Raw genomic sequence first — 72089 nt, forward strand, 5'->3', positions numbered from 1 at the left:
TTTTCTCCAAAATCAATCATTTTGGACCATGGGCCCATATCGTACGGCATACTATAGCGCGCCGTTTTTCATCATTTTTGAGGATTTGAAAAAAATGACGAAATGACAAAAACGATGGGTTATAGCCCATGTTTTTTGAAATTTTGAAAAAAAAAGTTAGCCTCGTTTCTCATCATTTTGGACCATGGGCTATAGCCCATATCGTACGGCATACTATAGCGCGCCGTGTTTCATCATTTTTGAGGATTTGAAAAAAATTACGAAATGACAAAAACGATGGGTTATAGCCCATGTTTTTTGAAATTTTGAAAAAAAAACTTAGCCTCGTTTCTCATCATTTTGGACCATGGGCTATAGCCCATATCGTACGGCATACTATAGCGCGCCGTTTTTCATCATTTTTGAGGATTTGAAAAAAATGACGAAATGACAAAAACGATGGGTTATAGCCCATGTTTTTTGAAATTTTGAAAAAAAAAGTTAGCCTCGTTTCTCATCATTTTGGACCATGGGCTATAGCCCATATCGTACGGCATACTATAGCGCGCCGTGTTTCATCATTTTTGAGGATTTGAAAAAAAGGACGAAATGACAAAAACGATGGGTTATAGCCCATGTTTTTTGAAATTTTGAAAAAAAAAGTTAGCCTCGTTTCTCATCATTTTGGACCATGGGCTATAGCCCATATCGTACGGCATACTATAGCGCGCCGTTTTTCATCATTTTTGAGGATTTGAAAAAAATGACGAAATGACAAAAACGATGGGTTATAGCCCATGTTTTTTGAAATTTTGAAAAAAAAAGTTAGCCTCGTTTCTCATCATTTTGGACCATGGGCTATAGCCCATATCGTACGGCATACTATAGCGCGCCGTTTTTCATCATTTTTGAGGATTTTTAAAAAATTACGAAATGACAAAAACGATGGGTTATAGCCCATGTTTTTTGAAATTTTGAAAAAAAAAGTTAGCCTCGTTTCTCATCATTTTGGACCATGGGCTATAGCCCATATCGTACGGCATACTATAGCGCGCCGTGTTTCATCATTTTTGAGGATTTGAAAAAAATGACGAAATGACAAAAACGATGGGTTATAGCCCATGTTTTTTGAAATTTTGAAAAAAAAAGTTAGCCTCGTTTCTCATCATTTTGGACCATGGGCTATAGCCCATATCGTACGGCATACTATAGCGCGCCGTGTTTCATCATTTTTGAGGATTTGAAAAAAATGACGAAATGACAAAAACGATGGGTTATAGCCCATGTTTTTTGAAATTTTGAAAAAAAAAGTTAGCCTCGTTTCTCATCATTTTGGACCATGGGCTATAGCCCATATCGTACGGCATACTATAGCGCGCCGTTTTTCATCATTTTTGAGGATTTTTAAAAAATTACGAAATGACAAAAACGATGGGTTATAGCCCATGTTTTTTGAAATTTTGAAAAAAAAAGTTAGCCTCGTTTCTCATCATTTTGGACCATGGGCTATAGCCCATATCGTACGGCATACTATAGCGCGCCGTGTTTCATCATTTTTGAGGATTTGAAAAAAATGACGAAATGACAAAAACGATGGGTTATAGCCCATGTTTTTTTAAATTTTGAAAAAAAAAGTTAGCCTCGTTTCTCATCATTTTGGACCATGGGCTATAGCCCATATCGTACGGCATACTATAGCGCGCCGTTTTTCATCATTTTTGAGGATTTGAAAAAAATGACGAAATGACAAAAACGATGGGTTATAGCCCATGTTTTTTGAAATTTTGAAAAAAAAAGTTAGCCTCGTTTCTCATCATTTTGGACCATGGGATATAGCCCATATCGTACGGCATACTATAGCGCGCCGTTTTTCATCATTTTTGAGGATTTGAAAAAAATGACGAAATGACAAAAACGATGGGTTATAGCCCATGTTTTTTGAAATTTCAAAAAAAAAAGTTAGCCTCGTTTCTCATCATTTTGGACCATGGGCTATAGCCCATATCGTACGGCGTACTATAGCGCGCCGTTTTTCATCATTTTTGAGGATTTGAAAAAAATGACAAAATGACAAAAACGATGGGTTATAGCCCATGTTTTTTGAAATTTTGAAAAAAAAAGTTAGCCTCGTTTCTCATCATTTTGGACCATGGGCTGGCTATAGCCCATATCGTACGGCATACTATAGCGCGCCGTTTTTCATCATTTTTGAGGATTTGAAAAAAATGACGAAATGACAAAAACGATGGGTTATAGCCCATGTTTTTTGAAATTTTGAAAAAAAAAGTTAGCCTCGTTTCTCATCATTTTGGACCATGGGCTGGCTATAGCCCATATCGTACGGCATACTATAGCGCGCCGTTTTTCATCATTTTTGAGGATTTGAAAAAAATGACAAAATGACAAAAACGATGGGTTATAGCCCATGTTTTTTGAAATTTTGAAAAAAAAAGTTAGCCTCGTTTCTCATCATTTTGGACCATGGGCTAAAGCCCATATCGTACGGCATACTATAGCGCGCCGTTTTTCATCATTTTTGAGGATTTTTAAAAAATTACGAAATGACAAAAACGATGGGTTATAGCCCATGTTTTTTGAAATTTTGGAAAAAAAAGTTAGCCTCGTTTCTCATCATTTTGGACCATGGGCTATAGCCCATATCGTACGGCGTACTATAGCGCGCCGTTTTTCATCATTTTTGAGGATTTGAAAAAAATGACGAAATGACAAAAACGATGGGTTATAGCCCATGTTTTTTGAAATTTTGAAAAAAAAAGTTAGCCTCGTTTCTCATCATTTTGGACCATGGGCTATAGCCCATATCGTACGGCGTACTATAGCGCGCCGTTTTTCATCATTTTTGAGGATTTGAAAAAAATGACGAAATGACAAAAACGATGGGTTATAGCCCATGTTTTTTTAAATAAAAAAAAAAAAAGTTAGCCTCGTTTCTCATCATTTTGGACAATGGGCTATAGCCCATATCGTACGGCATACTATAGCGCGCCGTTTTTCATCATTTTTGAGGATTTGAAAAAAATGACGAAATGACAAAAACGATGGGTTATAGCCCATGTTTTTTGAAATTTTGAAAAAAAAAGTTAGCCTCGTTTCTCATTATTTTGGACCATGGGCTTTAGCCCATATCGTACGGCATACTATAGCGCGCCGTTTTTCATCATTTTTGAGGATTTGAAAAAAATGACGAAATGACAAAAACGATGGGTTATAGCCCATGTTTTTTGAAATTTTGAAAAAAAAAGTTAGCCTCGTTTCTCATCATTTTGGACCATGGGCTATAGCCCATATCGTACGGCATACTATAGCGCGCCGTGTTTCATCATTTTTGAGGATTTGAAAAAAATGACGAAATGACAAAAACGATGGGTTATAGCCCATGTTTTTTGAAATTTTGAAAAAAAAAAGTTATCCTCGTTTCTCATCATTTTGGACCATGGGCTATAGCCCATATCGTACGGCATACTATAGCGCGCCGTTTTTCATCATTTTTGAGGATTTGAAAAAAATGACGAAATGACAAAAACGATGGGTTATAGCCCATGTTTTTTGAAATTTTGAAAAAAAAAGTTAGCCTCGTTTCTCATCATTTTGGACCATGGGCTATAGCCCATATCGTACGGCATACTATAGCGCGCCGTGTTTCATCATTTTTGAGGATTTGAAAAAAATGACGAAATGACAAAAACGATGGGTTATAGCCCATGTTTTTTGAAATTTTGAAAAAAAAAGTTAGCCTCGTTTCCATGGGCTATAGCCCATATCGTACGGCATACTATAGCGCGCCGTTTTTCATCATTTTTGAGGATTTGAAAAAAATGACGAAATGACAAAAACGATGGGTTATAGCCCATGTTTTTTGAAATTTCAAAAAAAAAAGTTAGCCTCGTTTCTCATCATTTTGGACCATGGGCTATAGCCCATATCTTACGGCATACTATAGCGCGCCGTTTTTCATCATTTTTGAGGATTTGAAAAAAATGACGAAATGACAAAAACGATGGGTTATAGCCCATGTTTTTTGAAATTTAGAAAAAAATAGTTAGCCTCGTTTCTCATCATTTTGGACCATGGGCTATAGCCCATATCGTACGGCATACTATAGCGCGCCGTGTTTCATCATTTTTGAGGATTTGAAAAAAATGACGAAATGACAAAAACGATGGGTTATAGCCCATGTTTTTTGAAATTTTGAAAAAAAAAGTTAGCCTCGTTTCTCATCATTTTGGACCATGGGCTATAGCCCATATCGTACGGCATACTATAGCGCGCCGTTTTTCATCATTTTTGAGGATTTGAAAAAAATGACGAAATGACAAAAACGATGGGTTATAGCCCATGTTTTTTGAAATTTTGAAAAAAAAAGTTAGCCTCGTTTCTCATCATTTTGGACCATGGGCTATAGCCCATATCGTACGGCATACTATAGCGCGCCGTTTTTCATCATTTTTGAGGATTTTTAAAATATTACGAAATGACAAAAACGATGGGTTATAGCCCATGTTTTTTGAAATTTTGAAAAAAAAAGTTAGCCTCGTTTCTCATCATTTTGGACCATGGGCTATAGCCCATATCGTACGGCATACTATAGCGCGCCGTGTTTCATCATTTTTGAGGATTTGAAAAAAATGACGAAATGACAAAAACGATGGGTTATAGCCCATGTTTTTTGAAATTTTGAAAAAAAAAGTTAGCCTCGTTTCTCATCATTTTGGACCATGGGCTATAGCCCATATCGTACGGCATACTATAGCGCGCCGTGTTTCATCATTTTTGAGGATTTGAAAAAAATGACGAAATGACAAAAACGATGGGTTATAGCCCATGTTTTTTGAAATTTTGAAAAAAAAAGTTAGCCTCGTTTCTCATCATTTTGGACCATGGGCTATAGCCCATATCGTACGGCATACTATAGCGCGCCGTTTTTCATCATTTTTGAGGATTTTTAAAAAATTACGAAATGACAAAAACGATGGGTTATAGCCCATGTTTTTTGAAATTTTGAAAAAAAAAGTTAGCCTCGTTTCTCATCATTTTGGACCATGGGCTATAGCCCATATCGTACGGCATACTATAGCGCGCCGTGTTTCATCATTTTTGAGGATTTGAAAAAAATGACGAAATGACAAAAACGATGGGTTATAGCCCATGTTTTTTGAAATTTTGAAAAAAAAAGTTAGCCTCGTTTCTCATCATTTTGGACCATGGGCTATAGCCCATATCGTACGGCATACTATAGCGCGCCGTGTTTCATCATTTTTGAGGATTTGAAAAAAATGACGAAATGACAAAAACGATGGGTTATAGCCCATGTTTTTTGAAATTTTGAAAAAAAAAGTTAGCCTCGTTTCCATGGGCTATAGCCCATATCGTACGGCATACTATAGCGCGCCGTTTTTCATCATTTTTGAGGATTTGAAAAAAATGACGAAATGACAAAAACGATGGGTTATAGCCCATGTTTTTTGAAATTTCAAAAAAAAAAGTTAGCCTCGTTTCTCATCATTTTGGACCATGGGCTATAGCCCATATCTTACGGCATACTATAGCGCGCCGTTTTTCATCATTTTTGAGGATTTGAAAAAAATGACGAAATGACAAAAACGATGGGTTATAGCCCATGTTTTTTGAAATTTAGAAAAAAATAGTTAGCCTCGTTTCTCATCATTTTGGACCATGGGCTTTAGCCCATATCGTACGGCATACTATAGCGCGCCGTGTTTCATCATTTTTGAGGATTTGAAAAAAATGACGAAATGACAAAAACGATGGGTTATAGCCCATGTTTTTTGAAATTTAGAAAAAAATAGTTAGCCTCGTTTCTCATCATTTTGGACCATGGGCTATAGCCCATATCGTACGGCATACTATAGCGCGCCGTGTTTCATCATTTTTGAGGATTTGAAAAAAATGACGAAATGACAAAAACGATGGGTTATAGCCCATGTTTTTTGAAATTTTGAAAAAAAAAGTTAGCCTCGTTTCTCATCATTTTGGACCATGGGCTATAGCCCATATCGTACGGCATACTATAGCGCGCCGTTTTTCATCATTTTTGAGGATTTGAAAAAAATGACGAAATGACAAAAACGATGGGTTATAGCCCATGTTTTTTGAAATTTTGAAAAAAAAAGTTAGCCTCGTTTCTCATCATTTTGGACCATGGGCTATAGCCCATATCGTACGGCATACTATAGCGCGCCGTTTTTCATCATTTTTGAGGATTTTTAAAAAATTACGAAATGACAAAAACGATGGGTTATAGCCCATGTTTTTTGAAATTTTGAAAAAAAAAGTTAGCCTCGTTTCTCATCATTTTGGACCATGGGCTATAGCCCATATCGTACGGCATACTATAGCGCGCCGTGTTTCATCATTTTTGAGGATTTGAAAAAAATGACGAAATGACAAAAACGATGGGTTATAGCCCATGTTTTTTGAAATTTTGAAAAAAAAAGTTAGCCTCGTTTCTCATCATTTTGGACCATGGGCTATAGCCCATATCGTACGGCATACTATAGCGCGCCGTGTTTCATCATTTTTGAGGATTTGAAAAAAATGACAAAATGACAAAAACGATGGGTTATAGCCCATGTTTTTTGAAATTTTGAAAAAAAAAGTTAGCCTCGTTTCTCATCATTTTGGACCATGGGCTATAGCCCATATCGTACGGCATACTATAGCGCGCCGTTTTTCATCATTTTTGAGGATTTTAAAAAAATTACGAAATGACAAAAACGATGGGTTATAGCCCATGTTTTTTGAAATTTTGAAAAAAAAAGTTAGCCTCGTTTCTCATCATTTTGGACCATGGGCTATAGCCCATATCGTACGGCATACTATAGCGCGCCGTGTTTCATCATTTTTGAGGATTTGAAAAAAATGACGAAATGACAAAAACGATGGGTTATAGCCCATGTTTTTTTAAATTTTGAAAAAAAAGGTTAGCCTCGTTTCTCATCATTTTGGACCATGGGCTATAGCCCATATCGTACGGCATACTATAGCGCGCCGTTTTTCATCATTTTTGAGGATTTGAAAAAAATGACGAAATGACAAAAACGATGGGTTATAGCCCATGTTTTTTGAAATTTTGAAAAAAAAAGTTAGCCTCGTTTCTCATCATTTTGGACCATGGGATATAGCCCATATCGTACGGCATACTATAGCGCGCCGTTTTTCATCATTTTTGAGGATTTGAAAAAAATGACGAAATGACAAAAACGATGGGTTATAGCCCATGTTTTTTGAAATTTCAAAAAAAAAAGTTAGCCTCGTTTCTCATCATTTTGGACCATGGGCTATAGCCCATATCGTACGGCGTACTATAGCGCGCCGTTTTTCATCATTTTTGAGGATTTGAAAAAAATGACAAAATGACAAAAACGATGGGTTATAGCCCATGTTTTTTGAAATTTTGAAAAAAAAAGTTAGCCTCGTTTCTCATCATTTTGGACCATGGGCTGGCTATAGCCCATATCGTACGGCATACTATAGCGCGCCGTTTTTCATCATTTTTGAGGATTTGAAAAAAATGACGAAATGACAAAAACGATGGGTTATAGCCCATGTTTTTTGAAATTTTGAAAAAAAAAGTTAGCCTCGTTTCTCATCATTTTGGACCATGGGCTGGCTATAGCCCATATCGTACGGCATACTATAGCGCGCCGTTTTTCATCATTTTTGAGGATTTGAAAAAAATGACAAAATGACAAAAACGATGGGTTATAGCCCATGTTTTTTGAAATTTTGAAAAAAAAAGTTAGCCTCGTTTCTCATCATTTTGGACCATGGGCTAAAGCCCATATCGTACGGCATACTATAGCGCGCCGTTTTTCATCATTTTTGAGGATTTTTAAAAAATTACGAAATGACAAAAACGATGGGTTATAGCCCATGTTTTTTGAAATTTTGGAAAAAAAAGTTAGCCTCGTTTCTCATCATTTTGGACCATGGGATATAGCCCATATCGTACGGCGTACTATAGCGCGCCGTTTTTCATCATTTTTGAGGATTTGAAAAAAATGACGAAATGACAAAAACGATGGGTTATAGCCCATGTTTTTTGAAATTTTGAAAAAAAAAGTTAGCCTCGTTTCTCATCATTTTGGACCATGGGCTATAGCCCATATCGTACGGCGTACTATAGCGCGCCGTTTTTCATCATTTTTGAGGATTTGAAAAAAATGACGAAATGACAAAAACGATGGGTTATAGCCCATGTTTTTTTAAATTAAAAAAAAAAAAGTTAGCCTCGTTTCTCATCATTTTGGACAATGGGCTATAGCCCATATCGTACGGCATACTATAGCGCGCCGTTTTTCATCATTTTTGAGGATTTGAAAAAAATGACGAAATGACAAAAACGATGGGTTATAGCCCATGTTTTTTGAAATTTTGAAAAAAAAAGTTAGCCTCGTTTCTCATTATTTTGGACCATGGGCTTTAGCCCATATCGTACGGCATACTATAGCGCGCCGTTTTTCATCATTTTTGAGGATTTGAAAAAAATGACGAAATGACAAAAACGATTGGTTATAGCCCATGTTTTTTGAAATTTTGAAAAAAAAAGTTAGCCTCGTTTCTCATCATTTTGGACCATGGGCTATAGCCCATATCGTACGGCATACTATAGCGCGCCGTGTTTCATCATTTTTGAGGATTTGAAAAAAATGACGAAATGACAAAAACGATGGGTTATAGCCCATGTTTTTTGAAATTTTGAAAAAAAAAAGTTAGCCTCGTTTCTCATCATTTTGGACCATGGGCTATAGCCCATATCGTACGGCATACTATAGCGCGCCGTTTTTCATCATTTTTGAGGATTTGAAAAAAATGACGAAATGACAAAAACGATGGGTTATAGCCCATGTTTTTTGAAATTTTGAAAAAAAAAGTTAGCCTCGTTTCTCATCATTTTGGACCATGGGCTATAGCCCATATCGTACGGCATACTATAGCGCGCCGTGTTTCATCATTTTTGAGGATTTGAAAAAAATGACGAAATGACAAAAACGATGGGTTATAGCCCATGTTTTTTGAAATTTTGAAAAAAAAAGTTAGCCTCGTTTCCATGGGCTATAGCCCATATCGTACGGCATACTATAGCGCGCCGTTTTTCATCATTTTTGAGGATTTGAAAAAAATGACGAAATGACAAAAACGATGGGTTATAGCCCATGTTTTTTGAAATTTCAAAAAAAAAAGTTAGCCTCGTTTCTCATCATTTTGGACCATGGGCTATAGCCCATATCTTACGGCATACTATAGCGCGCCGTTTTTCATCATTTTTGAGGATTTGAAAAAAATGACGAAATGACAAAAACGATGGGTTATAGCCCATGTTTTTTGAAATTTAGAAAAAAATAGTTAGCCTCGTTTCTCATCATTTTGGACCATGGGCTTTAGCCCATATCGTACGGCATACTATAGCGCGCCGTTTTTCATCATTTTTGAGGATTTAAAAAAAATGACGAAATGACAAAAACGATGGGTTATAAGCCCATGTTTTTTGAAATTTTGAAAAAAAAAGTTAGCCTCGTTTCTCATCATTTTTGACCATGGGCTATAGCCCATATCGTACGGCATACTATAGCGCGCCGTGTTTCATCATTTTTGAGGATTTGAAAAAAATGACGAAATGACAAAAACGATGGGTTATAGCCCATGTTTTTTGAAATTTCAAAAAAAAAAGTTAGCCTCGTTTCTCATCATTTTGGACCATGGGCTATAGCCAATATCGTACGGCATACTATAGCGCGCCGTTTTTCATCATTTTTGAGGATTTGAAAAAAATGACGAAATGAAAAAAACGATGGGTTATAGCCCATGTTTTTTGAAATTTTGAAAAAAAAAGTTAGCCTCGTTTCTCATCATTTTGGACCATGGGCTATAGCCCATATCGTACGGCATACTATAGCGCGCCGTTTTTCATCATTTTTGAGGATTTGAAAAAAATTACGAAATGACAAAAACGATGGGTTATAGCCCATGTTTTTTGAAATTTTGAAAAAAAAAGTTAGCCTCGTTTCTCATCATTTTGGACCATGGGCTATAGCCCATATCGTACGGCATACTATAGCGCGCCGTGTTTCATCATTTTTGAGGATTTAAAAAAAATGACGAAATGACAAAAACGATGGGTTATAGCCCATGTTTTTTGAAATTTCAAAAAAAAAAGTTAGCCTCGTTTCTCATCATTTTGGACCATGGGCTATAGCCAATATCGTACGGCATACTATAGCGCGCCGTTTTTCATCATTTTTGAGGATTTGAAAAAAATGACGAAATGAAAAAAACGATGGGTTATAGCCCATGTTTTTTGAAATTTTGAAAAAAAAAGTTAGCCTCGTTTCTCATCATTTTGGACCATGGGCTATAGCCCATATCGTACGGCATACTATAACGCGCCGTTTTTCATCATTTTTGAGGATTTGAAAAAAATGACGAAATGACAAAAACGATGGGTTATAGCCCATGTTTTTTGAAATTTTGAAAAAAAAAGTTAGCCTCGTTTCTCATCATTTTGGACCATGGGCTATAGCCCATATCGTACGGCATACTATAGCGCGCCGTGTTTCATCATTTTTGAGGATTTAAAAAAAATGACGAAATGACAAAAACGATGGGTTATAGCCCATGTTTTTTGAAATTTCAAAAAAAAAAGTTAGCCTCGTTTCTCATCATTTTGGACCATGGGCTATAGCCAATATCGTACGGCATACTATAGCGCGCCGTTTTTCATCATTTTTGAGGATTTGAAAAAAATGACGAAATGAAAAAAACGATGGGTTATAGCCCATGTTTTTTGAAATTTCAAAAAAAAAAGTTAGCCTCGTTTCTCATCATTTTGGACCATGGGCTATAGCCCATATCTTACGGCATACTATAGCGCGCCGTTTTTCATCATTTTTGAGGATTTGAAAAAAATGACGAAATGACAAAAACGATGGGTTATAGCCCATGTTTTTTGAAATTTAGAAAAAAATAGTTAGCCTCGTTTCTCATCATTTTGGACCATGGGCTTTAGCCCATATCGTACGGCATACTATAGCGCGCCGTTTTTCATCATTTTTGAGGATTTAAAAAAAATGACGAAATGACAAAAACGATGGGTTATAAGCCCATGTTTTTTGAAATTTTGAAAAAAAAAGTTAGCCTCGTTTCTCATCATTTTGGACCATGGGCTATAGCCCATATCGTACGGCATACTATAGCGCGCCGTGTTTCATCATTTTTGAGGATTTGAAAAAAATGACGAAATGACAAAAACGATGGGTTATAGCCCATGTTTTTTGAAATTTAAAAAAAAAAAGTTAGCCTCGTTTCTCATCATTTTGGACCATGGGCTATAGCCAATATCGTACGGCATACTATAGCGCGCCGTTTTTCATCATTTTTGAGGATTTGAAAAAAATGACGAAATGAAAAAAACGATGGGTTATAGCCCATGTTTTTTGAAATTTTGAAAAAAAAAGTTAGCCTCGTTTCTCATCATTTTGGACCATGGGCTATAGCCCATATCGTACGGCATACTATAGCGCGCCGTTTTTCATCATTTTTGAGGATTTGAAAAAAATTACGAAATGACAAAAACGATGGGTTATAGCCCATGTTTTTTGAAATTTTGAAAAAAAAAGTTAGCCTCGTTTCTCATCATTTTGGACCATGGGCTATAGCCCATATCGTACGGCATACTATAGCGCGCCGTGTTTCATCATTTTTGAGGATTTAAAAAAAATGACGAAATGACAAAAACGATGGGTTATAGCCCATGTTTTTTGAAATTTCAAAAAAAAAAGTTAGCCTCGTTTCTCATCATTTTGGACCATGGGCTATAGCCCATATCGTACGGCATACTATAGCGTGCCGTTTTTCATCATTTTTGAGGATTTGAAAAAAATGACAAAATGACAAAAACGATGGGTTATAGCCCATGTTTTTTGAAATTTAAAAAAAAAAAGTTAGCCTCGTTTCTCATCATTTTGGACCATGGGCTATAGCCCATATCGTACGGCGTACTATAGCGCGCCGTTTTTCATCATTTTTGAGGATTTTAAAAAAATGACGAAATGACAAAAACGATGGGTTATAGCCCATGTTTTTTGAAATTTTGAAAAAAAAAGTTAGCCTCGTTTCTCATCATTTTGGACCATGGGCTATAGCCCATATCGTACGGCATACTATAGCGCGCCGTGTTTCATCATTTTTGAGGATTTGAAAAAAATGACGAAATGACAAAAACGATGGGTTATAGCCCATGTTTTTTGAAATTTCAAAAAAAAAAGTTAGCCTCGTTTCTCATCATTTTGGACCATGGGCTATAGCCCATATCGTACGGCATACTATAGCGCGCCGTGTTTCATCATTTTTGAGGATTTGAAAAAAATGACGAAATGACAAAAACGATGGGTTATAGCCCATGTTTTTTGAAATTTTGAAAAAAAAAGTTAGCCTCGTTTCTCATCATTTTGGACCATGGGCTATAGCCCATATCGTACGGCATACTATAGCGCGCCGTTTTTCATCATTTTTGAGGATTAAAAAAAAAATGACGAAATGACAAAAACGATGGGTTATAGCCCATGTTTTTTGAAATTTTGAAAAAAAAAGTTAGCCTCGTTTCTCATCATTTTGGACCATGGGATATAGCCCATATCGTACGGCATACTATAGCGCGCCGTTTTTCATCATTTTTGAGGATTAAAAAAAAATGACGAAATGACAAAAACGATGGGTTATAGCCCATGTTTTTTGAAATTTTGAAAAAAAAAGTTAGCCTCGTTTCTCATCATTTTGGACCATGGGCTATAGCCCATATCGTACGGCATACTATAGCGTGCCGTTTTTCATCATTTTTGAGGATTTGAAAAAAATGACGAAATGACAAAAACGATGGGTTATAGCCCATGTTTTTTGAAATTTCAAAAAAAAAGTTAGCCTCGTTTCTCATCATTTTGGACCATGGGCTATAGCCCATATCGTACGGCATACTATAGCGCGCCGTTTTTCATCATTTTTGAGGATTTTTAAAAAATGACGAAATGACAAAAACGATGGGTTATAGCCCATGTTTTTTGAAATTTTGAAAAAAAAAGTTTGCCTCGTTTCTCATCATTTTGGACCATGGGCTATAGCCCATATCGTACGGCATACTATAGCGTGCCGTTTTTCATCATTTTTGAGGATTTGAAAAAAATGACAAAAACGATGGGTTATAGCCCATGTTTTTTGAAAAAAAAAAAAAAAAAGTTAGCCTCGTTTCTCATCATTTTGGACCATGGGCTATAGCCCATATCGTACGGCGTACTATAGCGCGCCGTTTTTCATCATTTTTGAGGATATGAAAAAAATGACGAAATGACAAAAACGATGGGTTATAGCCCATGTTTTTTGAAATTTTGAAAAAAAAAGTTAGCCTCGTTTCTCATCATTTTGGACCATGGGCTATAGCCCATATCGTACGGCATACTATAGCGCGCCGTTTTTCATCATTTTTGAGGATTTGAAAAAAATGACGAAATGACAAAAACGATGGGTTATAGCCCATGTTTTTTGAAATTTCAAAAAAAAAAGTTAGCCTCGTTTCTCATCATTTTGGACCATGGGCTATAGCCCATATCGTACGGCATACTATAGCGCGCCGTTTTTCATCATTTTTGAGGATTTGAAAAAAATGACGAAATGACAAAAACGATGGGTTATAGCCCATGTTTTTTGAAATTTTGAAAAAAAAAGTTAGCCTCGTTTCTCATCATTTTGGACCATGGGCTATAGCCCATATCGTACGGCATACTATAGCGCGCAGTTTTTCATCATTTTTGAGGATTTGAAAAAAATGACGAAATGACAAAAACGATGGGTTATAGCCCATGTTCTTTTTAATTAAAAAAAAAAAAGTTAGCCTCGTTTCTCATCATTTTGGACCATAGTACGGCATACTATAGCGCGCCGTTTTTCATCATTTTTGAGGATTTTAAAAAAATTACGAAATGACAAAAACGATGGGTTATAGCCCATGTTTTTTGAAATTTTGAAAAAAAAAGTTAGCCTCGTTTCTCATCATTTTGGACCATGGGCTATAGCCCATATCGTACGGCATACTATAGCGCGCCGTTTTTCATCATTTTTGAGGATTTGAAAAAAATGACGAAATGACAAAAACGATGGGTTATAGCCCATGTTTTTTTAAATTAAAAAAAAAAAAGTTAGCCTCGTTTCTCATCATTTTGGACAATGGGCTATAGCCCATATCGTACGCCATACTATAGCGCGCCGTTTTTCATCATTTTTGAGGATTTGAAAAAAATGACGAAATGACAAAAACGATGGGTTATAGCCCATGTTTTTTGAAATTTTGAAAAAAAAAGTTAGCCTCGTTTCTCATTATTTTGGACCATGGGCTTTAGCCCATATCGTACGGCATACTATAGCGCGCCGTTTTTCATCATTTTTGAGGATTTGAAAAAAATGACGAAATGACAAAAACGATGGGTTATAGCCCATGTTTTTTGAAATTTTGAAAAAAAAAGTTAGCCTCGTTTCTCATCATTTTGGACCATGGGCTATAGCCCATATCGTACGGCATACTATAGCGCGCCGTGTTTCATCATTTTTGAGGATTTGAAAAAAATGACGAAATGACAAAAACGATGGGTTATAGCCCATGTTTTTTGAAATTTTGAAAAAAAAAAGTTAGCCTCGTTTCTCATCATTTTGGACCATGGGCTATAGCCCATATCGTACGGCATACTATAGCGCGCCGTGTTTCATCATTTTTGAGGATTTGAAAAAAATGACGAAATGACAAAAACGATGGGTTATAGCCCATGTTTTTTGAAATTTTGAAAAAAAAAGTTAGCCTCGTTTCTCATCATTTTGGACCATGGGCTATAGCCCATATCGTACGGCATACTATAGCGCGCCGTTTTTCATCATTTTTGAGGATTTGAAAAAAATGACGAAATGACAAAAACGATGGGTTATAGCCCATGTTTTTTGAAATTTCAAAAAAAAAAGTTAGCCTCGTTTCTCATCATTTTGGACCATGGGCTATAGCCCATATCTTACGGCATACTATAGCGCGCCGTTTTTCATCATTTTTGAGGATTTGAAAAAAATGACGAAATGACAAAAACGATGGGTTATAGCCCATGTTTTTTGAAATTTAGAAAGAAATAGTTAGCCTCGTTTCTCATCATTTTGGACCATGGGCTTTAGCCCATATCGTACGGCATACTATAGCGCGCCGTTTTTCATCATTTTTGAGGATTTAAAAAAAATGACGAAATGACAAAAACGATGGGTTATATGCCCATGTTTTTTGAAATTTTGAAAAAAAAAGTTAGCCTCGTTTCTCATCATTTTGGACCATGGGCTATAGCCCATATCGTACGGCATACTATAGCGCGCCGTTTTTCATCATTTTTGAGGATTTGAAAAAAATGACGAAATGACAAAAACGATGGGTTATAGCCCATGTTTTTTGAAATTTTGAAAAAAAAAGTTAGCCTCGTTTCTCATCATTTTGGACCATGGGCTATAGCCCATATCGTACGGCATACTATAGCGCGCCGTGTTTCATCATTTTTGAGGATTTGAAAAAAATGACGAAATGAAAAAAACGATGGGTTATAGCCCATGTTTTTTGAAATTTTGAAAAAAAAAGTTAGCCTCGTTTCTCATCATTTTGGACCATGGGCTATAGCCCATATCGTACGGCATACTATAGCGCGCCGTTTTTCATCATTTTTGAGGATTTGAAAAAAATGACGAAATGACAAAAACGATGGGTTATAGCCCATGTTTTTTGAAATTTTGAAAAAAAAAGTTAGCCTCGTTTCTCATCATTTTGGACCATGGGCTATAGCCCATATCGTACGGCATACTATAGCGCGCCGTGTTTCATCATTTTTGAGGATTTAAAAAAAATGACGAAATGACAAAAACGATGGGTTATAGCCCATGTTTTTTGAAATTTCAAAAAAAAAAGTTAGCCTCGTTTCTCATCATTTTGGACCATGGGCTATAGCCAATATCGTACGGCATACTATAGCGCGCCGTTTTTCATCATTTTTGAGGATTTGAAAAAAATGACGAAATGAAAAAAACGATGGGTTATAGCCCATGTTTTTTGAAATTTTGAAAAAAAAAGTTAGCCTCGTTTCTCATCATTTTGGACCATGGGCTATAGCCCATATCGTACGGCATACTATAGCGCGCCGTTTTTCATCATTTTTGAGGATTTGAAAAAAATGACGAAATGACAAAAACGATGGGTTATAGCCCATGTTTTTTAAAATTTTGAAAAAAAAAGTTAGCCTCGTTTCTCATCATTTTGGACCATGGGCTATAGCCCATATCGTACGGCATACTATAGCGCGCCGTTTTTCATCATTTTTGAGGATTTAAAAAAAATGACGAAATGACAAAAACGATGGGTTATAGCCCATGTTTTTTGAAATTTTGAAAAAAGAAAGTTAGCCTCGTTTCTCATCATTTTGGACCATGGGATATAGCCCATATCGTACGGCATACTATAGCGCGCCGTTTTTCATCATTTTTGAGGATTAAAAAAAAATGACGAAATGACAAAAACGATGGGTTATAGCCCATGTTTTTTGAAATTTTGAAAAAAAAAGTTAGCCTCGTTTCTCATCATTTTGGACCATGGGCTATAGCCCATATCGTACGGCATACTATAGTGTGCCGTTTTTCATCATTTTTGAGGATTTGAAAAAAATGACGAAATGACAAAAACGATGGGTTATAGCCCATGTTTTTTGAAAAAAAAAAAAAAAAAGTTAGCCTCGTTTCTCATCATTTTGGACCATGGGCTATAGCCCATATCGTACGGCGTACTATAGCGCGCCGTTTTTCATTATTTTTGAGGATTTTAAAAAAATGACGAAATGACAAAAACGATGGGTTATAGCCCATGTTTTTTGAAATTTTGAAAAAAAAAGTTAGCCTCGTTTCTCATCATTTTGGACCATGGGCTATAGCCCATATCGTACGGCATACTATAGCGCGCCGTGTTTCATCATTTTTGAGGATTTGAAAAAAATGACGAAATGACAAAAACGATGGGTTATAGCCCATGTTTTTTGAAATTTCAAAAAAAAAAGTTAGCCTCGTTTCTCATCATTTTGGACCATGGGCTATAGCCAATATCGTACGGCATACTATAGCGCGCCGTTTTTCATCATTTTTGAGGATTTGAAAAAAATTACGAAATGAAAAAAACGATGGGTTATAGCCCATGTTTTTTGAAATTTTGAAAAAAAAAGTTAGCCTCGTTTCTCATCATTTTGGACCATGGGCTATAGCCCATATCGTACGGCATACTATAGCGCGCCGTTTTTCATCATTTTTGAGGATTTAAAAAAAAAATGACGAAATGACAAAAACGATGGGTTATAGCCCATGTTTTTTGAAATTTTGGAAAAAAAAGTTAGCCTCGTTTCTCATCATTTTGGACCATGGGATATAGCCCATATCGTACGGCATACTATAGCGCGCCGTTTTTCATCATTTTTGAGGATTAAAAAAAAATGACGAAATGACAAAAACGATGGGTTATAGCCCATGTTTTTTGAAATTTTGAAAAAAAAAGTTAGCCTCGTTTCTCATCATTTTGGACCATGGGCTATAGCCCATATCGTACGGCATACTATAGCGTGCCGTTTTTCATCATTTTTGAGGATTTGAAAAAAATGACGAAATGACAAAAACGATGGGTTATAGCCCATGTTTTTTGAAATTTCAAAAAAAAAAGTTAGCCTCGTTTCTCATCATTTTGGACCATGGGCTATAGCCCATATCGTACGGCGTACTATAGCGCGCCGTTTTTCATCATTTTTGAGGATTTGAAAAAAATGACAAAATGACAAAAACGATGGGTTATAGCCCATGTTTTTTGAAATTTTGAAAAAAAAAGTTAGCCTCGTTTCTCATCATTTTGGACCATGGGCTATAGCCCATATCGTACGGCATACTATAGTGTGCCGTTTTTCATCATTTTTGAGGATTTGAAAAAAATGACGAAATGACAAAAACGATGGGTTATAGCCCATGTTTTTTGAAAAAAAAAAAAAAAAAGTTAGCCTCGTTTCTCATCATTTTGGACCATGGGCTATAGCCCATATCGTACGGCGTACTATAGCGCGCCGTTTTTCATCATTTTTGAGGATTTTAAAAAAATGACGAAATGACAAAAACGATGGGTTATAGCCCATGTTTTTTGAAATTTTGAAAAAAAAAGTTAGCCTCGTTTCTCATCATTTTGGACCATGGGCTATAGCCCATATCGTACGGCATACTATAGCGCGCCGTGTTTCATCATTTTTGAGGATTTGAAAAAAATGACGAAATGACAAAAACGATGGGTTATAGCCCATGTTTTTTGAAATTTCAAAAAAAAAAGTTAGCCTCGTTTCTCATCATTTTGGACCATGGGCTATAGCCAATATCGTACGGCATACTATAGCGCGCCGTTTTTCATCATTTTTGAGGATTTGAAAAAAATTACGAAATGAAAAAAACGATGGGTTATAGCCCATGTTTTTTGAAATTTTGAAAAAAAAAGTTAGCCTCGTTTCTCATCATTTTGGACCATGGGCTATAGCCCATATCGTACGGCATACTATAGCGCGCCGTTTTTCATCATTTTTGAGGATTTAAAAAAAAAATGACGAAATGACAAAAACGATGGGTTATAGCCCATGTTTTTTGAAATTTTGGAAAAAAAAGTTAGCCTCGTTTCTCATCATTTTGGACCATGGGATATAGCCCATATCGTACGGCATACTATAGCGCGCCGTTTTTCATCATTTTTGAGGATTAAAAAAAAATGACGAAATGACAAAAACGATGGGTTATAGCCCATGTTTTTTGAAATTTTGAAAAAAAAAGTTAGCCTCGTTTCTCATCATTTTGGACCATGGGCTATAGCCCATATCGTACGGCATACTATAGCGTGCCGTTTTTCATCATTTTTGAGTATTTGAAAAAAATGACGAAATGACAAAAACGATGGGTTATAGCCCATGTTTTTTGAAATTTCAAAAAAAAAAGTTAGCCTCGTTTCTCATCATTTTGGACCATGGGCTATAGCCCATATCGTACGGCGTACTATAGCGCGCCGTTTTTCATCATTTTTGAGGATTTGAAAAAAATGACAAAATGACAAAAACGATGGGTTATAGCCCATGTTTTTTGAAATTTTGAAAAAAAAAGTTAGCCTCGTTTCTCATCATTTTGGACCATGGGCTATAGCCCATATCGTACGGCATACTATAGCGCGCAGTTTTTCATCATTTTTGAGGATTTGAAAAAAATGACGAAATGACAAAAACGATGGGTTATAGCCCATGTTTTTTTAAATTAAAAAAAAAAAAGTTAGCCTCGTTTCTCATCATTTTGGACCATAGTACGGCATACTATAGCGCGCCGTTTTTCATCATTTTTGAGGATTTTTAAAAAATTACGAAATGACAAAAACGATGGGTTATAGCCCATGTTTTTTGAAATTTTGAAAAAAAAAGTTAGCCTCGTTTCTCATCATTTTGGACCATGGGCTATAGCCCATATCGTACGGCATACTATAGCGCGCAGTTTTTCATCATTTTTGAGGATTTGAAAAAAATGACGAAATGACAAAAACGATGGGTTATAGCCCATGTTTTTTGAAATTAAAAAAAAAAAAGTTAGCCTCGTTTCTCATCATTTTGGACCATGGGCTATAGCCCATATCGTACGGCATACTATAGCGCGCCGTTTTTCATCATTTTTGAGGATTTGAAAAAAATTACGAAATGACAAAAACGATGGGTTATAGCCCATGTTTTTTGAAATTTTGAAAAAAAAAGTTAGCCTCGTTTCTCATTATTTTGGACCATGGGCTATAGCCCATATCGTACGTCATACTATAGCGCGCCGTTTTTCATCATTTTTGAGGATTTGAAAAAAATGACGAAATGACAAAAACGATGGGTTATAGCCCATATTTTTTGAAATTTAAAAAAAAAAGGTTAGCCTCGTTTCTCATCATTTTGGACCATGGGCTATAGCCCATATCGTACGGCATACTATAGCGCGCTGTGTTTCATCATTTTTGAGGATTTGAAAAAAATGACGAAATGACAAAAACGATGGGTTATAGCCCATGTTTTTTGAAATTTTGAAAAAAAAAGTTAGCCTCGTTTCTCATCATTTTGGACCATGGGCTATAGCCCATATCGTACGGCATACTATAGCGCGCCGTTTTTCATCATTTTTGAGGATTTGAAAAAAATGACGAAATGACAAAAACGATGGGTTATAGCCCATGTTTTTTGAAATTTCAAAAAAAAAAGTTAGCCTCGTTTCTCATCATTTTGGACCATGGGCTATAGCCCATATCTTACGGCATACTATAGCGCGCCGTTTTTCATCATTTTTGAGGATTTGAAAAAAATGACGAAATGACAAAAACGATGGGTTATAGCCCATGTTTTTTGAAATTTAGAAAAAAATAGTTAGCCTCGTTTCTCATCATTTTGGACCATGGGCTATAGCCCATATCGTACGGCATACTATAGCGCGCCGTTTTTCATCATTTTTGAGGATTTGAAAAAAATGACGAAATGACAAAAACGATGGGTTATAGCCCATGTTTTTTGAAATTTTGAAAAAAAAAGTTAGCCTCGTTTCTCATCATTTTGGACCATGGGCTATAGCCCATATCGTACGGCATACTATAGCGCGCCGTGTTTCATCATTTTTGAGGATTTGAAAAAAATGACGAAATGACAAAAACGATGGGGTATAGCCCATGTTTTTTTAAAATGTTGGAAAAAAAAGTTAGCCTCGTTTCTCATCATTTTGGACCATGGGCTATAGCCCATATCGTACGGCATACTATAGCGCGCCGTTTTTCATCATTTTTGAGGATTTAAAAAAAATGACGAAATGAAAAAAACGATGGGTTATAGCCCATGTTTTTTGAAATTTTGAAAAAAAAAGTTAGCCTCGTTTCTCATCATTTTGGACCATGGGCTATAGCCCATATCGTACGGCATACTATAGCGCGCCGTTTTTCATCATTTTTGAGGATTTAAAAAAAATGACGAAATGACAAAAACGATGGGTTATAGCCCATGTTTTTTGAAATTTTGAAAAAAAAAGTTAGCCTCGTTTCTCATCATTTTGGACCATGGGCTATAGCCCATATCGTACGGCATACTATAGCGCGCCGTGTTTCATCATTTTTGAGGATTTGAAAAAAATGACGAAATGACAAAAACGATGGGTTATAGCCCATGTTTTTAAAAATTTTGAAAAAAAAAGTTAGCCTCGTTTCTCATCATTTTGGACCATGGGCTATAGCCCATATCGTACGGCATACTATAGCGCGCCGTTTTTCATCATTTTTGAGGATTTAAAAAAAATGACGAAATGAAAAAAACGATGGGTTATAGCCCATGTTTTTTGAAATTTCAAAAAAAAAAGTTAGCCTCGTTTCTCATCATTTTGGACCATGGGCTATAGCCAATATCGTACGGCATACTATAGCGCGCCGTTTTTCATCATTTTTGAGGATTTAAAAAAAATGACGAAATGAAAAAAACGATGGGTTATAGCCCATGTTTTTTGAAATTTCAAAAAAAAAAGTTAGCCTCGTTTCTCATCATTTTGGACCATGGGCTATAGCCAATATCGTACGGCATACTATAGCGCGCCGTGTTTCATCATTTTTGAGGATTTGAAAAAAATGACGAAATGACAAAAACGATGGGTTATAGCCCATGTTTTTTGAAATTTCAAAAAAAAAAGTTAGCCTCGTTTCTCATCATTTTGGACCATGGGCTATAGCCAATATCGTACGGCATACTATAGCGCGCCGTTTTTCATCATTTTTGAGGATTTGAAAAAAATTACGAAATGAAAAAAACGATGGGTTATAGCCCATGTTTTTTGAAATTTTGAAAAAAAAAGTTAGCCTCGTTTCTCATAATTTTGGACCATGGGCTATAGCCCATATCGTACGGCATACTATAGCGCGCCGTTTTTCATCATTTTTGAGGATTTTAAAAAAAATGACGAAATGACAAAAACGATGGGTTATAGCCCATGTTTTTTGAAATTTTGAAAAAAAAAGTTAGCCTCGTTTCTCATCATTTTGGACCATGGGATATAGCCCATATCGTACGGCATACTATAGCGCGCCGTTTTTCATCATTTTTGAGGATTTAAAAAAAATGACGAAATGAAAAAAACGATGGGTTATAGCCCATGTTTTTTGAAATTTCAAAAAAAAAAGTTAGCCTCGTTTCTCATCATTTTGGACCATGGGCTATAGCCAATATCGTACGGCATACTATAGCGCGCCGTTTTTCATCATTTTTGAGGATTTGAAAAAAATGACGAAATGACAAAAACGATGGGTTATAGCCCATGTTTTTTGAAATTTTGAAAAAGAAAGTTAGCCTCGTTTCTCATCATTTTGGACCATGGGCTATAGCCCATATCGTACGGCATACTATATCGCGCCGTGTTTCATCATTTTTGAGGATTTGAAAAAAATGACGAAATGACAAAAACGATGGGTTATAGCCCATGTTTTTTTTAATTTTGAAAAAAAAAGTTAGCCTCGTTTCTCATCATTTTGGACCATGGGCTATAGCCCATATCGTACGGCATACTATAGCGCGCCGTTTTTCATCATTTTTGAGGATTTTAAAAAAATGACGAAATGAAAAAAACGATGGGTTATAGCCCATGTTTTTTGAAATTTGAAAAAAAAAGTTAGCCTCGTTTCTCATCATTTTGGACCATGGGCTATAGCCCATATCGTACGGCATACTATAGCGCGCCGTGTTTCATCATTTTTGAGGATTTGAAAAAAATGACAAAATGACAAAAACGATGGGTTATAGCCCATGTTTTTTGAAATTTTGAAAAAAAAAGTTAGCCTCGTTTCTCATCATTTTGGACCATGGGCTATAGCCCATATCGTACGGCATACTATAGCGCGCCGTTTTTCATCATTTTTGAGGATTTGAAAAAAATTACGAAATGACAAAAACGATGGGTTATAGCCCATGTTTTTTGAAATTTTGAAAAAAAAAGTTAGCCTCGTTTCTCATCATTTTGGACCATGGGATATAGCCCATATCGTACGGCATACTATAGCGCGCCGTTTTTCATCATTTTTGAGGATTAAAAAAAAATGACGAAATGACAAAAACGATGGGTTATAGCCCATGTTTTTTGAAATTTTGAAAAAAAAAGTTAGCCTCGTTTCTCATCATTTTGGACCATGGGCTATAGCCCATATCGTACGGCATACTATAGCGCGCCGTTTTTCATCATTTTTGAGGATTTTTTAAAAAATGACGAAATGACAAAAACGATGGGTTATAGCCCATGTTTTTTGAAATTTTGAAAAAAAAAGTTAGCCTCGTTTCTCATCATTTTGGACCATGGGATATAGCCCATATCGTACGGCATACTATAGCGCACCGTTTTTCATCATTTTTGAGGATTTGAAAAAAATGACAAAATGACAAAAACGATGGGTTATAGCCCATGTTTTTTGAAATTTTGAAAAAAAAAGTTAGCCTCGTTTCTCATCATTTTGGACCATGGGCTATAGCCCATATCGTACGGCATACTATAGCGCGCCGTTTTTCATCATTTTTGAGGATTAAAAAAAAATGACGAAATGACAAAAACGATGGGTTATAGCCCATGTTTTTTGAAAATTTGAAAAAAAAAGTTAGCCTCGTTTCTCATCATTTTGGACCATGGGCTATAGCCCATATCGTACGGCATACTATAGCGCGCCGTTTTTCATCATTTTTGAGGATTTGAAAAAAATGACGAAATGACTAAAACGATGGGTTATAGCCCATGTTTTTTGAAATTTTGAAAAAAAAAGTTAGCCTCGTTTCTCATCATTTTGGACCATGGGCTATAGCCCATATCGTACGGCATACTATAGCGCGCCGTTTTTCATCATTTTTGAGGATTTGAAAAAAATGACGAAATGACAAAAACGATGGGTTATAGCCCATGTTTTTTGAAATTTTGAAAAAAAAAGTTAGCCTCGTTTCTCATCATTTTGGACCATGGGCTATAGCCCATATCGTACGGCATACTATAGCGCGCCGTTTTTCATAATTTTTGAGGATTAAAAAAAAATGACAAAATGACAAAAACGATGGGTTAAAGCCCATGTTTTTTGAAATTTTGAAAAAAAAAGTTAGCCTCGTTTCTCATCATTTTGGACCATGGGCTATAGCCCATATCGTACGGCATACTATAGCGCGCCGTTTTTCATCATTTTTGAGGATTTGAAAAAAATGACGAAATGACTAAAACGATGGGTTATAGCCCATGTTTTTTGAAATTTTGAAAAAAAAAGTTAGCCTCGTTTCTCATCATTTTGGACCATGGGCTATAGCCCATATCGTACGGCATACTATAGCGCGCCGTTTTTCATCATTTTTGAGGATTTTTAAAAAAATGACGAAATGACAAAAACGATGGGTTATAGCCCATGTTTTTTGAAATTTTGAAAAAAAAAGTTAGCCTCGTTTCTCATCATTTTGGACCATGGGATATAGCCCATATCGTACGGCATACTATAGCGCGCCGTTTTTCATCATTTTTGAGGATTTTAAAAAAATGACGAAATGACTAAAACGATGGGTTATAGCCCATGTTTTTTGAAATTTTGAAAAAAAAAGTTAGCCTCGTTTCTCATCATTTTGGACCATGGGCTATAGCCCATATCGTACGGCATACTATAGCGCGCCGTTTTTCATCATTTTTGAGGATTTTTAAAAAAATGACGAAATGACAAAAACGATGGGTTATAGCCCATGTTTTTTGAAATTTTGAAAAAAAAAGTTAGCCTCGTTTCTCATCATTTTGGACCATGGGATATAGCCCATATCGTACGGCATACTATAGCGCACCGTTTTTCATCATTTTTGAGGATTTGAAAAAAATGACGAAATGACAAAAACGATGGGTTATAGCCCATGTTTTTTGAAATTTTGAAAAAAAAAGTTAGCCTCGTTTCTCATCATTTTGGACCATGGGATATAGCCCATATCGTACGGCATACTATAGCGCGCCGTTTTTCATCATTTTTGAGGATTTAAAAAAAATGACGAAATGACTAAAACGATGGGTTATAGCCCATGTTTTTTGAAATTTGAAAAAAAAAGTTAGCCTCGTTTCTCATCATTTTGGACCATGGGCTATAGCCCATATCGTACGGCATACTATAGCGCGCCGTGTTTCATCATTTTTGAGGATTTGAAAAAAATGACAAAATGACAAAAACGATGGGTTATAGCCCATGTTTTTTGAAATTTTGAAAAAAAAAGTTAGCCTCGTTTCTCATCATTTTGGACCATGGGCTATAGCCCATATCGTACGGCATACTATAGCGCGCCGTTTTTCATCATTTTTGAGGATTTGAAAAAAATGACAAAATGACAAAAACGATGGGTTATAGCCCATGTTTTTTGAAATTTTGAAAAAAAAAGTTAGCCTCGTTTCTCATCATTTTGGACCATGGGCTATAGCCCATATCGTACGGCATACTATAGCGCGCCGTTTTTCATCATTTTTGAGGATTAAAAAAAAATGACGAAATGACAAAAACGATGGGTTATAGCCCATGTTTTTTGAAAATTTGAAAAAAAAAGTTAGCCTCGTTTCTCATCATTTTGGACCATGGGCTATAGCCCATATCGTACGGCATACTATAGCGCGCCGTTTTTCATCATTTTTGAGGATTTGAAAAAAATGACGAAATGACTAAAACGATGGGTTATAGCCCATGTTTTTTGAAATTTTGAAAAAAAAAGTTAGCCTCGTTTCTCATCATTTTGGACCATGGGCTATAGCCCATATCGTACGGCATACTATAGCGCGCCGTTTTTCATCATTTTTGAGGATTTGAAAAAAATGACGAAATGACAAAAACGATGGGTTATAGCCCATGTTTTTTGAAATTTTGAAAAAAAAAGTTAGCCTCGTTTCTCATCATTTTGGACCATGGGCTATAGCCCATATCGTACGGCATACTATAGCGCGCCGTTTTTCATAATTTTTGAGGATTAAAAAAAAATGACAAAATGACAAAAACGATGGGTTAAAGCCCATGTTTTTTGAAATTTTGAAAAAAAAAGTTAGCCTCGTTTCTCATCATTTTGGACCATGGGCTATAGCCCATATCGTACGGCATACTATAGCGCGCCGTTTTTCATCATTTTTGAGGATTTGAAAAAAATGACGAAATGACTAAAACGATGGGTTATAGCCCATGTTTTTTGAAATTTTGAAAAAAAAAGTTAGCCTCGTTTCTCATCATTTTGGACCATGGGCTATAGCCCATATCGTACGGCATACTATAGCGCGCCGTTTTTCATCATTTTTGAGGATTTTTAAAAAAATGACGAAATGACAAAAACGATGGGTTATAGCCCATGTTTTTTGAAATTTTGAAAAAAAAAGTTAGCCTCGTTTCTCATCATTTTGGACCATGGGATATAGCCCATATCGTACGGCATACTATAGCGCGCCGTTTTTCATCATTTTTGAGGATTTTAAAAAAATGACGAAATGACTAAAACGATGGGTTATAGCCCATGTTTTTTGAAATTTTGAAAAAAAAAGTTAGCCTCGTTTCTCATCATTTTGGACCATGGGCTATAGCCCATATCGTACGGCATACTATAGCGCGCCGTTTTTCATCATTTTTGAGGATTTTTAAAAAAATGACGAAATGACAAAAACGATGGGTTATAGCCCATGTTTTTTGAAATTTTGAAAAAAAAAGTTAGCCTCGTTTCTCATCATTTTGGACCATGGGATATAGCCCATATCGTACGGCATACTATAGCGCACCGTTTTTCATCATTTTTGAGGATTTGAAAAAAATGACGAAATGACAAAAACGATGGGTTATAGCCCATGTTTTTTGAAATTTTGAAAAAAAAAGTTAGCCTCGTTTCTCATCATTTTGGACCATGGGATATAGCCCATATCGTACGGCATACTATAGCGCGCCGTTTTTCATCATTTTTGAGGATTTAAAAAAAATGACGAAATGACTAAAACGATGGGTTATAGCCCATGTTTTTTGAAATTTGAAAAAAAAAGTTAGCCTCGTTTCTCATCATTTTGGACCATGGGCTATAGCCCATATCGTACGGCATACTATAGCGCGCCGTGTTTCATCATTTTTGAGGATTTGAAAAAAATGACAAAATGACAAAAACGATGGGTTATAGCCCATGTTTTTTGAAATTTTGAAAAAAAAAGTTAGCCTCGTTTCTCATCATTTTGGACCATGGGCTATAGCCCATATCGTACGGCATACTATAGCGCGCCGTTTTTCATCATTTTTGAGGATTTGAAAAAAATTACGAAATGACAAAAACGATGGGTTATAGCCCATGTTTTTTGAAATTTTGAAAAAAAAAGTTAGCCTCGTTTCTCATCATTTTGGACCATGGGATATAGCCCATATCGTACGGCATACTATAGCGCGCCGTTTTTCATCATTTTTGAGGATTAAAAAAAAATGACGAAATTACAAAAACGATGGGTTATAGCCCATGTTTTTTGAAATTTTGAAAAAAAAAGTTAGCCTCGTTTCTCATCATTTTGGACCATGGGCTATAGCCCATATCGTACGGCATACTATAGCGCGCCGTTTTTCATCATTTTTGAGGATTTTTTAAAAAATGACGAAATGACAAAAACGATGGGTTATAGCCCATGTTTTTTGAAATTTTGAAAAAAAAAGTTAGCCTCGTTTCTCATCATTTTGGACCATGGGATATAGCCCATATCGTACGGCATACTATAGCGCACCGTTTTTCATCATTTTTGAGGATTTGAAAAAAATGACAAAATGACAAAAACGATGGGTTATAGCCCATGTTTTTTGAAATTTTGAAAAAAAAAGTTAGCCTCGTTTCTCATCATTTTGGACCATGGGCTATAGCCCATATCGTACGGCATACTATAGCGCGCCGTTTTTCATCATTTTTGAGGATTAAAAAAAAATGACGAAATGACAAAAACGATGGGTTATAGCCCATGTTTTTTGAAAATTTGAAAAAAAAAGTTAGCCTCGTTTCTCATCATTTTGGACCATGGGCTATAGCCCATATCGTACGGCATACTATAGCGCGCCGTTTTTCATCATTTTTGAGGATTTGAAAAAAATGACGAAATGACTAAAACGATGGGTTATAGCCCATGTTTTTTGAAATTTTGAAAAAAAAAGTTAGCCTCGTTTCTCATCATTTTGGACCATGGGCTATAGCCCATATCGTACGGCATACTATAGCGCGCCGTTTTTCATCATTTTTGAGGATTTTTTAAAAAATGACGAAATGACAAAAACGATGGGTTATAGCCCATGTTTTTTGAAATTTTGAAAAAAAAAGTTAGCCTCGTTTCTCATCATTTTGGACCATGGGATATAGCCCATATCGTACGGCATACTATAGCGCACCGTTTTTCATCATTTTTGAGGATTTGAAAAAAATGACGAAATGACAAAAACGATGGGTTATAGCCCATGTTTTTTGAAATTTTGAAAAAAAAAGTTAGCCTCGTTTCTCATCATTTTGGACCATGGGCTATAGCCCATATCGTACGGCATACTATAGCGCGCCGTTTTTCATCATTTTTGAGGATTAAAAAAAAATGACAAAATGACAAAAACGATGGGTTATAGCCCATGTTTTTTGAAATTTTGAAAAAAAAAGTTAGCCTCGTTTCTCATCATTTTGGACCATGGGCTATAGCCCATATCGTACGGCATACTATAGCGCGCCGTTTTTCATCATTTTTGAGGATTTGAAAAAAATTACGAAATGACTAAAACGATGGGTTATAGCCCATGTTTTTTGAAATTTTGAAAAAAAAAGTTAGCCTCGTTTCTCATCATTTTGGACCATGGGCTATAGCCCATATCGTACGGCATACTATAGCGCGCCGTTTTTCATCATTTTTGAGGATTTTTAAAAAAATGACGAAATGACAAAAACGATGGGTTATAGCCCATGTTTTTTGAAATTTTGAAAAAAAAAGTTAGCCTCGTTTCTCATCATTTTGGACCATGGGATATAGCCCATATCGTACGGCATACTATAGCGCACCGTTTTTCATCATTTTTGAGGATTTGAAAAAAATGACGAAATGACAAAAACGATGGGTTATAGCCCATGTTTTTTGAAATTTTGAAAAAAAAAGTTAGCCTCGTTTCTCATCATTTTGGACCATGGGCTATAGCCCATATCGTACGGCATACTATAGCGCGCCGTTTTTCATCATTTTTGAGGATTAAAAAAAAATGACGAAATGACAAAAACGATGGGTTATAGCCCATGTTTTTTGAAATTTTGAAAAAAAAAGTTAGCCTCGTTTCTCATAATTTTGGACCATGGGATATAGCCCATATCGTACGGCATACTATAGCGCGCCGTTTTTCATCATTTTTGAGGATTTGAAAAAAATGACGAAATGACTAAAACGATGGGTTATAGCCCATGTTTTTTGAAATTTTGAAAAAAAAAGTTAGCCTCGTTTCTCATCATTTTGGACCATGGGCTATAGCCCATATCGTACGGCATACTATAGCGCGCCGTTTTTCATCATTTTTGAGGATTTGAAAAAAATGACGAAATGACAAAAACGATGGGTTATAGCCCATGTTTTTTGACATTTTGAAAAAAAAAGTTAGCCTCGTTTCTCATCATTTTGGACCATGGGCTATAGCCCATATCGTACGGCATACTATAGCGCGCCGTTTTTCATCATTTTTGAGGATTTGAAAAAAATGACGAAATGACAAAAACGATGGGTTATAGCCCATGTTTTTTGAAATTTAAAAAAAAAAAGTTAGCCTCGTTTCTCATCATTTTGGACCATGGGCTATAGCCCATATCGTACGGCATACTATAGCGCGCCGTTTTTCATCATTTTTGAGGATTTGAAAAAAATGACGAAATGACAAAAACGATGGGTTATAGCCCATGTTTTTTGAAATTTTGAAAAAAAAAGTTAGCCTCGTTTCTCATCATTTTGGACCATGGGCTATAGCCCATATCTTACGGCATACTATAGCGCGCCGTTTTTCATCATTTTTGAGGATTTGAAAAAAATGACGAAATGACAAAAACGATGGGTTATAGCCCATGTTTTTTGAAATTTTGAAAAAGAAAGTTAGCCTCGTTTCTCATCATTTTGGACCATGGGCTATAGCCCATATCGTACGGCATACTATAGCGCGCCGTGTTTCATCATTTTTGAGGATTTTAAAAAAATGACGAAATGACAAAAACGATGGGTTATAGCCCATGTTTTTTTAAATTTTGAAAAAAAAAGTTAGCCTCGTTTCTCATCATTTTGGACCATGGGCTATAGCCCATATCGTACGGCATACTATAGCGCGCCGTTTTTCATCATTTTTGAGGATTTAAAAAAAATGACGAAATGAAAAAAACGATGGGTTATAGCCCATGTTTTTTGAAATTTTGAAAAAAAAAGTTAGCCTCGTTTCTCATCATTTTGGACCATGGGATATAGCCCATATCGTACGGCATACTATAGCGCGCCGTTTTTCATCATTTTTGAGGATTAAAAAAAAATGACGATATGACAAAAACGATGGGTTATAGCCCATGTTTTTTGAAATTTTGAAAAAAAAAGTTAGCCTCGTTTCTCATCATTTTGGACCATGGGCTATAGCCCATATCGTACGGCGTACTATAGCGCGCCGTTTTTCATCATTTTTGAGGATTTGAAAAAAATGACGAAATGACAAAAACGATGGGTTATAGCCCATGTTTTTTGAAATTTCAAAAAAAAAAGTTAGCCTCGTTTCTTATCTATTTGGACCATGGGCTATAGCCCATATCGTACGGCATACTATAGCGCGCCGTTTTTCATCATTTTTGAGGATTTAAAAAAAATGACGAAATGACAAAAACGATGGGTTATAGCCCATGTTTTTTGAAATTTTGAAAAAAAAAGTTAGCCTCGTTTCTCATCATTTTGGACCATGGGCTATAGCCCATATCGTACGGCATACTATAGCGCGCCGTTTTTCATCATTTTTGAGGATTTTTAAAAAAATGACGAAATGACAAAAACGATGGGTTATAGCCCATGTTTTTTGAAATTTTGAAAAAAAAAGTTAGCCTCGTTTCTCATCATTTTGGACCATGGGATATAGCCCATATCGTACGGCATACTATAGCGCACCGTTTTTCATCATTTTTGAGGATTTTAAAAAAATTACGAAATGACAAAAACGATGGGTTATAGCCCATGTTTTTTGAAATTTTGAAAAAAAAAGTTAGCCTCGTTTCTGATCATTTTTTACCATGGGCTATAGCCCATATCGTACGGCATACTATAGCGCGCCGTTTTTCATCATTTTTGAGGATTTGAAAAAAATGACGAAATGACAAAAACGATGGGTTATAGCCCATGTTTTTTGAAATTTTGAAAAAAAAAGTTAGCCTCGTTTCTCATCATTTTGGACCATGGGCTATAGCCCATATCTTAGGGCATACTATAGCGCGCCGTTTTTCATCATTTTTGAGGATTTGAAAAAAATGACGAAATGACAAAAACGATGGGTTATAGCCCATGTTTTTTGAAATTTTGAAAAAGAAAGTTAGCCTCGTTTCTCATCATTTTGGACCATGGGCTATAGCCCATATCGTACGGCATACTATAGCGCGCCGTGTTTCATCATTTTTGAGGATTTTAAAAAAATGACGAAATGACAAAAACGATGGGTTATAGCCCATGTTTTTTTAAATTTTGAAAAAAAAAGTTAGCCTCGTTTCTCATCATTTTGGACCATGGGCTATAGCCCATATCGTACGGCATACTATAGCGCGCCGTTTTTCATCATTTTTGAGGATTTTAAAAAAATGACGAAATGAAAAAAACGATGGGTTATAGCCCATGTTTTTTGAAATTTTGAAAAAAAAAAGTTAGCCTCGTTTCTCATCATTTTGGACCATGGGCTATAGCCCATATCGTACGGCATACTATAGCGCGCCGTGTTTCATCATTTTTGAGGATTTGAAAAAAATGACAAAATGACAAAAACGATGGGTTATAGCCCATGTTTTTTGAAATTTTGAAAAAAAAAGTTAGCCTCGTTTCTCATAATTTTGGACCATGGGATATAGCCCATATCGTACGGCATACTATAGCGCGCCGTTTTTCATCATTTTTGAGGATTTGAAAAAAATGACGAAATGACTAAAACGATGGGTTATAGCCCATGTTTTTTGAAATTTTGAAAAAAAAAGTTAGCCTCGTTTCTCATCATTTTGGACCATGGGCTATAGCCCATATCGTACGGCATACTATAGCGCGCCGTTTTTCATCATTTTTGAGGATTTGAAAAAAATGACGAAATGACAAAAACGATGGGTTATAGCCCATGTTTTTTGACATTTTGAAAAAAAAAGTTAGCCTCGTTTCTCATCATTTTGGACCATGGGCTATAGCCCATATCGTACGGCATACTATAGCGCGCCGTTTTTCATCATTTTTGAGGATTTGAAAAAAATGACGAAATGACAAAAACGATGGGTTATAGCCCATGTTTTTTGAAATTAAAAAAAAAAAAGTTAGCCTCGTTTCTGATCATTTTGGACCATGGGCTATAGCCCATATCGTACGGCATACTATAGCGCGCCGTTTTTCATCATTTTTGAGGATTTGAAAAAAATGACGAAATGACAAAAACGATGGGTTATAGCCCATGTTTTTTGAAATTTTGAAAAAAAAAGTTAGCCTCGTTTCTCATCATTTTGGAACATGGGCTATAGCCCATATCTTACGGCATACTATAGCGCGCCGTTTTTCATCATTTTTGAGGATTTGAAAAAAATGACGAAATGACAAAAACGATGGGTTATAGCCCATGTTTTTTGAAATTTTGAAAAAGAAAGTTAGCCTCGTTTCTCATCATTTTGGACCATGGGCTATAGCCCATATCGTACGGCATACTATAGCGCGCCGTGTTTCATCATTTTTGAGGATTTTAAAAAAATGACGAAATGACAAAAACGATGGGTTATAGCCCATGTTTTTTTAAATTTTGAAAAAAAAAGTTAGCCTCGTTTCTCATCATTTTGGACCATGGGCTATAGCCCATATCGTACGGCATACTATAGCGCGCCGTTTTTCATCATTTTTGAGGATTTTAAAAAAATGACGAAATGAAAAAAACGATGGGTTATAGCCCATGTTTTTTGAAATTTTGAAAAAAAAAAGTTAGCCTCGTTTCTCATCATTTTGGACCATGGGCTATAGCCCATATCGTACGGCATACTATAGCGCGCCGTGTTTCATCATTTTTGAGGATTTGAAAAAAATGACAAAATGACAAAAACGATGGGTTATAGCCCATGTTTTTTGAAATTTTGAAAAAAAAAGTTAGCCTCGTTTCTCATCATTTTGGACCATGGGCTATAGCCCATATCGTACGGCATACTATAGCGCGCCGTTTTTCATCATTTTTGAGGATTTGAAAAAAATTACGAAATGACAAAAACGATGGGTTATAGCCCATGTTTTTTGAAATTTTGAATTAAAAAGTTAGCCTCGTTTCTCATCATTTTGGACCATGGGATATAGCCCATATCGTACGGCATACTATAGCGCGCCGTTTTTCATCATTTTTGAGGATTAAAAAAAAATGACGATATGACAAAAACGATGGGTTATAGCCCATGTTTTTTGAAATTTTGAAAAAAAAAGTTAGCCTCGTTTCTCATCATTTTGGACCATGGGCTATAGCCCATATCGTACGGCGTACTATAGCGCGCCGTTTTTCATCATTTTTGAGGATTTGAAAAAAATGACGAAATGACAAAAACGATGGGTTATAGCCCATGTTTTTTGAAATTTCAAAAAAAAAAGTGAGCCTCGTTTCTTATCTATTTGGACCATGGGCTATAGCCCATATCGTACGGCATACTATAGCGCGCCGTTTTTCATCATTTTTGAGGATTTAAAAAAAATGACGAAATGACAAAAACGATGGGTTATAGCCCATGTTTTTTGAAATTTTGAAAAAAAAAGTTAGCCTCGTTTCTCATCATTTTGGACCATGGGCTATAGCCCATATCGTACGGCATACTATAGCGCACCGTTTTTCATCATTTTTGAGGATTTGAAAAAAATGACAAAATGACAAAAACGATGGGTTATAGCCCATGTTTTTTGAAATTTTGAAAAAAAAAGTTAGCCTCGTTTCTCATCATTTTGGACCATGGGATATAGCCCATATCGTACGGCATACTATAGCGCGCCGTTTTTCATCATTTTTGAGGATTTTTAAAAAAATGACGAAATGACAAAAACGATGGGTTATAGCCCATGTTTTTTGAAATTTTGAAAAAAAAAGTTAGCCTCGTTTCTCATCATTTTGGACCATGGGCTATAGCCCATATCGTACGGCATACTATAGCGCGCCGTTTTTCATCATTTTTGAGGATTTGAAAAAAATGACGAAATGACTAAAACGATGGGTTATAGCCCATGTTTTTTGAAATTTTGAAAAAAAAAGTTAGCCTCGTTTCTCATCATTTTGGACCATGGGCTATAGCCCATATCGTACGGCATACTATAGCGCGCCGTTTTTCATCATTTTTGAGGATTTTTAAAAAAATGACGAAATGACAAAAACGATGGGTTATAGCCCATGTTTTTTGAAATTTTGAAAAAAAAAGTTAGCCTCGTTTCTCATCATTTTGGACCATGGGATATAGCCCATATCGTACGGCATACTATAGCGCACCGTTTTTCATCATTTTTGAGGATTTGAAAAAAATGACGAAATGACAAAAACGATGGGTTATAGCCCATGTTTTTTGAAATTTTGAAAAAGAAAGTTAGCCTCGTTTCTCATCATTTTGGACCATGGGCTATAGCCCATATCGTACGGCATACTATAGCGCGCCGTGTTTCATCATTTTTGAGGATTTTAAAAAAATGACGAAATGACAAAAACGATGGGTTATAGCCCATGTTTTTTTAAATTTTGAAAAAAAACGTTAGCCTCGTTTCTCATCATTTTGGACCATGGGCTATAGCCCATATCGTACGGCATACTATAGCGCGCCGTTTTTCATCATTTTTGAGGATTTTTAAAAAAATGACGAAATGACAAAAACGATGGGTTATAGCCCATGTTTTTTGAAATTTTGAAAAAAAAAGTTAGCCTCGTTTCTCATCATTTTGGACCATGGGATATAGCCCATATCGTACGGCATACTATAGCGCACCGTTTTTCATCATTTTTGAGGATTTGAAAAAAATGACGAAATGACAAAAACGATGGGTTATAGCCCATGTTTTTTGAAATTTTGAAAAAGAAAGTTAGCCTCGTTTCTCATCATTTTGGACCATGGGCTATAGCCCATATCGTACGGCATACTATAGCGCGCCGTGTTTCATCATTTTTGAGGATTTTAAAAAAATGACGAAATGACAAAAACGATGGGTTATAGCCCATGTTTTTTTAAATTTTGAAAAAAAAAGTTAGCCTCGTTTCTCATCATTTTGGACCATGGGCTATAGCCCATATCGTACGGCATACTATAGCGCGCCGTTTTTCATCATTTTTGAGGATTTAAAAAAAATGACGAAATGAAAAAAACGATGGGTTATAGCCCATGTTTTTTGAAATTTTGAAAAAAAAAAGTTAGCCTCGTTTCTCATCATTTTGGACCATGGGCTATAGCCCATATCGTACGGCATACTATAGCGCGCCGTGTTTCATCATTTTTGAGGATTTGAAAAAAATGACAAAATGACAAAAACGATGGGTTATAGCCCATGTTTTTTGAAATTTTGAAAAAAAAAGTTAGCCTCGTTTCTCATCATTTTGGACCATGGGATATAGCCCATATCGTACGGCATACTATAGCGCGCCGTTTTTCATCATTTTTGAGGATTAAAAAAAAATGACGATATGACAAAAACGATGGGTTATAGCCCATGTTTTTTGAAATTTTGAAAAAAAAAGTTAGCCTCGTTTCTCATCATTTTGGACCATGGGCTATAGCCCATATCGTACGGCGTACTATAGCGCGCCGTTTTTCATCATTTTTGAGGATTTGAAAAAAATGACGAAATGACAAAAACGATGGGTTATAGCCCATGTTTTTTGAAATTTCAAAAAAAAAAGTTAGCCTCGTTTCTTATCTATTTGGACCATGGGCTATAGCCCATATCGTACGGCATACTATAGCGCGCCGTTTTTCATCATTTTTGAGGATTTAAAAAAAATGACGAAATGACAAAAACGATGGGTTATAGCCCATGTTTTTTGAAATTTTGAAAAAAAAAGTTAGCCTCGTTTCTCATCATTTTGGACCATGGGCTATAGCCCATATCGTACGGCATACTATAGCGCGCCGTTTTTCATCATTTTTGAGGATTTTTAAAAAAATGACGAAATGACAAAAACGATGGGTTATAGCCCATGTTTTTTGAAATTTTGAAAAAAAAAGTTAGCCTCGTTTCTCATCATTTTGGACCATGGGATATAGCCCATATCGTACGGCATACTATAGCGCACCGTTTTTCATCATTTTTGAGGATTTTAAAAAAATTACGAAATGACAAAAACGATGGGTTATAGCCCATGTTTTTTGAAATTTTGAAAAAAAAAGTTAGCCTCGTTTCTGATCATTTTTTACCATGGGCTATAGCCCATATCGTACGGCATACTATAGCGCGCCGTTTTTCATCATTTTTGAGGATTTGAAAAAAATGACGAAATGACAAAAACGATGGGTTATAGCCCATGTTTTTTGAAATTTTGAAAAAAAAAGTTAGCCTCGTTTCTCATCATTTTGGACCATGGGCTATAGCCCATATCTTAGGGCATACTATAGCGCACCGTTTTTCATCATTTTTGAGGATTTTAAAAAAATTACGAAATGACAAAAACGATGGGTTATAGCCCATGTTTTTTGAAATTTTGAAAAAAAAAGTTAGCCTCGTTTCTGATCATTTTTTACCATGGGCTATAGCCCATATCGTACGGCATACTATAGCGCGCCGTTTTTCATCATTTTTGAGGATTTGAAAAAAATGACGAAATGACAAAAACGATGGGTTATAGCCCATGTTTTTTGAAATTTTGAAAAAAAAAGTTAGCCTCGTTTCTCATCATTTTGGACCATGGGCTATAGCCCATATCTTAGGGCATACTATAGCGCGCCGTTTTTCATCATTTTTGAGGATTTGAAAAAAATGACGAAATGACAAAAACGATGGGTTATAGCCCATGTTTTTTGAAATTTTGAAAAAGAAAGTTAGCCTCGTTTCTCATCATTTTGGACCATGGGCTATAGCCCATATCGTACGGCATACTATAGCGCGCCGTGTTTCATCATTTTTGAGGATTTTAAAAAAATGACGAAATGACAAAAACGATGGGTTATAGCCCATGTTTTTTTAAATTTTGAAAAAAAAAGTTAGCCTCGTTTCTCATCATTTTGGACCATGGGCTATAGCCCATATCGTACGGCATACTATAGCGCGCCGTTTTTCATCATTTTTGAGGATTTTAAAAAAATGACGAAATGAAAAAAACGATGGGTTATAGCCCATGTTTTTTGAAATTTTGAAAAAAAAAAGTTAGCCTCGTTTCTCATCATTTTGGACCATGGGCTATAGCCCATATCGTACGGCATACTATAGCGCGCCGTGTTTCATCATTTTTGAGGATTTGAAAAAAATGACAAAATGACAAAAACGATGGGTTATAGCCCATGTTTTTTGAAATTTTGAAAAAAAAAGTTAGCCTCGTTTCTCATAATTTTGGACCATGGGATATAGCCCATATCGTACGGCATACTATAGCGCGCCGTTTTTCATCATTTTTGAGGATTTGAAAAAAATGACGAAATGACTAAAACGATGGGTTATAGCCCATGTTTTTTGAAATTTAAAAAAAAAAAGTTAGCCTCGTTTCTGATCATTTTGGACCATGGGCTATAGCCCATATCGTACGGCATACTATAGCGCGCCGTTTTTCATCATTTTTGAGGATTTGAAAAAAATGACGAAATGACAAAAACGATGGGTTATAGCCCATGTTTTTTGAAATTTTGAAAAAAAAAGTTAGCCTCGTTTCTCATCATTTTGGAACATGGGCTATAGCCCATATCTTACGGCATACTATAGCGCGCCGTTTTTCATCATTTTTGAGGATTTGAAAAAAATGACGAAATGACAAAAACGATGGGTTATAGCCCATGTTTTTTGAAATTTTGAAAAAGAAAGTTAGCCTCGTTTCTCATCATTTTGGACCATGGGCTATAGCCCATATCGTACGGCATACTATAGCGCGCCGTGTTTCATCATTTTTGAGGATTTTAAAAAAATGACGAAATGACAAAAACGATGGGTTATAGCCCATGTTTTTTTAAATTTTGAAAAAAAAAGTTAGCCTCGTTTCTCATCATTTTGGACCATGGGCTATAGCCCATATCGTACGGCATACTATAGCGCGCCGTTTTTCATCATTTTTGAGGATTTAAAAAAAATGACGAAATGAAAAAAACGATGGGTTATAGCCCATGTTTTTTGAAATTTTGAAAAAAAAAAGTTAGCCTCGTTTCTCATCATTTTGGACCATGGGCTATAGCCCATATCGTACGGCATACTATAGCGCGCCGTGTTTCATCATTTTTGAGGATTTGAAAAAAATGACAAAATGACAAAAACGATGGGTTATAGCCCATGTTTTTTGAAATTTTGAAAAAAAAAGTTAGCCTCGTTTCTCATCATTTTGGACCATGGGCTATAGCCCATATCGTACGGCATACTATAGCGCGCCGTTTTTCATCATTTTTGAGGATTTGAAAAAAATTACGAAATGACAAAAACGATGGGTTATAGCCCATGTTTTTTGAAATTTTGAATTAAAAAGTTAGCCTCGTTTCTCATCATTTTGGACCATGGGATATAGCCCATATCGTACGGCATACTATAGCGCGCCGTTTTTCATCATTTTTGAGGATTAAAAAAAAATGACGATATGACAAAAACGATGGGTTATAGCCCATGTTTTTTGAAATTTTGAAAAAAAAAGTTAGCCTCGTTTCTCATCATTTTGGACCATGGGCTATAGCCCATATCGTACGGCGTACTATAGCGCGCCGTTTTTCATCATTTTTGAGGATTTGAAAAAAATGACGAAATGACAAAAACGATGGGTTATAGCCCATGTTTTTTGAAATTTCAAAAAAAAAAGTTAGCCTCGTTTCTTATCTATTTGGACCATGGGCTATAGCCCATATCGTACGGCATACTATAGCGCGCCGTTTTTCATCATTTTTGAGGATTTAAAAAAAATGACGAAATGACAAAAACGATGGGTTATAGCCCATGTTTTTTGAAATTTTGAAAAAAAAAGTTAGCCTCGTTTCTCATCATTTTGGACCATGGGCTATAGCCCATATCGTACGGCATACTATAGCGCGCCGTTTTTCATCATTTTTGAGGATTTTTAAAAAAATGACGAAATGACAAAAACGATGGGTTATAGCCCATGTTTTTTGAAATTTTGAAAAAAAAAGTTAGCCTCGTTTCTCATCATTTTGGACCATGGGATATAGCCCATATCGTACGGCATACTATAGCGCACCGTTTTTCATCATTTTTGAGGATTTGAAAAAAATGACAAAATGACAAAAACGATGGGTTATAGCCCATGTTTTTTGAAATTTTGAAAAAAAAAGTTAGCCTCGTTTCTCATCATTTTGGACCATGGGCTATAGCCCATATCGTACGGCATACTATAGCGCGCCGTTTTTCATCATTTTTGAGGATTTTTAAAAAAATGACGAAATGACAAAAACGATGGGTTATAGCCCATGTTTTTTGAAATTTTGAAAAAAAAAGTTAGCCTCGTTTCTCATCATTTTGGACCATGGGCTATAGCCCATATCGTACGGCATACTATAGCGCGCCGTTTTTCATCATTTTTGAGGATTAAAAAAAAATGACGATATGACAAAAACGATGGGTTATAGCCCATGTTTTTTGAAATTTTGAAAAAAAAAGTTAGCCTCGTTTCTCATCATTTTGGACCATGGGCTATAGCCCATATCGTACGGCGTACTATAGCGCGCCGTTTTTCATCATTTTTGAGGATTTGAAAAAAATGACGAAATGACAAAAACGATGGGTTATAGCCCATGTTTTTTGAAATTTCAAAAAAAAAAGTTAGCCTCGTTTCTTATCTATTTGGACCATGGGCTATAGCCCATATCGTACGGCATACTATAGCGCGCCGTTTTTCATCATTTTTGAGGATTTAAAAAAAATGACGAAATGACAAAAACGATGGGTTATAGCCCATGTTTTTTGAAATTTTGAAAAAAAAAGTTAGCCTCGTTTCTCATCATTTTGGACCATGGGCTATAGCCCATATCGTACGGCATACTATAGCGCGCCGTTTTTCATCATTTTTGAGGATTTTTAAAAAAATGACGAAATGACAAAAACGATGGGTTATAGCCCATGTTTTTTGAAATTTTGAAAAAAAAAGTTAGCCTCGTTTCTCATCATTTTGGACCATGGGCTATAGCCCATATCGTACGGCATACTATAGCGCACCGTTTTTCATCATTTTTGAGGATTTGAAAAAAATGACAAAATGACAAAAACGATGGGTTATAGCCCATGTTTTTTGAAATTTTGAAAAAAAAAGTTAGCCTCGTTTCTCATCATTTTGGACCATGGGCTATAGCCCATATCGTACGGCATACTATAGCGCGCCGTTTTTCATCATTTTTGAGGATTTTTAAAAAAATGACGAAATGACAAAAACGATGGGTTATAGCCCATGTTTTTTGAAATTTTGAAAAAAAAAGTTAGCCTCGTTTCTCATCATTTTGGACCATGGGCTATAGCCCATATCGTACGGCATACTATAGCGCGCCGTTTTTCATCATTTTTGAGGATTTGAAAAAAATGACGAAATGACAAAAACGATGGGTTATAGCCCATGTTTTTTGACATTTTGAAAAAAAAAGTTAGCCTCGTTTCTCATCATTTTGGACCATGGGCTATAGCCCATATCGTACGGCATACTATAGCGCGCCGTTTTTCATCATTTTTGAGGATTTGAAAAAAATGACGAAATGACAAAAACGATGGGTTATAGCCCATGTTTTTTGAAATTTAAAAAAAAAAAGTTAGCCTCGTTTCTGATCATTTTGGACCATGGGCTATAGCCCATATCGTACGGCATACTATAGCGCGCCGTTTTTCATCATTTTTGAGGATTTGAAAAAAATGACGAAATGACAAAAACGATGGGTTATAGCCCATGTTTTTTGAAATTTTGAAAAAAAAAGTTAGCCTCGTTTCTCATCATTTTGGAACATGGGCTATAGCCCATATCTTACGGCATACTATAGCGCGCCGTTTTTCATCATTTTTGAGGATTTGAAAAAAATGACGAAATGACAAAAACGATGGGTTATAGCCCATGTTTTTTGAAATTTTGAAAAAGAAAGTTAGCCTCGTTTCTCATCATTTTGGACCATGGGCTATAGCCCATATCGTACGGCATACTATAGCGCGCCGTGTTTCATCATTTTTGAGGATTTTAAAAAAATGACGAAATGACAAAAACGATGGGTTATAGCCCATGTTTTTTTTAATTTTGAAAAAAAAAGTTAGCCTCGTTTCTCATCATTTTGGACCATGGGCTATAGCCCATATCGTACGGCATACTATAGCGCGCCGTTTTTCATCATTTTTGAGGATTTTAAAAAAATGACGAAATGAAAAAAACGATGGGTTATAGCCCATGTTTTTTGAAATTTTGAAAAAAAAAAGTTAGCCTCGTTTCTCATCATTTTGGACCATGGGCTATAGCCCATATCGTACGGCATACTATAGCGCGCCGTGTTTCATCATTTTTGAGGATTTGAAAAAAATGACAAAATGACAAAAACGATGGGTTATAGCCCATGTTTTTTGAAATTTTGAAAAAAAAAGTTAGCCTCGTTTCTCATCATTTTGGACCATGGGCTATAGCCCATATCGTACGGCATACTATAGCGCGCCGTTTTTCATCATTTTTGAGGATTTGAAAAAAATTACGAAATGACAAAAACGATGGGTTATAGCCCATGTTTTTTGAAATTTTGAATTAAAAAGTTAGCCTCGTTTCTCATCATTTTGGACCATGGGATATAGCCCATATCGTACGGCATACTATAGCGCGCCGTTTTTCATCATTTTTGAGGATTAAAAAAAAATGACGATATGACAAAAACGATGGGTTATAGCCCATGTTTTTTGAAATTTTGAAAAAAAAAGTTAGCCTCGTTTCTCATCATTTTGGACCATGGGCTATAGCCCATATCGTACGGCGTACTATAGCGCGCCGTTTTTCATCATTTTTGAGGATTTGAAAAAAATGACGAAATGACAAAAACGATGGGTTATAGCCCATGTTTTTTGAAATTTCAAAAAAAAAAGTTAGCCTCGTTTCTTATCTATTTGGACCATGGGCTATAGCCCATATCGTACGGCATACTATAGCGCGCCGTTTTTCATCATTTTTGAGGATTTAAAAAAAATGACGAAATGACAAAAACGATGGGTTATAGCCCATGTTTTTTGAAATTTTGAAAAAAAAAGTTAGCCTCGTTTCTCATCATTTTGGACCATGGGCTATAGCCCATATCGTACGGCATACTATAGCGCGCCGTTTTTCATCATTTTTGAGGATTTTTAAAAAAATGACGAAATGACAAAAACGATGGGTTATAGCCCATGTTTTTTGAAATTTTGAAAAAAAAAGTTAGCCTCGTTTCTCATCATTTTGGACCATGGGATATAGCCCATATCGTACGGCATACTATAGCGCACCGTTTTTCATCATTTTTGAGGATTTGAAAAAAATGACAAAATGACAAAAACGATGGGTTATAGCCCATGTTTTTTGAAATTTTGAAAAAAAAAGTTAGCCTCGTTTCTCATCATTTTGGACCATGGGCTATAGCCCATATCGTACGGCATACTATAGCGCGCCGTTTTTCATCATTTTTGAGGATTTTTAAAAAAATGACGAAATGACAAAAACGATGGGTTATAGCCCATGTTTTTTGAAATTTTGAAAAAAAAAGTTAGCCTCGTTTCTCATCATTTTGGACCATGGGCTATAGCCCATATCGTACGGCATACTATAGCGCGCCGTTTTTCATCATTTTTGAGGATTAAAAAAAAATGACGATATGACAAAAACGATGGGTTATAGCCCATGTTTTTTGAAATTTTGAAAAAAAAAGTTAGCCTCGTTTCTCATCATTTTGGACCATGGGCTATAGCCCATATCGTACGGCGTACTATAGCGCGCCGTTTTTCATCATTTTTGAGGATTTGAAAAAAATGACGAAATGACAAAAACGATGGGTTATAGCCCATGTTTTTTGAAATTTCAAAAAAAAAAGTTAGCCTCGTTTCTTATCTATTTGGACCATGGGCTATAGCCCATATCGTACGGCATACTATAGCGCGCCGTTTTTCATCATTTTTGAGGATTTAAAAAAAATGACGAAATGACAAAAACGATGGGTTATAGCCCATGTTTTTTGAAATTTTGAAAAAAAAAGTTAGCCTCGTTTCTCATCATTTTGGACCATGGGCTATAGCCCATATCGTACGGCATACTATAGCGCACCGTTTTTCATCATTTTTGAGGATTTGAAAAAAATGACAAAATGACAAAAACGATGGGTTATAGCCCATGTTTTTTGAAATTTTGAAAAAAAAAGTTAGCCTCGTTTCTCATCATTTTGGACCATGGGCTATAGCCCATATCGTACGGCATACTATAGCGCGCCGTTTTTCATCATTTTTGAGGATTTTTAAAAAAATGACGAAATGACAAAAACGATGGGTTATAGCCCATGTTTTTTGAAATTTTGAAAAAAAAAGTTAGCCTCGTTTCTCATCATTTTGGACCATGGGCTATAGCCCATATCGTACGGCATACTATAGCGCGCCGTTTTTCATCATTTTTGAGGATTAAAAAAAAATGACGAAATGACAAAAACGATGGGTTATAGCCCATGTTTTTTGAAATTTTGAAAAAAAAAGTTAGCCTCGTTTCTCATCATTTTGGACCATGGGCTATAGCCCATATCGTACGGCATACTATAGCGCGCCGTTTTTCATCATTTTTGAGGATTTGAAAAAAATGACGAAATGACTAAAACGATGGGTTATAGCCCATGTTTTTTGAAATTTTGAAAAAAAAAGTTAGCCTCGTTTCTCATCATTTTGGACCATGGGCTATAGCCCATATCGTACGGCATACTATAGCGCGCCGTTTTTCATCATTTTTGAGGATTTGAAAAAAATGACGAAATGACAAAAACGATGGGTTATAGCCCATGTTTTTTGAAATTTTGAAAAAAAAAGTTAGCCTCGTTTCTCATCATTTTGGACCATGGGATATAGCCCATATCGTACGGCATACTATAGCGCACCGTTTTTCATCATTTTTGAGGATTTGAAAAAAATGACGAAATGACAAAAACGATGGGTTATAGCCCATGTTTTTTGAAATTTTGGAAAAAAAAGTTAGCCTCGTTTCTCATCATTTTGGACCATGGGATATAGCCCATATCGTACGGCATACTATAGCGCACCGTTTTTCATCATTTTTGAGGATTTGAAAAAAATGACGAAATGACAAAAACGATGGGTTATAGCCCATGTTTTTTGAAATTTTGAAAAAAAAAGTTAGCCTCGTTTCTCATCATTTTGGACCATGGGCTATAGCCCATATCGTACGGCATACTATAACGCGCCGTTTTTCATCATTTTTGAGGATTTGAAAAAAATGACGAAATGACAAAAACGATGGGTTATAGCCCATGTTTTTTGAAATTTTGAAAAAAAAAGTTAGCCTCGTTTCTCATCATTTTGGACCATGGGCTATAGCCCATATCGTACGGCATACTATAGCGCGCCGTTTTTCATCATTTTTGAGGATTAAAAAAAAATGACGAAATGACAAAAACGATGGGTTATAGCCCATGTTTTTTGAAATTTTGAAAAAAAAAGTTAGCCTCGTTTCTCATCATTTTGGACCATGGGCTATAGCCCATATCGTACGGCATACTATAGCGCCCCGTTTTTCATCATTTTTGAGGATTTGAAAAAAATGACGAAATGACTAAAACGATGGGTTATAGCCCATGTTTTTTGAAATTAAGAAAAAAAAAGTTAGCCTCGTTTCTCATCATTTTGGACCATGGGCTATAGCCCATATCGTACGGCATACTATAGCGCGCCGTTTTTCATCATTTTTGAGGATTTAAAAAAAATGACGAAATGACAAAAACGATGGGTTATAGCCCATGTTTTTTGAAATTTTGAAAAAAAAAGTTAGCCTCGTTTCTCATCATTTTGGACCATGGGCTATAGCCCATATCGTACGGCATACTATAGCGTGCCGTTTTTCATCATTTTTGAGGATTTGAAAAAAATGACGAAATGACAAAAACGATGGGTTATAGCCCATGTTTTTTGAAATTTTGAAAAAAAAAGTTAGCCTCGTTTCTCATCATTTTGGACCATGGGCTATAGCCCATATCGTACGGCATACTATAGCGCGCCGTTTTTCATCATTTTTGAGGATTTGAAAAAAATGACGAAATGACAAAAACGATGGGTTATAGCCCATGTTTTTTTAAATTAAAAAAAAAAAAAGTTAGCCTCGTTTCTCATCATTTTGGACCATGGGCTATAGCCCATATCGTACGGCATACTATAGCGCGCCGTTTTTCAACATTTTTGAGGATTTTTAAAAAAATGACGAAATGACAAAAACGATGGGTTATAGCCCATGTTTTTTGAAATTTTGAAAAAAAAAGTTAGCCTCGTTTCTCATCATTTTGGACCATGGGCTATAGCCCATATCGTACGGCATACTATAGCGCGCCGTTTTTCATCATTTTTGAGGATTTGAAAAAAATGACGAAATGACAAAAACGATGGGTTATAGCCCATGTTTTTTGAAATTTTGAAAAAAAAAGTTAGCCTCGTTTCTCATCATTTTGGACCATGGGCTATAGCCCATATCGTACCGCATACTATAGCGCGCCGTTTTTCATCATTTTTGAGGATTTAAAAAAAATGACGAAATGACAAAAATGATGTGTTATAGCCCATGTTTTTTGAAATTTTGAAAAAAAAAGTTAGCCTCGTTTCTCATCATTTTGGACCATGGGCTATAGCCCATATCGTACGGCATACTATAGCGTGCCGTTTTTCATCATTTTTGAGGATTTGAAAAAAATGACGAAATGACAAAAACGATGGGTTATAGCCCATGTTTTTTGAAATTTTGAAAAAAAAAGTTAGCCTCGTTTCTCATCATTTTGGACCATGGGCTATAGCCCATATCGTACGGCATACTATAGCGCGCCGTTTTTCATCATTTTTGAGGATTTTAAAAAAAATGACGAAATGACAAAAACGATAGGTTATAGCCCATGTTTTTTGAAATTTTGAAAAAAAAAGTTAGCCTCGTTTCTCATCATTTTGGACCATGGGATATAGCCCATATCGTACGGCATACTATAGCGCGCCGTTTTTCATCATTTTTGAGGATTAAAAAAAAATGACGAAATGACAAAAACGATGGGTTATAGCCCATGTTTTTTGAAATTTTGAAAAAAAAAGTTAGCCTCGTTTCTTATCATTTTGGACCATGGGCTATAGCCCATATCGTACGGCATACTATAGCGCGCCGTTTTTCATCATTTTTGAGGATTTGAAAAAAATGACGAAATGACTAAAACGATGGGTTATAGCCCATGTTTTTTGAAATTTTGAAAAAAAAAGTTAGCCTCGTTTCTCATCATTTTGGACCATGGGCTATAGCCCATATCGTACGGCATACTATAGCGCGCCGTTTTTCATCATTTTTGAGGATTAAAAAAAAATGACGAAATGACAAAAACGATGGGTTATAGCCCATGTTTTTTGAAATTTTGAAAAAAAAAGTTAGCCTCGTTTCTCATCATTTTGGACCATGGGCTATAGCCCATATCGTACGGCATACTATAGCGCGCCGTTTTTCATCATTTTTGAGGATTTGAAAAAAATGACGAAATGACAAAAACGATGGGTTATAGCCCATGTTTTTTGAAATTTTGAAAAAAAAGTTAGCCTCGTTTCTCATAATTTTGGACCATGGGATATAGCCCATATCGTACGGCATACTATAGCGCGCCGTTTTTCATCATTTTTGAGGATTAAAAAAAAAAGACGAAATGACAAAAACGATGTGTTATAGCCCATGTTTTTTGAAATTTTGAAAAAAAAAGTTAGCCTTGTTTCTCATCATTTTGGACCATGGGCTATAGCCCATATCGTACGGCATACTATAGCGTGCCGTTTTTCATCATTTTTGAGGATTTGAAAAAAATGACGAAATGACAAAAACGATGGGTTATAGCCCATGTTTTTTGAAATTTTGAAAAAAAAAGTTAGCCTCGTTTCTCATCATTTTGGACCATGGGCTATAGCCCATATCGTACGGCATACTATAGCGCGCCGTTTTTCATCATTTTTGAGGATTAAAAAAAAATGACGAAATGACAAAAACGATGGGTTATAGCCCATGTTTTTTGAAATTTTGAAAAAAAAAGTTAGCCTCGTTTCTCATCATTTTGGACCATGGGCTATAGCCCATATCGTACGGCATACTATAGCGCGCCGTTTTTCATCATTTTTGAGGATTTGAAAAAAATGACGAAATGACAAAAACGATGGGTTATAGCCCATGTTTTTTGAAATTTTGAAAAAAAAAGTTAGCCTTGTTTCTCATCATTTTGGACCATGGGCTATAGCCCATATCGTACGGCATACTATAGCGTGCCGTTTTTCATCATTTTTGAGGATTAAAAAAAAATGACGAAATGACAAAAACGATGTGTTATAGCCCATGTTTTTTGAAATTTTGAAAAAAAAAGTTAGCCTTGTTTCTTATCATTTTGGACCATGGGCTATAGCCCATATCGTACGGCATACTATAGCGTGCCGTTTTTCATCATTTTTGAGGATTTGAAAAAAATGACGAAATGACAAAAACGATGGGTTATAGCCCATGTTTTTTGAAATTTTGAAAAAAAAAGTTAGCCTCGTTTCTCATCATTTTGGACCATGGGCTATAGCCCATATCGTACGGCATACTATAGCGCGCCGTTTTTCATCATTTTTGAGGATTTTAAAAAAAATGACGAAATGACAAAAACGATGTGTTATAGCCCATGTTTTTTGAAATTTTGAAAAAAAAAGTTAGCCTTGTTTCTCATCATTTTGGACCATGGGCTATAGCCCATATCGTACGGCATACTATAGCGTGCCGTTTTTCATCATTTTTGAGGATTAAAAAAAAATGACGAAATGACAAAAACGATGTGTTATAGCCCATGTTTTTTGAAATTTTGAAAAAAAAAGTTAGCCTTGTTTCTCATCATTTTGGACCATGGGCTATAGCCCATATCGTACGGCATACTATAGCGTGCCGTTTTTCATCATTTTTGAGGATTTGAAAAAAATGACGAAATGACAAAAACGATGGGTTATAGCCCATGTTTTTTGAAATTTTGAAAAAAAAAGTTAGCCTCGTTTCTCATCATTTTGGACCATGGGCTATAGCCCATATCGTACGGCATACTATAGCGCGCCGTTTTTCATCATTTTTGAGGATTAAAAAAAAATGACGAAATGACAAAAACGATGGGTTATAGCCCATGTTTTTTGAAATTTTGAAAAAAAAAGTTAGCCTCGTTTCTCATCATTTTGGACCATGGGCTATAGCCCATATCGTACGGCATACTATAGCGTGCCGTTTTTCATCATTTTTTAGGATTTGAAAAAAATGACGAAATGACAAAAACGATGGGTTATAGCCCATGTTTTTTGAAATTTTGAAAAAAAAAGTTAGCCTCGTTTCTCATCATTTTGGACCATGGGCTATAGCCCATATCGTACGGCATACTATAGCGCGCCGTTTTTCATCATTTTTGAGGATTTTAAAAAAAATGACGAAATGACAAAAACGATAGGTTATAGCCCATGTTTTTTGAAATTTTGAAAAAAAAAGTTAGCCTCGTTTCTCATCATTTTGGACCATGGGATATAGCCCATATCGTACGGCATACTATAGCGCGCCGTTTTTCATCATTTTTGAGGATTAAAAAAAAATGACGAAATGACAAAAACGATGGGTTATAGCCCATGTTTTTTGAAATTTTGAAAAAAAAAGTTAGCCTCGTTTCTTATCATTTTGGACCATGGGCTATAGCCCATATCGTACGGCATACTATAGCGCGCCGTTTTTCATCATTTTTGAGGATTTGAAAAAAATGACGAAATGACTAAAACGATGGGTTATAGCCCATGTTTTTTGAAATTTTGAAAAAAAAAGTTAGCCTCGTTTCTCATCATTTTGGACCATGGGTTAAAGCCCATATCGTACGGCATACTATAGCGCGCCGTTTTTCATCATTTTTGAGGATTAAAAAAAAATGACGAAATGACAAAAACGATGGGTTATAGCCCATGTTTTTTTAAATTTTGAAAAAAAAAGTTAGCCTCGTTTCTCATCATTTTGGACCATGGGCTATAGCCCATATCGTACGGCATACTATAGCGCGCCGTTTTTCATCATTTTTGAGGATTTGAAAAAAATGACGAAATGACAAAAACGATGGGTTATAGCCCATGTTTTTTGAAATTTTGAAAAAAAAGTTAGCCTCGTTTCTCATAATTTTGGACCATGGGATATAGCCCATATCGTACGGCATACTATAGCGCGCCGTTTTTCATCATTTTTGAGGATTAAAAAAAAATGACGAAATGACAAAAACGATGGGTTATAGCCCATGTTTTTTGAAATTTTGAAAAAAAAAGTTAGCCTCGTTTCTCATCATTTTGTACCATGGGCTATAGCCCATATCGTACGGCATACTATAGCGCGCCGTTTTTCATCATTTTTGAGGATTTAAAAAAAATGACGAAATGACAAAAACGATGTGTTATAGCCCATGTTTTTTGAAATTTTGAAAAAAAAAGTTAGCCTTGTTTCTCATCATTTTGGACCATGGGCTATAGCCCATATCGTACGGCATACTATAGCGCGCCGTTTTTCATCATTTTTGAGGATTTGAAAAAAATGACGAAATGACAAAAACGATGGGTTATATCCCATGTTTTTTGAAATTTTGAAAAAAAAAGTTAGCCTCGTTTCTCATCATTTTGGACCATGGGCTATAGCCCATATCGTACGGCATACTATAGCGCGCCGTTTTTCATCATTTTTGAGGATTTGAAAAAAATGACGAAATGACAAAAATGATGGGTTATAGCCCATGTTTTTTGAAATTTCAAAAAAAAAAGTTAGCCTCGTTTCTCATCATTTTGGACCATGGGCTATAGCCCATATCGTACGGCATACTATAGCGCGCCGTTTTTCATCATTTTTGAGGATTTAAAAAAAATGACGAAATGACAAAAACGATGGGTTATAGCCCATGTTTTTTGAAATTTTGAAAAAAAAAGTTAGCCTCGTTTCTCATCATTTTGGACCATGGGCTATAGCCCATATCGTACGGCATACTATAGCGTGCCGTTTTTCATCATTTTTGAGGATTTGAAAAAAATTACGAAATGACAAAAACGATGGGTTATAGCCCATGTTTTTTGAAATTTTGAAAAAAAAAGTTAGCCTCGTTTCTCATCATTTTGGACCATGGGCTATAGCCCATATCGTACGGCATACTATAGCGTGCCGTTTTTCATAATTTTTGAGGATTTGAAAAAAATGACGAAATGACAAAAACGATGGGTTATAGCCCATGTTTTTTGAAATTTTGAAAAAAAAAGTTAGCCTCGTTTCTCATCATTTTGGACCATGGGCTATAGCCCATATCGTACGGCATACTATAGCGCGCCGTTTTTCATCATTTTTGAGGATTTAAAAAAAATGACGAAATGACAAAAACGATGTGTTATAGCCCATGTTTTTTGAAATTTTGAAAAAAAAAGTTAGCCTTGTTTCTCATCATTTTGGACCATGGGCTATAGCCCATATCGTACGGCATACTATAGCGCGCCGTTTTTCATCATTTTTGAGGATTTGAAAAAAATGACGAAATGACTAAAACGATGGGTTATAGCCCATGTTTTTTGAAATTTTGAAAAAAAAAGTTAGCCTCGTTTCTCATCATTTTGGACCATGGGCTATAGCCCATATCGTACGGCATACTATAGCGCGCCGTTTTTCATCATTTTTGAGGATTAAAAAAAAATGACGAAATGACAAAAACGATGGGTTATAGCCCATGTTTTTTGAAATTTTGAAAAAAAAAGTTAGCCTCGTTTCTCATCATTTTGGACCATGGGCTATAGCCCATATCGTACGGCATACTATAGCGCGCCGTTTTTCATCATTTTTGAGGATTTGAAAAAAATGACGAAATGACAAAAACGATGGGTTATAGCCCATGTTTTTTGAAATTTTGAAAAAAAAGTTAGCCTCGTTTCTCATAATTTTGGACCATGGGATATAGCCCATATCGTACGGCATACTATAGCGCGCCGTTTTTCATCATTTTTGAGGATTAAAAAAAAATGACGAAATGACAAAAACGATGTGTTATAGCCCATGTTTTTTGAAATTTTGAAAAAAAAAGTTAGCCTTGTTTCTCATCATTTTGGACCATGGGCTATAGCCCATATCGTACGGCATACTATAGCGTGCCGTTTTTCATCATTTTTGAGGATTTGAAAAAAATGACGAAATGACAAAAACGATGGGTTATAGCCCATGTTTTTTGAAATTTTGAAAAAAAAAGTTAGCCTCGTTTCTCATCATTTTGGACCATGGGCTATAGCCCATATCGTACGGCATACTATAGCGCGCCGTTTTTCATCATTTTTGAGGATTAAAAAAAAATGACGAAATGACAAAAACGATGGGTTATAGCCCATGTTTTTTGAAATTTTGAAAAAAAAAGTTAGCCTCGTTTCTCATCATTTTGGACCATGGGCTATAGCCCATATCGTACGGCATACTATAGCGTGCCGTTTTTCATCATTTTTGAGGATTTGAAAAAAATGACGAAATGACAAAAACGATGGGTTATAGCCCATGTTTTTTTAAATTTTGAAAAAAAAAGTTAGCCTCGTTTCTCATCATTTTGGACCATGGGCTATAGCCCATATCGTACGGCATACTATAGCGCGCCGTTTTTCATCATTTTTGAGGATTTTAAAAAAAATGACGAAATGACAAAAACGATGTGTTATAGCCCATGTTTTTTGAAATTTTGAAAAAAAAAGTTAGCCTTGTTTCTCATCATTTTGGACCATGGGCTATAGCCCATATCATACGGCATACTATAGCGTGCCGTTTTTCATCATTTTTGAGGATTTGAAAAAAATGACGAAATGACAAAAACGATGGGTTATAGCCCATGTTTTTTGAAATTTTGAAAAAAAAAGTTAGCCTCGTTTCTCATCATTTTGGACCATGGGCTATAGCCCATATCGTACGGCATACTATAGCGCGCCGTTTTTCATCATTTTTGAGGATTAAAAAAAAATGACGAAATGACAAAAACGATGGGTTATAGCCCATGTTTTTTGAAATTTTGAAAAAAAAAGTTAGCCTCGTTTCTCATCATTTTGGACCATGGGCTATAGCCCATATCGTACGGCATACTATAGCGTGCCGTTTTTCATCATTTTTGAGGATTTGAAAAAAATGACGAAATGACAAAAACGATGGGTTATAGCCCATGTTTTTTGAAATTTTGAAAAAAAAAGTTAGCCTCGTTTCTCATCATTTTGGACCATGGGCTATAGCCCATATCGTACGGCATACTATAGCGCGCCGTTTTTCATCATTTTTGAGGATTTTAAAAAAAATGACGAAATGACAAAAACGATAGGTTATAGCCCATGTTTTTTGAAATTTTGAAAAAAAAAGTTAGCCTCGTTTCTCATCATTTTGGACCATGGGATATAGCCCATATCGTACGGCATACTATAGCGCGCCGTTTTTCATCATTTTTGAGGATTAAAAAAAAATGACGAAATGACAAAAACGATGGGTTATAGCCCATGTTTTTTGAAATTTTGAAAAAAAAAGTTAGCCTCGTTTCTTATCATTTTGGACCATGGGCTATAGCCCATATCGTACGGCATACTATAGCGCGCCGTTTTTCATCATTTTTGAGGATTTGAAAAAAATGACGAAATGACTAAAACGATGGGTTATAGCCCATGTTTTTTGAAATTTTGAAAAAAAAAGTTAGCCTCGTTTCTCATCATTTTGGACCATGGGCTATAGCCCATATCGTACGGCATACTATAGCGCGCCGTTTTTCATCATTTTTGAGGATTAAAAAAAAATGACGAAATTACAAAAACGATGGGTTATAGCCCATGTTTTTTTAAATTTTGAAAAAAAAAGTTAGCCTCGTTTCTCATCATTTTGGACCATGGGCTATAGCCCATATCGTACGGCATACTATAGCGCGCCGTTTTTCATCATTTTTGAGGATTTGAAAAAAATGACGAAATGACAAAAACGATGGGTTATAGCCCATGTTTTTTGAAATTTTGAAAAAAAAGTTAGCCTCGTTTCTCATAATTTTGGACCATGGGATATAGCCCATATCGTACGGCATACTATAGCGCGCCGTTTTTCATCATTTTTGAGGATTAAAAAAAAATGACGAAATGACAAAAACGATGGGTTATAGCCCATGTTTTTTGAAATTTTGAAAAAAAAAGTTAGCCTCGTTTCTCATCATTTTGTACCATGGGCTATAGCCCATATCGTACGGCATACTATAGCGCGCCGTTTTTCATCATTTTTGAGGATTTAAAAAAAATGACGAAATGACAAAAACGATGTGTTATAGCCCATGTTTTTTGAAATTTTGAAAAAAAAAGTTAGCCTTGTTTCTCATCATTTTGGACCATGGGCTATAGCCCATATCGTACGGCATACTATAGCGCGCCGTTTTTCATCATTTTTGAGGATTTGAAAAAAATGACGAAATGACAAAAACGATGGGTTATATCCCATGTTTTTTGAAATTTTGAAAAAAAAAGTTAGCCTCGTTTCTCATCATTTTGGACCATGGGCTATAGCCCATATCGTACGGCATACTATAGCGCGCCGTTTTTCATCATTTTTGAGGATTTGAAAAAAATGACGAAATGACAAAAATGATGGGTTATAGCCCATGTTTTTTGAAATTTCAAAAAAAAAAGTTAGCCTCGTTTCTCATCATTTTGGACCATGGGCTATAGCCCATATCGTACGGCATACTATAGCGCGCCGTTTTTCATCATTTTTGAGGATTTAAAAAAAATGACGAAATGACAAAAACGATGGGTTATAGCCCATGTTTTTTGAAATTTTGAAAAAAAAAGTTAGCCTCGTTTCTCATCATTTTGGACCATGGGCTATAGCCCATATCGTACGGCATACTATAGCGTGCCGTTTTTCATCATTTTTGAGGATTTGAAAAAAATTACGAAATGACAAAAACGATGGGTTATAGCCCATGTTTTTTGAAATTTTGAAAAAAAAAGTTAGCCTCGTTTCTCATCATTTTGGACCATGGGCTATAGCCCATATCGTACGGCATACTATAGCGTGCCGTTTTTCATAATTTTTGAGGATTTGAAAAAAATGACGAAATGACAAAAACGATGGGTTATAGCCCATGTTTTTTGAAATTTTGAAAAAAAAAGTTAGCCTCGTTTCTCATCATTTTGGACCATGGGCTATAGCCCATATCGTACGGCATACTATAGCGTGCCGTTTTTCATCATTTTTGAGGATTTGAAAAAAATGACGAAATGACAAAAACGATGGGTTATAGCCCATGTTTTTTTAAATTAAAAAAAAAAAGTTAGCCTCGTTTCTCATCATTTTGGACCATGGGCTATAGCCCATATCGTACGGCATACTATAGCGCGCCGTTTTTCATCATTTTTGAGGATTTAAAAAAAAATACGAAATGACAAAAACGATGGGTTATAGCCCATGTTTTTTGAAATTTTGAAAAAAAAAGTTAGCCTCGTTTCTGATCATTTTTTACCATGGGCTATAGCCCATATCGTACGGCATACTATAGCGCGCCGTTTTTCATCATTTTTGAGGATTTGAAAAAAATGACGAAATGACAAAAATGATGGGTTATAGCCCATGTTTTTTGAAATTTCAAAAAAAAAAGTTAGCCTCGTTTCTCATCATTTTGGACCATGGGCTATAGCCCATATCGTACGGCATACTATAGCGTGCCGTTTTTCATCATTTTTGAGGATTTGAAAAAAATGACGAAATGACAAAAACGATGGGTTATAGCCCATGTTTTTTTAAATTAAAAAAAAAAAAGTTAGCCTCGTTTCTCATCATTTTGGACCATGGGCTATAGCCCATATCGTACGGCATACTATAGCGCGCCGTTTTTCATCATTTTTGAGGATTTTAAAAAAATTACGAAATGACAAAAACGATGGGTTATAGCCCATGTTTTTTGAAATTTTGAAAAAAAAAGTTAGCCTCGTTTCTGATCTTTTTTTACCATGGGCTATAGCCCATATCGTACGGCATACTATAGCGCGCCGTTTTTCATCATTTTTGAGGATTTGAAAAAAATGACGAAATGACAAAAATGATGGGTTATAGCCCATGTTTTTTGAAATTTCAAAAAAAAAAGTTAGCCTCGTTTCTCATCATTTTGGACCATGGGCTATAGCCCATATCGTACGGCATACTATAGCGCGCCGTTTTTCATCATTTTTGAGGATTTGAAAAAAATGACGAAATGACAAAAATGATGGGTTATAGCCCATGTTTTTTGAAATTTCAAAAAAAAAAGTTAGCCTCGTTTCTCATCATTTTGGACCATGGGCTATAGCCCATATCGTACGGCATACTATAGCGCGCCGTTTTTCATCATTTTTGAGGATTTGAAAAAAATGACGAAATGACAAAAACGATGGGTTATAGCCCATGTTTTTTGAATTTTTGGAAAAAAAAGTTAGCCTCGTTTCTCATCATTTTGGACCATGGGCTATAGCCCATATCGTACGGCATACTATAGTGCGCCGTTTTTCATCATTTTTGAGGATTTGAAAAAAATGACGAAATGACAAAAATGATGGGTTATAGCCCATGTTTTTTGAAATTTCAAAAAAAAAAGTTAGCCTCGTTTCTCATCATTTTGGACCATGGGCTATAGCCCATATCGTACGGCATACTATAGCGCGCCGTTTTTCATCATTTTTGAGGATTTGAAAAAAATGACGAAATGACAAAAACGATGGGTTATAGCCCATGTTTTTTGAATTTTTGAAAAAAAAAGTTAGCCTCGTTTCTCATCATTTTGGACCATGGGCTATAGCCCATATCGTACGGCATACTATAGCGTGCCGTTTTTCATCATTTTTGAGGATTTGAAAAAAATGACGAAATGACAAAAACGATGGGTTATAGCCCATGTTTTTTGAAATTTTGAAAAAAAAAGTTAGCCTCGTTTCTCATCATTTTGGACCATGGGCTATAGCCCATATCGTACGGCATACTATAGCGTGCCGTTTTTCATCATTTTTGAGGATTTGAAAAAAATGACGAAATGACAAAAACGATGGGTTATAGCCCATGTTTTAAAAAAAAAAAAAAAAAAAAGTTAGCCTCGTTTCTCATCATTTTGGACCATGGGCTATAGCCCATATCGTACGGCGTACTATAGCGCGCCGTTTTTCATCATTTTTGAGGATTTAAAAAAAAATACGAAATGACAAAAACGATGGGTTATAGCCCATGTTTTTTGAAATTTTGGAAAAAAAAGTTAGCCTCGTTTCTCATCATTTTTGACCATGGGCTATATTATAGCCCATATCGTACGGCATACTATAGCGCGCCGTTTTTCATCATTTTTGAGGATTTGAAAAAAATGACGAAATGACAAAAACGATGGGTTATAGCCCATGTTTTTTGAAATTTCAAAAAAAAAAGTTAGCCTCGTTTCTCATCATTTTGGACCATGGGCTATAGCCCATATCGTACGGCATACTATAGCGTGCCGTTTTTCATCATTTTTGAGGATTTGAAAAAAATGACGAAATGACAAAAACGATGGGTTATAGCCCATGTTTTTTGAAATTTTGAAAAAAAAAGTTAGCCTCGTTTCTCATCATTTTGGACCATGGGCTATAGCCCATATCGTACGGCATACTTTAGCGTGCCGTTTTTCATCATTTTTGAGGATTTGAAAAAAATGACGAAATGACAAAAACGATGGGTTATAGCCCATGTTTTTTGAAATTTTGAAAAAAAAAGTTAGCCTCGTTTCTCATCATTTTGGACCATGGGCTATAGCCCATATCGTACGGCATACTATAGCGTAACGTTTTTCATCATTTTTGAGGATTTGAAAAAAATTACGAAATGACAAAAACGATGGGTTATAGCCCATGTTTTTTAAAATTAAAAAAAAAAAAGTTAGCCTCGTTTCTCATCATTTTGGACCATGGGCTATAGCCCATATCGTATGGCATACTATAGCGCGCCGTTTTTCATCATTTTTGAGGATTTTAAAAAAATTACGAAATGACAAAAACGATGGGTTATAGCCCATGTTTTTTGAAATTTTGAAAAAAAAAGTTAGCCTCGTTTCTCATCATTTTGGACCATGGGCTATAGCCCATATCGTACGGCATACTATAGCGCGCCGTTTTTCATCATTTTTGAGGATTTGAAAAAAATGACGAAATGACAAAAACGACGGGTTATAGCCCATGTTATTTGAAATTTTGAAAAAAAGAAGTTAGCCTCGTTTCTCATCATTTTGGACCATGGGCTATAGCCCATATCGTACGGCATACTATAGCGTGCCGTTTTTCATCATTTTTGAGGATTTGAAAAAAATGACGAAATGACAAAAACGATGGGTTATAGCCCATGTTTTTTGAAATTTTGAAAAAAAAAGTTAGCCTCGTTTCTCATCATTTTGGACCATGGGCTATAGCCCATATCGTACGGCATACTATAGCGTGCCGTTTTTCATCATTTTTGAGGATTTGAAAAAAATGACGAAATGACAAAAACGATGGGTTATAGCCCATGTTTTTTTAAATTAAAAAAAAAAAAGTTAGCCTCGTTTCTCATCATTTTGGACCATGGGCTATAGCCCATATCGTATGGCGTACTATAGCGCGCCGTTTTTCATCATTTTTGAGGATTTGAAAAAAATGACAAAATGACAAAAACGATGGGTTATAGCCCATGTTTTTTGAAATTTTGAAAAAAAAAGTTAGCCTCGTTTCTCATCATTTTGGACCATGGGCTATAGCCCATGTCGTACGGCATACTATAGCGCGCCGTTTTTCATCATTTTTGAGGATTTTAAAAAAATTACGAAATGACAAAAACGATGGGTTATAGCCCATGTTTTTTGAAATTTTGGAAAAAAAAGTTAGCCTCGTTTCTCATCATTTTTGACCATGGGCTATATTATAGCCCATATCGTACGGCATACTATAGCGCGCCGTTTTTCATCATTTTTGAGGATTTGAAAAAAATGACGAAATGACAAAAACGATGGGTTATAGCCCATGTTTTTTGAAATTTCAAAAAAAAAAGTTAGCCTCGTTTCTCATCATTTTGGACCATGGGCTATAGCCCATATCGTACGGCATACTATAGCGCGCCGTTTTTCATCATTTTTGAGGATTTGAAAAAAATGACGAAATGACAAAAACGATGGGTTATAGCCCATGTTTTTTGAAATTTTGAAAAAAAAAGTTAGCCTCGTTTCTCATCATTTTGGACCATGGGCTATAGCCCATATCGTACGGCATACTATAGCGCGCCGTTTTTCATCATTTTTGAGGATTTTAAAAAAATGACGAAATGACAAAAACGATGGGTTATAGCCAGAGTTGGGGTCCGTTACTCATAAAAGTAAGGCACTACATATTACATATTACTTTTGAAAAAAGTAATGCCTTACATTACTTTATTACTCCCTGGAGAAAGTAACTAGTTACATTACTCGTTACATTACTTTTGCGTTACTCCATAAAATCGCCTGAGATGCATTGTCAAATAATTTGCACTGAACTGCCACACAACAATATAATATTTAGTTTGGGGTCTGTGAGGCCAAATCTCATCAAATGGTGGTCCATGGCTAAAATGCAGAATACATACTGGACCTTGATATGAAAATGGTTGAAAACCACTGTACCACGTGGTTCTAGGCAAATATTAACTTTCCCAACAATATATATTCAAATAAAATAATGAGACTGAGATAAATCAGTAGACTATAATTATGTTCACAGTGCTTTAGGATCCCTTTCTTTATGATGTGGAGTCCCCTGCTCCATTGCTCATTAAATGTAGTTTTTCATTTCGGCATATTTGGTTTATTTATCTCTACATTAACTAACTAGTGATTGTGAGAGCACACGTTCTACAACAAACAAACAGTGTTGCCAGGTTTTAGAAGAGAAACAAGCAGCCATGTCTATGAAAACAGCCCAAAAGAAGCCTGACTGGGCTATCATAAAACAAGCCCAAAGTCGCTTGTAATAAGCGGACATGGCAACACCCCAACGCCTGCTCTGTCTCTGTGACAGTGGGGAGACTGGGAGCTCGAGCTTTCTGTGCAGCGGAAAAGTGCTACGGAGATTTTAATACAGAGACGACTTAAATGACAGTTATGACACAAGCACTGTAGGCTATATCACAAAAAAACGGACAATGATGTGTCCGGCCAGAGGTTGAGTTGGGAGGAGGAAAGGTGGGTCTAAAACCGGACGTCTGGCCACCCTACGAGTCCACGACAGTAACGAAAAATGCTGTGCTGCTGATGATCTGACACCGGTTTGACATGTTCTAGTCCGTACTGCGTAGCCTACTGCGTTGCCAGCGCACCATTAGTGTTCATGTTCAACTCATCTCCGTTGTGTGCATTATTCTCTAAAGCAACACTGCTGAAAGCAGCCACATGATGCAAGTAGCGAGTAACGGCAGCGCTAAAGCGACCAGTAACTGTAGTGTGATTATCAATTTTGGAGTTGTAGTGTCGTTATATTACTCGCTACCGACCAAAGTAGTGTCGTTACAGTAACGATATTTTCCGTTACTCGTTACACCCAACTCTGGTTATAGCCCATGTTTTTTGAAATTTTGAAAAAAAAAGTTAGCCTCGTTTCTCATAATTTTGGACCATGGGATATAGCCCATATCGTACGGCATACTATAGCGCGCCGTTTTTCATCATTTTTGAGGATTAAAAAAAAATGACGAAATGACAAAAACGATGGGTTATAGCCCATGTTTTTTGAAATTTTGAAAAAAAAAGTTAGCCTCGTTTCTCATCATTTTGGACCATGGGCTATAGCCCATATCGTACGGCATACTATAGCGCGCCGTTTTTCATCATTTTTGAGGATTTTTAAAAAATGACGAAATGACAAAAACGATGGGTTATAGCCCATGTTTTTTGAAATTTTGAAAAAAAAAGTTTGCCTCGTTTCTCATCATTTTGGACCATGGGCTATAGCCCATATCGTACGGCATACTATAGCGTGCCGTTTTTCATCATTTTTGAGGATTTGAAAAAAATGACGAAATGACAAAAACGATGGGTTATAGCCCATGTTTTTTGAAATTTCAAAAAAAAAAGTTAGCCTCGTTTCTCATCATTTTGGACCATGGGCTATAGCCCATATCGTACGGCATACTATAGCGCGCCGTTTTTCATCATTTTTGAGGATTTTAAAAAAATGACGAAATGACAAAAACGATGGGTTATAGCCCATGTTTTTTGAAATTTTGAAAAAAAAAGTTAGCCTCGTTTCTCATCATTTTGGACCATGGGATATAGCCCATATCGTACGGCATACTATAGCGCGCCGTTTTTCATCATTTTTGAGGATTTGAAAAAAATGACGAAATGACAAAAACGATGGGTTATAGCCCATGTTTTTTGAAATTTCAAAAAAAAAAGTTAGCCTCGTTTCTCATCATTTTGGACCATGGGCTATAGCCCATATCGTACGGCATACTATAGCGCGCCGTTTTTCATCATTTTTGAGGATTTGAAAAAAATGACGAAATGACAAAAACGATGGGTTATAGCCCATGTTTTTTGAAATTTTGAAAAAAAAAGTTAGCCTCGTTTCTCATCATTTTGGACCATGGGCTATAGCCCATATCGTACGGCATACTATAGCGCGCCTTTTTTCATCATTTTTGAGGATTTTAAAAAAATGACGAAATGACAAAAACGATGGGTTATAGCCCATGTTTTTTGAAATTTTGAAAAAAAAAGTTAGCCTCGTTTCTCATAATTTTGGACCATGGGATATAGCCCATATCGTACGGCATACTATAGCGCGCCGTTTTTCATCATTTTTGAGGATTAAAAAAAAATGACGAAATGACAAAAACGATGGGTTATAGCCCATGTTTTTTGAAATTTTGAAAAAAAAAGTTAGCCTCGTTTCTCATCATTTTGGACCATGGGCTATAGCCCATATCGTACGGCATACTATAGCGCGCCGTTTTTCATCATTTTTGAGGATTTTTAAAAAATGACGAAATGACAAAAACGATGGGTTATAGCCCATGTTTTTTGAAATTTTGAAAAAAAAAGTTAGCCTCGTTTCTCATCATTTTGGACCATGGGCTATAGCCCATATCGTACGGCATACTATAGCGTGCCGTTTTTCATCATTTTTGAGGATTTGAAAAAAATGACAAAAACGATGGGTTATAGCCCATGTTTTTTGAAAAAAAAAAAAAAAAGTTAGCCTCGTTTCTCATCATTTTGGACCATGGGCTATAGCCCATATCGTACGGCGTACTATAGCGCGCCGTTTTTCATCATTTTTGAGGATTTTAAAAAAATTACGAAATGACAAAAACGATGGGTTATAGCCCATGTTTTTTGAAATTTTGGAAAAAAAAGTTAGCCTCGTTTCTCATCATTTTTGACCATGGGCTATATTATAGCCCATATCGTACGGCATACTATAGCGCGCCGTTTTTCATCATTTTTGAGGATTTTAAAAAAATGACGAAATGACAAAAACGATGGGTTATAGCCCATGTTTTTTGAAATTTTGAAAAAAAAAGTTAGCCTCGTTTCTCATAATTTTGGACCATGGGATATAGCCCATATCGTACGGCATACTATAGCGCGCCGTTTTTCATCATTTTTGAGGATTAAAAAAAAATGACGAAATGACAAAAACGATGGGTTATAGCCCATGTTTTTTGAAATTTTGAAAAAAAAAGTTAGCCTCGTTTCTCATCATTTTGGACCATGGGCTATAGCCCATATCGTACGGCATACTATAGCGCGCCGTTTTTCATCATTTTTGAGGATTTTTAAAAAATGACGAAATGACAAAAACGATGGGTTATAGCCCATGTTTTTTGAAATTTTGAAAAAAAAAGTTAGCCTCGTTTCTCATCATTTTGGACCATGGGCTATAGCCCATATCGTACGGCATACTATAGCGTGCCGTTTTTCATCATTTTTGAGGATTTGAAAAAAATGACAAAAACGATGGGTTATAGCCCATGTTTTTTGAAAAAAAAAAAAAAAAGTTAGCCTCGTTTCTCATCATTTTGGACCATGGGCTATAGCCCATATCGTACGGCGTACTATAGCGCGCCGTTTTTCATCATTTTTGAGGATATGAAAAAAATGACGAAATGACAAAAACGATGGGTTATAGCCCATGTTTTTTGAAATTTTGAAAAAAAAAGTTAGCCTCGTTTCTCATCATTTTGGACCATGGGCTATAGCCCATATCGTACGGCATACTATAGCGCGCCGTTTTTCATCATTTTTGAGGATTTGAAAAAAATGACGAAATGACAAAAACGATGGGTTATAGCCCATGTTTTTTGAAATTTCAAAAAAAAAAGTTAGCCTCGTTTCTCATCATTTTGGACCATGGGCTATAGCCCATATCGTACGGCATACTATAGCGCGCCGTTTTTCATCATTTTTGAGGATTTGAAAAAAATGACGAAATGACAAAAACGATGGGTTATAGCCCATGTTTTTTGAAATTTCAAAAAAAAAAGTTAGCCTCGTTTCTCATCATTTTGGACCATGGGCTATAGCCCATATCGTACGGCATACTATAGCGCGCCGTTTTTCATCATTTTTGAGGATTTAAAAAAAATGACGAAATGACAAAAACGATGGGTTATAGCCCATGTTTTTTGAAATTTTGAAAAAAAAAGTTAGCCTCGTTTCTCATCATTTTTGGCCATGGGATATAGCCCATATCGTACGGCATACTATAGCGCGCCGTTTTTCATCATTTTTGAGGATTTAAAAAAAATGACGAAATGACAAAAACGATGGGTTATAGCCCATGTTTTTTGAAATTTTGAAAAAAAAGGTTAGCCTCGTTTCTCATCATTTTGGACCATGGGCTATAGCCCATATCGTACGGCATACTATAGCGCGCCGTTTTTCATCATTTTTGAGGATTTGAAAAAAATGACGAAATGACAAAAACGATGGGTCATAGCCCATGTTTTTTGAAATTTTGAAAAAAAAAGTTAGCCTCGTTTCTCATAATTTTGGACCATGGGCTATAGCCCATATCGTACGGCATACTATAGCGCGCCGTTTTTCATCATTTTTGAGGATTAAAAAAAAATGACGAAATGACAAAAATGATGGGTTATAGCCCATGTTTTTTGAAATTTTGAAAAAAAAAGTTAGCCTCGTTTCTCATCATTTTGGACCATGGGCTATAGCCCATATCGTACGGCATACTATAGCGTGCCGTTTTTCATCATTTTTGAGGATTTGAAAAAAATGACGAAATGACAAAAACGATGGGTTATAGCCCATGTTTTTTGAAATTTTGAAAAAAAAAGTTAGCCTCGTTTCTCATCATTTTGGACCATGGGCTATAGCCCATATCGTACGGCATACTATAGCGTGCCGTTTTTCATCATTTTTGAGGATTTGAAAAAAATGACGAAATGACAAAAACGATGGGTTATAGCCCATGTTTTTTGAAATTTTGAAAAAAAAAGTTAGCCTCGTTTCTCATCATTTTGGACCATGGGCTATAGCCCATATCGTACGGCATACTATAGCGTGCCGTTTTTCATCATTTTTGAGGATTTGAAAAAAATGACGAAATGACAAAAACGATGGGTTATAGCCCATGTTTTTTTAAATAAAAAAAAAAAAAGTTAGCCTCGTTTCTCATCATTTTGGACCATGGGCTATAGCCCATATCGTACGGCGTACTATAGCGCGCCGTTTTTCATCATTTTTGAGGATTTGAAAAAAATGACAAAATGACAAAAACGATGGGTTATAGCCCATGTTTTTTGAAATTTTGAAAAAAAAAGTTAGCCTCGTTTCTCATCATTTTGGACCATGGGCTATAGCCCATATCGTACGGCATACTATAGCGCGCCGTTTTTCATCATTTTTGAGGATTTTAAAAAAATTACGAAATGACAAAAACGATGGGTTATAGCCCATGTTTTTTGAAATTTTGGAAAAAAAAGTTAGCCTCGTTTCTCATCATTTTTGACCATGGGCTATATTATAGCCCATATCGTACGGCATACTATAGCGCGCCGTTTTTCATCATTTTTGAGGATTTGAAAAAAATGACGAAATGACAAAAACGATGGGTTATAGCCCATGTTTTTTGAAATTTCAAAAAAAAAAGTTAGCCTCGTTTCTCATCATTTTGGACCATGGGCTATAGCCCATATCGTACGGCATACTATAGCGCGCCGTTTTTCATCATTTTTGAGGATTTTAAAAAAATTACGAAATGATAAAAACGATGGGTTATAGCCCATGTTTTTTGAAATTTTGGAAAAAAAAGTTAGCCTCGTTTCTCATCATTTTTGACCATGGGCTATATTATAGCCCATATCGTACGGCATACTATAGCGCGCCGTTTTTCATCATTTTTGAGGATTTGAAAAAAATGACGAAATGACAAAAACGATGGGTTATAGCCCATGTTTTTTGAAATTTCAAAAAAAAAAGTTAGCCTCGTTTCTCATCATTTTGGACCATGGGCTATAGCCCATATCGTACGGCATACTATAGCGCGCCGTTTTTCATCATTTTTGAGGATTTGAAAAAAATGACGAAATGACAAAAACGATGGGTTATAGCCCATGTTTTTTGAAACTTTGAAAAAAAAAGTTAGCCTCGTTTCTCATCATTTTGGACCATGGGCTATAGCCCATATCGTACGGCATACTATAGCGCGCCGTTTTTCATCATTTTTGAGGATTTTAAAAAAAATGACGAAATGACAAAAACGATGGGTTATAGCCCATGTTTTTTGAAATTTTGAAAAAAAAAGTTAGCCTCGTTTCTCATAATTTTGGACCATGGGATATAGCCCATATCGTACGGCATACTATAGCGCGCCGTTTTTCATCATTTTTGAGGATTAAAAAAAAATGACGAAATGACAAAAACGATGGGTTATAGCCCATGTTTTTTGAAATTTTGAAAAAAAAAGTTAGCCTCGTTTCTCATCATTTTGGACCATGGGCTATAGCCCATATCGTACGGCATACTATAGCGCGCCGTTTTTCATCATTTTTGAGGATTTTTAAAAAATGACGAAATGACAAAAACGATGGGTTATAGCCCATGTTTTTTGAAATTTTGAAAAAAAAAGTTAGCCTCGTTTCTCATCATTTTGGACCATGGGCTATAGCCCATATCGTACGGCATACTATAGCGTGCCGTTTTTCATCATTTTTGAGGATTTGAAAAAAATGACAAAAACGATGGGTTATAGCCCATGTTTTTTGAAAAAAAACAAAAAAAAAGTTAGCCTCGTTTCTCATCATTTTGGACCATGGGCTATAGCCCATATCGTACGGCGTACTATAGCGCGCCGTTTTTCATCATTTTTGAGGATTTGAAAAAAATGACGAAATGACAAAAACGATGGGTTATAGCCCATGTTTTTTGAAATTTTGAAAAAAAAAGTTAGCCTCGTTTCTCATCATTTTGGACCATGGGCTATAGCCCATATCGTACGGCATACTATAGCGCGCCGTTTTTCATGATTTTTGAGGATTTGAAAAAATGACGAAATGACAAAAACGATGGGTTATAGCCCATGTTTTTTGAAATTTTGAAAAAAAAAAGTTAGCCTCGTTTCTCATCATTTTGGACCATGGGCTATAGCCCATATCGTACGGCATACTATAGCGCGCCGTTTTTCATCATTTTTGAGGATTTAAAAAAAATGACGAAATGACAAAAACGATGGGTTATAGCCCATGTTTTTTGAAATTTTGAAAAAAAAAGTTAGCCTCGTTTCTCATCATTTTGGACCATGGGCTATAGCCCATATCGTACGGCATACTATAGCGTGCCGTTTTTCATCATTTTTGAGGATTTGAAAAAAATGACAAAAACGATGGGTTATAGCCCATGTTTTTTGAAAAAAAAAAAAAAAAAGTTAGCCTCGTTTCTCATCATTTTGGACCATGGGCTATAGCCCATATCGTACGGCGTACTATAGCGCGCCGTTTTTCATCATTTTTGAGGATTTGAAAAAAATGACGAAATGACAAAAACGATGGGTTATAGCCCATGTTTTTTGAAATTTTGAAAAAAAAAGTTAGCCTCGTTTCTCATCATTTTGGACCATGGGCTATAGCCCATATCGTACGGCATACTATAGCGCGCCGTTTTTCATCATTTTTGAGGATTTTTAAAAAATGACGAAATGACAAAAACGATGGGTTATAGCCCATGTTTTTTGAAATTTTGAAAAAAAAAGTTAGCCTCGTTTCTCATCATTTTGGACCATGGGCTATAGCCCATATCGTACGGCATACTATAGCGTGCCGTTTTTCATCATTTTTGAGGATTTGAAAAAAATGACAAAAACGATGGGTTATAGCCCATGTTTTTTGAAAAAAAACAAAAAAAAAGTTAGCCTCGTTTCTCATCATTTTGGACCATGGGCTATAGCCCATATCGTACGGCGTACTATAGCGCGCCGTTTTTCATCATTTTTGAGGATTTGAAAAAAATGACGAAATGACAAAAACGATGGGTTATAGCCCATGTTTTTTGAAATTTTGAAAAAAAAAGTTAGCCTCGTTTCTCATCATTTTGGACCATGGGCTATAGCCCATATCGTACGGCATACTATAGCGCGCCGTTTTTCATGATTTTTGAGGATTTGAAAAAATGACGAAATGACAAAAACGATGGGTTATAGCCCATGTTTTTTGAAATTTTGAAAAAAAAAAGTTAGCCTCGTTTCTCATCATTTTGGACCATGGGCTATAGCCCATATCGTACGGCATACTATAGCGCGCCGTTTTTCATCATTTTTGAGGATTTAAAAAAAATGACGAAATGACAAAAACGATGGGTTATAGCCCATGTTTTTTGAAATTTTGAAAAAAAAAGTTAGCCTCGTTTCTCATCATTTTGGACCATGGGCTATAGCCCATATCGTACGGCATACTATAGCGTGCCGTTTTTCATCATTTTTGAGGATTTGAAAAAAATGACAAAAACGATGGGTTATAGCCCATGTTTTTTGAAAAAAAAAAAAAAAAAGTTAGCCTCGTTTCTCATCATTTTGGACCATGGGCTATAGCCCATATCGTACGGCGTACTATAGCGCGCCGTTTTTCATCATTTTTGAGGATTTGAAAAAAATGACGAAATGACAAAAACGATGGGTTATAGCCCATGTTTTTTGAAATTTTGAAAAAAAAAGTTAGCCTCGTTTCTCATCATTTTGGACCATGGGCTATAGCCCATATCGTACGGCATACTATAGCGCGCCGTTTTTCATGATTTTTGAGGATTTGAAAAAATGACGAAATGACAAAAACGATGGGTTATAGCCCATGTTTTTTGAAATTTTGAAAAAAAAAAGTTAGCCTCGTTTCTCATCATTTTGGACCATGGGCTATAGCCCATATCGTACGGCATACTATAGCGCGCCGTTTTTCATCATTTTTGAGGATTTAAAAAAAATGACGAAATGACAAAAACGATGGGTTATAGCCCATGTTTTTTGAAATTTTGAAAAAAAAAGTTAGCCTCGTTTCTCATCATTTTGGACCATGGGCTATAGCCCATATCGTACGGCATACTATAGCGCGCCGTTTTTCATCATTTTTGAGGATTTGAAAAAAATGACGAAATGACAAAAACGATGGGTTATAGCCCATGTTTTTTGAAATTTTGAAAAAAAAAGTTAGCCTCGTTTCTCATCATTTTGGACCATGGGCTATAGCCCATATCGTACGGCATACTATAGCGCGCCGTTTTTCATCATTTTTGAGGATTTGAAAAAAATGACGAAATGACAAAAACGATGGGTTATAGCCCATGTTTTTTGAAATTTCAAAAAAAAAAGTTAGCCTCGTTTCTCATCATTTTGGACCATGGGCTATAGCCCATATTATCGTACGGCATACTATAGCGCGCCGTTTTTCATCATTTTTGAGGATTTGAAAAAAATGACGAAATGACAAAAACGATGGGTTATAGCCCATGTTTTTTGAAATTTTGAAAAAAAAAATTAGCCTCGTTTCTCATCATTTTGGACCATGGGCTATAGCCCATATCGTACGGCATACTATAGCGCGCCGTTTTTCATCATTTTTGAGGATTTGAAAAAAATGACGAAATGACAAAAACGATGGGTTATAGCCCATGTTTTTTGAAATTTTGAAAAAAAAAGTTAGCCTCGTTTCTCATCATTTTGGACCATGGGCTATAGCCCATATCGTACGGCGTACTATAGCGCGCCGTTTTTCATCATTTTTGAGGATTTAAAAAAAATGACGAAATGACAAAAACGATGGGTTATAGCCCATGTTTTTTGAAATTTTGAAAAAAAAAGTTAGCCTCGTTTCTCATCATTTTGGACCATGGGCTATAGCCCATATCGTACGGCATACTATAGCGCGCCGTTTTTCATCATTTTTGAGGATTTAAAAAAAATGACGAAATGACAAAAACGATGGGTTATAGCCCATGTTTTTTGAAATTTTGAAAAAAAAAGTTAGCCTCGTTTCTCATCATTTTGGACCATGGGCTATAGCCCATTTCGTACGGCATACTATAGCGCGCCGTTTTTCATCATTTTTGAGGATTTAAAAAAAATGACGAAATGACAAAAACGATGGGTTATAGCCCATGTTTTTTGAAATTTTGAAAAAAAAAGTTAGCCTCGTTTCTCATCATTTTGGACCATGGGCTATAGCCCATATCGTACGGCGTACTATAGCGCGCCGTTTTTCATCATTTTTGAGGATTTGAAAAAAATGACGAAATGACAAAAACGATGGGTTATAGCCCATGTTTTTTGAAATTTTGAAAAAAAAAGTTAGCCTCGTTTCTCATCATTTTGGACCATGGGCTATAGCCCATATCGTACGGCATACTATAGCGCGCCGTTTTTCATCATTTTTGAGGATTTTAAAAAAATGACGAAATGACAAAAACGATGGGTTATAGCCCATGTTTTTTGAAATTTTGAAAAAAAAAGTTAGCCTCGTTTCTCATCATTTTGGACCATGGGCTATAGCCCATATCGTACGGCGTACTATAGCGCGCCGTTTTTCATCATTTTTGAGGATTTGAAAAAAATGACGAAATGACAAAAACGATGGGTTATAGCCCATGTTTTTTGAAATTTTGAAAAAAAAAGTTAGCCTCGTTTCTCATCATTTTGGACCATGGGCTATAGCCCATATCGTATGGCATACTATAGCGCGCCGTTTTTCATCATTTTTGAGGATTTGAAAAAAATGACGAAATGACAAAAACGATGGGTTATAGCCCATGTTTTTTGAAATTTTGAAAAAAAAAGTTAGCCTTGTTTCTCATCATTTTGGACCATGGGCTATAGCCCATATCGTACAGCATACTATAGCGCGCCGTTTTTCATGATTTTTGAGGATTTGAAAAAAATGACGAAATGACAAAAACGATGGGTTATAGCCCATGTTTTTCGAAATTTTGAAAAAAAAAGTTAGCCTCGTTTCTCATCATTTTGGACCATGGGCTATAGCCCATATCGTACGGCATACTATAGCGCGCCGTTTTTCATCATTTTTGAGGATTTGAAAAAGAAAAAAAAAAAGAAAAAAAAAAAATCCGCAATTTCCGCAATTTCCGCAAGTTTTGAAAATTTCAAATTTCCATTCCCGCAATTTCCGCAATTGCCATTTCCGCAATTTCTGCAATTTCCGCAATTCCGCAATTTGACAAAAACGATGGGTTATAGCCCATGTTTTTGGAAATTTTGAAAAAAAAAGTTAGCCTCGTTTCTCATCATTTTGGACCGTGGGCTATAGCCCATATCATACGGCATACTATAGCGCGCCGTTTTTCATCATTTTTGAGGATTTTAAAAAAATGACGAAATGACAAAAACGATGGGTTATAGCCCATGTTTTTTGAAATTTTGAAAAAAAAAGTTAGCCTCGTTTCTCATCATTTTGGACCATGGGCTATAGCCCATATCGTACGGCGTACTATAGCGCGCCGTTTTTCATCATTTTTGAGGATTTGAAAAAAATGACGAAATGACAAAAACGATGGGTTATAGCCCATGTTTTTTGAAATTTTGAAAAAAAAAGTTAGCCTCGTTTCTCATCATTTTGGACCATGGGCTATAGCCCATATCGTATGGCATACTATAGCGCGCCGTTTTTCATCATTTTTGAAGATTTCAAATTTCAATTTCCGCAATTTCCGCAATTACCATTTCCGCAATTTCTGCAATTTCCGCAATTCCGCAATTTGACAAAAACGATGGGTTATAACCCATGTTTTTTGAAATTTTGAAAAAAAAAGTTAGCCTCGTTTCTCATCATTTTGGACCGTGGGCTATAGCCCATATCGTACGGCATACTATAGCGCGCCGTTTTTCATCATTTTTGAAGATTTGAAAAAAATGACGAAATGACAAAAACGATGGGTTATAGCCCATGTTTTTTGAAATTTTGAAAAACAAAATTATCCTCGTTTCTCATCATTTTGGACCATGGGCTATAGCCCATATCGTACGGCATACTATAGCGCGCCGTTTTTCATAATTTTTGAGGATTTGAAAAAAATGAAAAAAATCCGCAATTACCATTTCCGCAATTTCCGCAATTCCGCAATTTGACAAAAACCATGCGGAAATTGCGGAAATGGAAATTGTGTAAATGGTAATTGCGGAAATTGCGGAAATGGAAATTGCGGAATTTTTTCATTTTTTTCAAATCTTCAAAAATGATTAAATGATTGTGTAAACTCATAAAGTTTTTCACTCAGTGAGATCAGCCAAAGAGTCAAAGGGTTTTCTGTACCTCATTTGAACTGCCTAAATCCAGGATTGAACCAGGGACCGACCTTTAAATCTTCAGCCTAACGCTCTACAAACTGAGCTATTTCAGCTTGTAAGTGCCACATCCAGAATGTATTCTTCAATTGATTGTTATTTCCTGAACAAATAAAGTCATACAGTATTTCACCCAGGGAGATCAGCTTAAGAGTCATAGGGTTTGCTGTACCTCATTTCAACTGGCGAAAGCCGGGATTGAACCAGGGACCTTCAGGTCTATCAGTCAAACGCTCTCCCAACTGAGCCATTTCGGCTTGCAAGTGTCAAATCCAGCATTTATTTTTACATTGACTGTTACTTGTTACTTCTTAAACAAAAAAAATCATAATGTTTTTCACCCAGGGAGATCAGCCTAAGAGTCATAGAGTTTTCTGTACCTCATTTCAACTCCTGAAAGCCGGGATTGAACAAGGGACCTTCAGGTCTTCAGTCTAATGCTCTACCAACTGAGCTAAAGCTGGGGAACATTAGACTGTAAGAGGGGGGGAAGAAGAAAAATGGAGGGGGAAGAAGGGGGGAGAAGA

The sequence above is a fragment of the Protomyctophum bolini genome (genome assembly GCF_963924005.1).
Source record: "Protomyctophum bolini genome assembly, chromosome: 14".
NCBI classification, from domain to species: Eukaryota; Metazoa; Chordata; class Actinopteri; order Myctophiformes; family Myctophidae; genus Protomyctophum; species Protomyctophum bolini.